This window comes from Lepisosteus oculatus, chromosome 11 (assembly GCF_040954835.1).
Source record: "Lepisosteus oculatus isolate fLepOcu1 chromosome 11, fLepOcu1.hap2, whole genome shotgun sequence".
NCBI lineage: Eukaryota > Metazoa > Chordata > Actinopteri > Semionotiformes > Lepisosteidae > Lepisosteus > Lepisosteus oculatus.
The window spans coordinates 18285950-18358038 of record NC_090706.1 but is presented as its reverse complement, the minus strand read 5'-3'; the positions used below and the strand labels follow the sequence as shown (position 1 = coordinate 18358038).

At 39.2% G+C, this 72089-nt stretch overlaps 1 protein-coding gene across 4 annotated transcripts; it reads left to right on the top strand.

The window, feature by feature from the left end:
- The first annotated feature begins 23108 nt into the window (after nucleotides 1–23108).
- On the top strand, nucleotides 23109–52248 carry LOC102697741 (adhesion G protein-coupled receptor E5). Of its 4 annotated transcripts, XM_069195886.1 has the most exons (21): nucleotides 23109–23625; nucleotides 28573–28659; nucleotides 28904–29047; nucleotides 29999–30151; nucleotides 31613–31765; nucleotides 33351–33503; nucleotides 35646–35774; nucleotides 37272–37409; nucleotides 37915–37961; nucleotides 38798–38893; nucleotides 40035–40185; nucleotides 40590–40706; nucleotides 42087–42286; nucleotides 43219–43368; nucleotides 43697–43891; nucleotides 45263–45480; nucleotides 45589–45655; nucleotides 46717–46808; nucleotides 48273–48441; nucleotides 49436–49540; nucleotides 50652–52248. In XM_069195886.1, the coding sequence occupies exons 1-21, from the start codon at nucleotides 23595–23597 to the stop codon at nucleotides 50691–50693; spliced, it is 2637 nt and encodes an 878-aa protein (XP_069051987.1). In that variant the 5' UTR covers nucleotides 23109–23594; the 3' UTR covers nucleotides 50694–52248. The 4 variants fall into 4 exon arrangements, with proteins under 4 accessions (XP_069051987.1, XP_069051988.1, XP_015204666.2 ...); XM_069195887.1 differs by lacking the exon at nucleotides 35646–35774 and having other exon boundaries at nucleotides 23111–23625; XM_015349180.2 differs by lacking the exons at nucleotides 31613–31765; nucleotides 33351–33503 and having other exon boundaries at nucleotides 23112–23625.
- The last annotated feature ends 19841 nt before the right edge of the window (nucleotides 52249–72089 follow it).

The window sequence follows — 72089 nt, the reverse complement described above, 5'->3', positions numbered from 1 at the left end:
AATAGCAGTTTTCTTTTTAGAAAGAGTTTCTTTCTAGTTATCTTTCCATGAAAACCATTCCCATTCTTTTCCTGATGGTCGAGGCCTGAACTCTGGCATTAGCCACAGTGAGAGAGGCCTGCACATCCTTAGATGTTACTTTGGGTTGTGTAACATCCTAGATCATATTTGCTCTTGGGAAGATCTTGGCATAACGAACAGGACCGGGTGGTTTGCTGTGGTCTAGCATATTTCTTATTTGTGGACTGTGTCTGACAGGGGATGGATGGAGTCGTGAATGTTTTTGAAATGGTTTTGAAACCCTCTCTACACTGATGGGCTCCAATCACTCTTTTTCTGAAGTCCTCTGAAATCTCTTTGGGGTGTAGAATGTTGTTTTCATTAATCTGTATGGTGAAGACAAAACTCAAATTGTCTACCCAAATTATGTAACTGTGTGATTTGAATTGCTCCATTTATTGAGCTAAGTAAATTAGAGGTTCACTTATTATTTCACATACACTGATTACCAACTTGTTTTCTGTTTACACTATTACACTATCTTATAAAGTATTGAATAGGTAAATATAAACCTATACTTAAGAAAACGCCAGTTTTGATTAAATAAGGGTATCATGGTAAGAAAATGTAATTCCCATAATTATGTTGGAAGTTCTCTGCACATTAGCTGTTAGAGATGTGTCTGCTTATTTATCGAAACATCATACATGCACAATGATACCTGTGTCTATTATGCTTACTTGATATACAGTAATACAAAGAATTGACTTGAAATTTGGGTGCCACACACTCTGTTTTGCCACTAAATACTTATTGCTTCCCTTCTGAAACTTTTCCTTTGTATACGGGTCTGTGCTTTTACTGTGTTTTTACACAGGAGTTTCAACATACTGTATTTTGCATGATGGCACAAAATATACATGTGTATGCTGTGTAGTCACCCCCATATCTCTCCAAAGGGGTGAGACAGTTTTCCCTCCTTCCTTCTTTCACACACTGGTCTATTATAGCGTCAGGTTGCCTTAGTAAATATTTTATTGAATTGTTTGGCTGCTTGAGAACATAGCTGGCATAAGACATTTAGCACATTTAGACGTTTGTCACTTGTGATTTTTTTTCAGACATGCACAGCAAAAGAGTTTCTGTGGTAATCTGTTTTTATCTGTCAGTGTCAGCTTTATCTTAAACAAAAATGTTGCATGCATTTGTAATATTTGAAACATTAGCCTCCACATTCTAGAACTGAAAAGCACAGAGATCATTTCTTAATTTTTTCAGACAGATACTGTCATTGTGCTGAATGTGCCTCTAAACAAATTAGAATCAGTTACAAAACCACATGTACTGTAAAATATCATTTAAAGATATTAAAACCTCCTGATGCGCATTTCAGATTTTTTTTCAAAGATAGCTTCCCCTATGCAGCACAGATACTTTATTTACTACATAATATTTTTATGTATGTTTAAATAGCTGGGATTAAGGATATGTACAAAAGCTAATATAGCAATGCAGGACGTGTTCGTTGATCTTATTAAGGCATGCATGGAATTATCAGTCATAAATATTTAATACAATTCCTTGTTTAGATTATAATTATTCAGGAGTTTGTAAAGGAAATAAATGTTTCTACTTTGTGTTTTTCCGGTTACTGTAGTCACGATCTGATTCTGCAGCTAGAGAAATTCAGAAGAACTGATGGGTCTTTCAATCTGTAACCCATCTTACTTTTTGCAAAAGATTGCAGTGCTAGTCCAGTTCACATTACAATTCCATGGTTCTTAAAGGGCAAGAGGTGTTTAACCACTTCACACTGAATGGCTGAGTAACATCAAAGCTTCATTTAAAAGGGTTGATAGAATTACTTTTATCAAATATGTCTGTCATTGACTTGTGAATGTGTAAATAGGTTATGATGAGGGTGTGATGTGCTTTTCAAATGGCAGAGAACAGAAATTAGTGCAGGATGCCTGTGGTAAATCAGAGAACTGATGAAATGACCTCCTTCTATAATAATAATAAACTTTATTTTATATAGTGCCTTTAAAGGTGACTTCTCAAAGGTGCCAAGCCATGCAGAGCCTTATAGGTGAGCATGAGGATTTTAAAGTCCACATGGAATTTGACAGGAAGCCATTGCAAGGACTCCAGGATAGGAGTAATGTGAACACTTGCACTAGACCTGGTCAGGATTCTGGCTGCCAAATTTTGGATATACTGTAGATTTGATATTCCAGCGAATAGAGCATTACAGTAGTCAATTCGGGAAAGCACAAAGCGGGTGGGGTGGTGGCTCTGTGACTAAGGATCTGTGCCTGTGGCTGGAAGGTTGCCGCTTCAAATCCTGCAGCTGGCAGTGGAATCCTACTCCATTGGGCCCCTGAGCAAGGCCCTTCACCCCAGCTGCTCCAGGGCTGACCCTGCGCTCTGACCCCAAGCTTCTCTCTCCCTGCCTTTGTGTCTCATTGAGAGCAAGCTAGGGTACATGAAAAGACAAATTTCTGATGCAAGAAATTGTATATGGCTAATAAAGTGATCTTATCTTAAATGTGTTGATCAGCTCACAGTTAGTGATAACATACTCTAGGGCGGAGTCTAGCAATATTTCTGAGGTGAAAAAATTATGTTTTGACAATATGCTGCACATGTGGGTCGAATGTTAAGCTAGAATCTAATATCACCCTAAGGTTTTTCAATTTAAACTGAAGCTCAAGTACAGAACCATCTACAAATAGGGTTACAGTTTCTAACAGTTGGTGTTTGCAATACATTTCAATTCAGTTTTTAAAACAGACATACTGAGCGTGTTTTTTATTAGTAATGAATCATGAGATTCGTCAGCGAAGTATCACATCGAGTATTTCTGCATCTCCTTTATACACTATTTTGTCCCTACAAGTATAGTTACCCTTCACGTCCTCTTTAACGATTCATTTACCTAGAAAATTCTGGAAAAGGCAACTGTATATTTTTTTACCAAAAGCAATTTTTCACCAATAGTACTGTTCTTTTTAAACTGCCTAATACATATTTGAATTCCCTTTTGTAAAGCAATCTGGTAGGACAGAGATCAGCTGTATCATAATTATATGACATGAGTTAACCATCTCTTACTGATAGGCCTTTTAAATGCAATGGCAGAGAAAAAAGCTGACACAAATACAGTACCTTTAGGAAATCTACAAAATAATCCTGATCTCATTGATAGCCTCCCAGATTAACAGGGAATTTCAGATGCTAGTGCTATCAGCCTAATACAACCACAAACTAAAATATTTGATTGTTTTTTAGAAATGACTTTGTCAGAACTTGGTCTACTAACAATCCCCTTGTGTGCCAATGATGGTATCTTGATGTTTTTGGCACCTACTTGGTACACAGTCACACGGCTGTCCCCTTTGTTAGCAGGGGAAGTCGTTGAGACAGCTGGGTCACATAGGAAGCTCTTGGCTCCATTGTTACAAGTGCTGAGACAATTGTTCTTTAAATATATGATTTAGTGCAGAACCAGAGACAAAAAACAGCATTTTTCTGGCATTTGGCCATGTTAATATTGTCTCATCTATATTCAAAGAGTCTTGAAAACAATGAGTTTGATTTTTGATAAGCAATGATTTCATCATATTTATTTTATAGAGCTGGAGGGATTTGAGGACAGAATGGAGTGCTTCCGTACATGGTTAAATTATTTGATTTGCTTTCTTGATACATGTTTGTAGTAATAGTCCTGAGCTAGCAGTGACCATTTAGATAATCAACTGCAAAATAAAAGTAGATTAAATCTACTTGACAGCAGCCTTTCCACATTTTGGCCCATAGCCAGAAGCTATGGAAAACTGGACTTCTAGACCTGTAGGCAGACTCTCACTCTTACTTCCAGGGAAAAAAATCCAAACCAGGGCCCAAGACACTGTGCCTGTAGGAGATGCCATCATAGGTTCTAAATACCTGATTTGTTCTAAATCCCATAGCACTGTATTGCCTATTGTTAGATCCTCCTTAATTCGGTTAGTTGGGAGATTTTTCACTTCTCTAACTAATCGGCTGTGTAATGGGGCTGTTAGTTCATAACGTCTGACGTGTCACCCAAATGAGAGCTGCTTTCCAGTGGTGAGTGAAGTGGGGCTGTTCCATTATGTAACGCACTTTTGCAATAAAAAGCTTAAGGAAACATGTTAAGATAGCATTGTTTGATGCTATTAAGGCAAGGCAGAAAAATAAGCAGTGGGCAGATTATGGAAAAGGAAGATTCCTATTTTTTCCATTTTGATTAGTTCCATTCATTTGTGAAAATGCGGTATTGCCACAGGACTTGACTTTTTTATGCAAGAACTAAGAAACCTAATTACTCTTGCCAGTATCCTATTGCAAAACTGTTGCTGCATTGCCAGCTATCTTAAATTCCAGATGACAGCTTAAAATAAACATTCCCTGCAACTCACACAAGAGTGCATACATAGAAAAGGTACAAAGTGTAGAAAAAAACTTTAAAAAGCTCTGCTTGCACATGCAACTGAAAATAATGGAAAAAACATTTTCATTTATTCAAAGAGAGATCTTTAGACATGAAACATCACTCAAGATGGGGAAAAAACAGAATTGCAAAGCAGAAAAAATTGTTCTGTTCAGTGTCACGGAGTCAGCAGATTTAGTTTTCTATTTTGCACTCAGTATCATTGTGATCAAACTCATATCTTTCACAGAAATAAAAAAGAAAGCTGTTCAGCACATAGGTACATGTCCTTCACGCACAATCTCAAAGATCAACACTTGAACAGACTGTGCAAATTCTACCACAGCACATCATATGCTATATTAACTTGTCCAGAGGATATTAAAGAAATGGCACTGGCATCAGGGAAGTCAAATGTTTGACCATTGTGCTGGATCTGGCCAGTGCGATTGCATACACAGTGTGACACTTGTGATCAGAGCCATCAACCTAGGCTCAATCTGTGTCTTGTCTGAGCTTGAACAGCCCACAAAGTGGGCACCCTTGGAGATATGACTGTGCCAGTCTCACATACCCACCATACCCTATGTATATTCAGAGCTCTGTCCAATCTTATTGCCCCTGTTTGATGATGTCACAGATCGCATTTGACAAGGGGTTGTTTGGGGAGTTAGATACTGTTCTCGGTGAAACTGTGCTGTGCGATTTTTTTTATCACAAAAAGAGATTTGATAACATAGCAAAAATTGCCTTGTAATTACAATATGGTACTGTATTGGTGAAAAGACAAAGTTTTGAAACATTACAGATAAATAATACAACCTAGTATTTTGATAATTGGAATTGAAGGATGTTTATTTAATCATGCATACCATAGAAAATGAGTTTGACACCACTGGCCTAGATCGGTTGAGAAATAGGACACCAGCAGAAAATGAAGCATGTTGCCTTGTCCTCCTTTTCTAAAATCACACAATTTCCATCTGGTTGTAAAACTGTTCATCTGGATAACTGAATGTGAATGCCATTGTTAGGACAATAAAAGAGGCCGTTTATGCACTCTGTTCTCCCTGCGAAGTTTATGGACATGGGATTTTCCACAGAATTGCTTATCTATCTTGGAATCAATTATTCATCTGGGAGAAAATGATTTTGAAACTGAAACAGCAACATACAGTATTAGTCAGATAAAATGTTAGTAGTGTGCTGTACCTGATCATGTGGGTGACAAGCGATTCTGTGGTAGATTTTGTGAGAGCAGAATTTCCCAATGAAGGATGGTCACACTCTGACCTATTTATACTTCCAGGGAGGGTGCTGTCTGGGTAAGTGTAAGAGATTATACTAGAGTGCAAGGGTGTCACAAATAGTCCATGGTCCAGATCCGGCCCGCCAAGCCCATTTGTCCAGCTCACAGCCCACATACACACCAGTGCCCCGGGTGATGTTCTTGTACCAGTCTTGGACACACAGGGTCCTGTGCTGTTCCCAACTGCAGTCCCAGCCAGGGGAAGTGCCCTCCTTGTATACAGTATGGTTTCTATGGTTTATACTTAAATAATGGTTAGTAATGCTTAAATTTATTAACCACAATAAACCCATAATTATTAACCAAAGTATGCCATACTTATAGGGTAATAACTATGTTTTGCTAAAATTGAATCTAACGAAGATGTACATTTTAAAGGGCACGTTTAAAACAAACACCAAAAATACAAACACTATAAATAAGTGCACTTGCGTGCCTAGTACTTCAGCAGTGCATGGTATGTATAGTGCACTTCAAGTAAATTTTACTGAAACCTGGCCTGTCATAGCAAATGATTTTGACACACCTAATGTACAGACCAGGGCTTTTGGAGATACTACAACTTTGATCCCATCTGTAGCTCTTTTCCTGTACTAATGAGCTGTTTTGAGTGCTTTATAGAGCACAAGGACAATACACAGAAGGAGGTAAAAAGGCTGTTATGCTTTCTTGATGGGAGGGGAACAGTGAAGCTGGCAGGCTTCCAGAGTCCATCAGCCCAGCAAGAGGAAACAGGAGAGTGACTAAACCTGGAATTCCCCTAACACAAGAGAGTCAGGCACAAGCCTGACATGTCAAGGAGCAAAAACAGCTTAGGACCTGCCCTCTGCATTATCCCCAAGCCTTTCTCTATTTTACTCTCGCTCCCCTGAGATGAAGCTCAGCACAAATTCATTACAGTTCCTTTATGTGAGCAATCACTGCTAAGCATCACATTGCCCTTATTACCTGGTGCACCATTTGTTTTAAAGGCTTAGACATTGTGTCCTTGCTTCTTGTGGTTCCACATCCCTCAGAAGGTACTTATGTTCTACAAATGGCACTGAAACGTCAGCCCCTGTGTACTGGCTGCTGTCGGGTCATGAGTAAACAAGCTCACATTTCAAGGCGAAAATCCAGATGGGTTTCCTACCCTACGTGGAGAAGGCGGAAGTCTGCTAAAGCCATTCAGTGAAGCAGAATGCTTGCCTTTTACTGGACAAGCATGAGTAAGCCCTAGTGTGAATACCAAGCAGTTTTCCCTTTCTAAACAAAGGAGGGCTGAGTGTGGCGTAGTGACGTAACTGATAAAAAAATGACTCCTTTCATGACTGATCAAACTCAAACTGCTGTTGTGGGTGCAGAGGGCCAGCCTAATTTTACTGGTTTTTAGGACTTGAACTGTTTGGTTTTTTTAGCAGCTTACAAACTGCAATTTTCCCTGTCTTAGTCAATAAATGATAAGGCTTTAACAAAACACTTATTGTCCATACTTTCCTTTTAATGTTCTACAACAGCATACTGAATGTAGTTCGAGTAGGGAGCTGCATCAGCATGCGTAGGCCGCAAAGGAACGAGTAAAGGTTTATTCCATGCTGAAAAGAGAAGAAAAGAAACACTTCGGCTGTGGAGCCTTCTTCTGCTGTTGACCTGTGACCTTAATACAGGACTTTCTCAAAGTTCTTTGCTCAAGCACGCTTGTCGAACCAACTGTATACTTGGAACACATGGGCCAGGTTGTCAACCCTTGAATCAAGCAAGTTGGAGCCTGATTAAATCCCAAGACTGTCAAACCTCAGAGTCAGACACAATACTTGCTGGGATCTGTTCGTATTTCCTAATCGTTGATAGTATCTCAAAGTAGAATGAAAGGCTGGCTTCGTAAGTTGTATTCTAGTGCTTTTTGAAAAATGATACCTATAAGGTAAACAAATATTGTTTTAATTATCAATGATTGTCACCTTTAATGTCATTTATGTTACCCATGATCTACTGAAAAAGGAAATACTGGCATCATGCTTTTACAGTTGGCTGTAAAGTGAAGCTTAATGTGAAATCAAACATTGGAGAAAGACGTTAAGTTAGTTTATTGGTTGCTTGTTGATAATAGAAGAAAACATTCAAAAAATGTCTTTGAACTTTTCTTTGTTTTAATTGGATTTGTTTGTTTTAATTGGATTAAGCATTGGATTATCTTTCAATGGAAAATGAAAATAAATACTTTTCCCAAACCTTGTTTTTTAATTTAGCCTTTTGTTAGCCAAATATTTTTGCTGTCAATTTTTTTCCAGCTTGCAGAAATTTTCATCATTGGACTCAACCATCAGACTGTTTGGCAAGTTATTATGATAAAAAGTTTAAAAAATGTGGAGATGTGAAGTGAGGAGCTTTGTCTGTCCTGATGGGCTTCTGTAATTCAGAAAGTGGTCAATATCTTGACAATCAATCCTGACCTAATTTATATGAACTCAGCTATGAAAAATAAATCACAGAAACAAAAACACAAAAGCAAACAGAGCAAAAATATTAAATTCTGTGTTCTGTTCTTTTTATTTTGTGCAGAAAGACAATTTCAAATTTGGTCTGCTACTGACATTCTTAGCCAGTTTGTTTTAAACTAACACTAAATGGTACAGTAATTCTGATATTTCTGTATTCTGTAGTGCAAGTAGATAATAGTAAATAATATTATGATGAAAAAAACAGTGAGTCAGTTAGATATGGTTGGAAAATGTAACACATTCGCTACTGCTATTTACTATTTTTCTACTGGTACTCTGATCAATGTGAATGAAAGATTCTAAAGGATGAAGTTGGTTTCATCACACTTAAAGTTATATTGGTAAGAAGATAGGAAGATGTTATATTATCATACAGGGTTAATAGTTAATGTCAGGAAAAGAATATCAAACCTTCCTTTTCTAAGAAATGAATAAGATTTCACTTTACAGTGTAGAATTGATGATATCAGAGGCACACAGCATTCATAACTATATTGCAATTTGAAATACACAATAGGGCAGTTTAGCAACCTAGTTTATGAAGCATTCTTTAGCATTCAGATCTTGCAAACTAAGCTTACTATTAACCCATTGAAACTGCATATCCAATTTAATATTTCTTTTTTAGCTTTTCACATTTTGTATCAGGGGCTCTCACACTTGCATATTTTCAGAACCCTGGGAGTATGGATCTCCAATTTAAACTTGTTAAGTAAGTTACTGATTCACAACCACATGGTCAAAAACATTTCCATTTCTAAGCACCAAAACTGACCCATGTGTAACTCTACAGATATTAAAGTTATGGAGAACTTCCTTGGCTATTTCAGGAACACCACAGACCCAAATCTAAAATCTTAATGCAATACTGCGGTGAGTCAATGACAAACACTGATAATCTCCAGTTTAGTAATGTGAACTGGTTTGCCATGAAAAAATAGCCAGTCCAAGAAGGATACTTGAAGACATTGCAATTTCTATGATTTACATGAAAGAGTTCTTTATACCGGGGAATGTTGAATACAGTATATTTATTCATCCTGTAAGAAGAGGAATAAGAAAAGGAAACCCTTCTTTTAGCAAAAAGAACTACTATACACAATTCAACCACAAGGTCTACAATATCAAGTGCATAATGTAGTTTATTTAAATTAATATATGTTCTGAAGAGATTAAAACCATAAGATTGTTAAAAATGAAAATATTTTTTTCTCCTGTTCATGATTAATTATGATTAATTTTATGATTTTCTCCTGCCAATGATTATACTGAATCATAAAATGAAGCCAGGTATTTTATCAGTTAATGATCTTATTAATGGGAAGAAAAATCCTACATATCCCAAAATAATATTAGCATATGTCTCAATACAATATCTAGCGGCCTTCTTCCAAGTACTACAAGAAGCTTTAAAGTCAGTGGTTTCTTCTCAGCACCAGACAGTTCATCATACCATCCTTGAAAATTGCACGGTTTGCCAAAGAAATGTTGATTCAGACTTTCAAGGCTCTTTTACCTATACTGTACTTCTTGAGCTATGAACCATTATTTTGCACATAACAAATATTACACACTGAAGTTGAAGCATGAGATGAGTGTAACGTGATGCAAAAACAGCTTTAAAAATAATCACAGTTGTGTGTCAAGTATTTTTTAGTTACACTTGCACTACTACAGGTACATGCAGTACCATCTTAGATTTTGTCATATAAAAAATTGATCATGACTTCAGGATCGTCATCATGAGAATTTTATATAGGGGTTCAATATCAGTACTTAATATTTTTAAGATGTTATGGCTAGACGTAAAGGTCTGTGAACTTCTATAACCAAGTGAACATTGGCTGTGGATCCTCCAAGAGAATATCCTCTAAGAATCACTAAATGTATGAAAACGCTCATCATATGGGTTCACATTGCTCTGCAATTGAGATGACATTTCAATTTGTTTTCACAAACAACTTATGTGTACCTGCTGCATTCTCTGGCCCCATTCCTGCTAAGCCTCCTCAGTCGCTTCTGTCTGTCAGATCTCGAGAAGATTTGATTATCTGTTGTTGATTAACTTTTACCTCACCGGATGCCAGGGCCCCCTAAAGCAGATGGAAGAAACATTACTCATTCATAGAGTTAAATGTTTCTACCCTCAGACATCAGTGTTACATCATGCCCCCAGAGGACTCTTCATTCCACCTCGGATTCCAGGTGGATGCTGCACGTTAGTGGTGGTGGAGGGGAGTCCCCATTACCTGCAAAGCGCTTTGAGTGGAGTGTCCAGAAAAGTGCTATATGAGTGTAAGCAATTATTATTATTATTATTATTATTATTATTATTATTAATTATAATATTATAATAGCAATAATAATAATAATAATAATAATAATAATAATAATAATTTACCCCAGCCTATTTAATGCTGCTTCACACTCTCCCCTGTGCTCAGTATTTGGGTTTTTCTGGCTAGAGCTACTTCTTGGTTTGTACTGCTCAGCTGTCCGTTTTTTTTTTTTCGGAGCGTCATGCTGTTGAAAGCTCTTTGCTATTCAAATTGAGACTCCTGTTGATTTGGCTTCCTCTTAGTTTACGGTTCTGCTTCTGGTTTTGTACTTTTGCACCGGCTTGTTAACCTATAGCTTTCAGACCTCGAATTGTTATAACAACTACGCCTCTGGAGATCATTCTGGTTTTCTGCATAGGGTCCTCACTACTGTTTCCTAACAATCAGGAGACTTGGATGATGCCATGGAATTCCCTGGAATTCCACACAAGTGAACACTACAGGGAAATGCAGTTAAAACTGAAAACAGGAGATTTTGCCCAATGGGTTACGGAAGTACAGAACAAGCGATCCAGCTATGTTGTTGAAGCTGAAACCCTGGGTTTCCTTCAAGAAATAGCTGGAGAAGATGCATGAATCAATCACCTACTAATTAACAAATAGACACAGATGGGTCAACTGGTCTCCTCTCGTCTGTACTGTATCTTTCCTTATATTCCTATGCCAAAATCACAGGACAAATTCCCTTTCCTGCACTCGCATTTTAAGTTGCAGCTGTAAAGCTGAAATGTAGAGCACGGGATGACGTTACCACGGACATTTAATGATCAGACAATATAAAAGCTTCAGCTTGGCTAGGCCAAGGTTTTGTCTCTGGAAAGCTGCCAGGAAAATCAACAGGAGTCTCAATTTGAATAGCAAAGAGCTTTCAACAGCATGACGCTCCGAAAAAAAAAACAGACAGCTGAGCAGTACAAACATGGACAAACATCCCGCATGAGAACACATGCTCCATTATGCTACAGGGATGGCAGTAAAAATACATATCCTCCCTCAACACACAATATATACTGTACATGTTCCATTCGGCTCCAGTCTATTTACGTAGGACACAACCACAACACATTGTCAATTTTTTCCATAACAAAAGCTGGAAAAGTTTACTTATATGCTATTGAAATGCTATTTTTGACTAATTCTAGAATCTTTCTTCTAAAATCTAACAAGCTATTTCAGTCATGTCCTTTCTTTTGCTCCCAATTTTGGTTTGGCAGTTGACCGTTTACTGTTTCACCTTAAACTACAAAAAAAAATACAGAAAGATTTTAACCGATCACAGAACAGAACTGACCCAAAATAAAATGAAACAAATCCCAATCTGTGCTCATTCTGTTATTTAAGCATTTTAGAAGAACAGCAATTGTAAATCAGAATAGTATTTTGTAGGGATGAAGTTAAGCTGTGTTTATTTACTGTATGTTCTCTATTTGCATAACTTTTTGTGTCTCTTTCCAAAAATGCACACGTATCTGAGAAACACAAAACGCATGTAGGATATTGTTGTTTTCCGCCAGAACATCCCTGGAAAGTGTATAGTAAGCAAAAACATTATATGATGAAAAGCCATTCAATTCTTCCCCTTTTTGTCAATTTTGAACATATATACAGTGTTGTGTAAGTTCCAGTGGTGTGGGACACAAAAGCAACATGACATCTTTCAGTATGATAAGTAAATGATTGCTTTCATGGACAATATATAAAATAAAGGTTATTATTAACAGAACCAATTTGTAAATGTGACACTAAACTGTGAAGAAGCGCAGGGTTTTACTTAGATGGAAATTCAAAATGCTTTATTAAATCAGATAGACTAAATTAAAATGAACTGTGGAATGCAACAGGGACCATGCTCTATAATATTCAGGCCAAACATGTAAGTAACAGTTTTGAAGACAATTGTTTTTGTAATAAACATTTAGAAAGAAAAAAGTACAAGATCTACAAAGATAATTTTACCTGCTTTTTTGCAAACAAGAACTGAAATATATTTTCACAAAAGAGGGATTGGTGTTCATAGTTAATGAACAAACCCAAAATAATTCAATCTCCACCATCAGTCATAAAGCTATGTTTTCTATCCTGATGTCCTGAAGTACAAAGTACAACTTCTCTGTTCCTAACACATTAATATCTTTTGGACATGCTTCATAGTCTTCATATTAATCAAAGCAGCCACTGAAATTGGCCCAAATCACTTATTATTTGAATCATCACTCTTTCCCTTTTTAATGAGAATCAGTCAACCTCTCTGTCTCGCATATTCTGTCCAGAAACAAATGTTTATATAAGTCCAAACCTTATTAAATTTTCCTGTTAATACTGTACAATCAGACATAAATTCAAACAAAAGACAGAATATCTGTCTTTCAGACCAAATTAAAAATAAAATCCCCCCTAACAAGACATTTTACACTGAAAGTCATATTTACAATTGCAGTGAGTTTTAAAGTCAGGTACATTACACCAAATTCTTATATGAGAGAGGGAGCACATTTTTAAGACACACATTCAAAAACCCCCAAAAATGGTTGAGGCTATGTTTGTTTCCAATTAGGTTTGCATGTTTTTTATTTTCTTTTTTGTCAGGCAGTCTGGGTGTCATCACAGGTTTGGTGTGCGTAAACTGTGCTCAACGGAAGGAAGTTTAGCCTTTAATGAGTGAAGAAGGAGGAAGTGGATCTTGACCTAAGAGAGGGTTTTTGCTTGTTCTGCCTTTTGCGGGTCAAATGTGGAACCACACAGCTTTTTCCACAAGCAATACTGATGCCATCCCCGAGCCAAAGAGCTGTCTTCATCCCACTCGTTTCCTTGTAGAGCTTTTTTAAAGTTTCCTGTGCAATTCTGTTCTGGTAGCAAAGCAGAGGTGTTGCCATCAATCCGTACTCCTTTGCACATCTTCAGAAATGCACAGGCCACCCACCCCACTGTAAATCCTCAGATCTGGGCCTTTAGCTGCTACAGATTGGGACCATGTTATTCCAATGAGCAGGTGCCTAAACAGATTGTGACCATGTTATTCCAATGAGCAGGTGCCTCTACAGATTGGGACCATGTTATTCCAATGAGCAGATGCCTCACATAGGAAGTAGGTCGGAAGCAGATTAATGTACTTCCTGTCATCTTGAATGAGTCCAACAGAAGGGCTGAAGTGAAGATTCAGAGTCCATTTTCCGAAGAGAGAGATCCAAGACTTGAGCAAAATAGCTCGAATGATCCAGTTCACCCACCTCAGCAAATGGGTCCACAAAGGAGGCTCATCTGTGAAGGGCTGGCTTGTATATTTCTGAGGTCAACTTTTATTCCTCTCGCAGCTACACGAAGAGTCAGTGCACCACAGCCCACAGAGTCGGTGACGTAGCCTGACTTCCAGGCTTCTTGCAATGATGCGACAGTGATGACCTTTAAATTACACAAATGTAAGAATTAAGGATTACGTTCCCTCCAGGGGGAAATACACGTTTCATTTTCCTATTTTTGTGGGGACTTTCCACTGCCTTGCATTTTATTTTTTTTTTCATTCTGCTTGCTGTAAGAATCACAGAGGATCCACTTGATCCTTTTAGACCAAAATGTAGAAATAGAAGTCACAGGCCTGAACTGTCAAGGCTATTGACCTCTGAGGCTGTCAGGCTGAGCTTTGTTCAGTACATTTTGTTTCTTCACAGCCACACCAGAAACCATCGTAGGCAGCACTGACTTAGCACACCACATCCTCTGTCAGCAAATGTATCAGGAACAGCACGTTGTCACTGGAGTGCTGTATTTCTTACATCTGATAACCTCGGCATGACGTTGGAAACATTTGGCATGTAGACATAACAATGCACCCGTCTGAACGTACAATTCTCGCAGATTCTCCAATTTCCAAACAGCACAGAGGTTGAGGATGATTCTATCTTTTTTCCATTCTAATCTGCTATCACTGCTTTCTCCTGACCAAAATAAAAGGATATTGATGAGGAAGTTTTATCACAAATGCAGAGGTAGCTGCATTTGTAAGCTAAATAAGATAAGATAAAATAAGATTTGCATTAGGAATGTGTCTTTTTTCCATACCCCAGCTTGCGCTCCATGAGACACACAGACACACAAACAGAGAGAAGCTTGGGGTCAGACCTCAGGGTCAGCCATTGTACAGCACCCCTGGAGCAGGCTGCGGGATTTGAATTGGCCACCTTCCAACCCAGATCCTTAGCCACAGAACCACAACTGGGCACGTTAACAGAACGCTATCTTTTCCATGGTATCAAGCTTTTCCAATGAAGATAATTTCCTGGATTGCTTCCAGAGAACACCATTTGTCTCCATATAGAAACACCATAAAACAGTACTGGGGAGAAAATGAAAACAGCTGATAAGAAAGGTACAGTGAAAAGGATTCACTTGTTTTATCATATATATTGCCTTATGGCTTGTCTAAGAAGTGAGTAGAATGGGTATTGTCAGTGCTGAGGAGAGCTAAGGAACAGGAGTTGGATTTCCACAATACATACTGTAGCTTTTTACTACCCCAATTGTCCCATATGCTGTCACAAATTTTAACTTGTTTGTATTTTTAAGGGTGGATGATCCCAAATTTTAACTTGTTTTTAACCAATCTGATACCCCGTGTGAACAGTTTTTTATTTAGACTAGCCATTTGTTTGTTTGTTTTTTTATGCAAAGCCTGTATTATTTGTATCTCTGATCAAGGCTGTAAACCCCACAACCACACCCAAGGGGGGAAGAGGAAGTGCAGACAGACTCCACCCAACCACCTTTGAGCCAATCATCAGAGAGGTGTGTCCCTCACTGACAGCACTGCAAACCTGCAAGCACCTGGGAGATCACTCAGGTCATTGTTCATGCCAAGAGCAGCAGCTGGCAGACTAATCACACCCTACCCTCCATGGTGCTCTGATGATTCTGGCCTGGTACCTGGGGAATCCTAGTGACAGTCATTTAGTGACTTATTGACATAATCCCAGCTCCAACCCGAGCCTAGATAACCTGTGCTCTGGTGAGTGTCTTTACCAGTTGGGCTCCACTTGTAAAACATATGTAAATCATCTAATCAGCAACTGGCCCTCATCAGCAGTCAATCTTCATTCCCAGTGAACCTGCCACTGCTTTATTCTCAGCCATGGATTTCAATAATGGTTAGAAATAATCTGAAAACTAGTTTTATTGTTTAAATCTTAGCTACCTTGTACTGTTATAATGATGTTTGAGCAATATCTTTAAATTTCATGTTCACAGAAAGCTGCAGGAGTGCTGTGGAGCTCTTGTATCATATCAAGTAGCCATGTATTATATCATGGCTCCCAACCTTTCACCAGTTTTACTGTCGCCACCCAAATTATAAGGCGCACTGCATGATGGACCTTTTATTCAAACACAAGGCTTCAGGTGGCCCTAGCAGTTTGCATAGCACTGTGACAATGTCAGACCACACTGGGCTTGAGTGACCACTGACACAGTGACCAGATTGCACTTCGAAACTCAATGGGATGGTCCAGGTCTTTACCTCTTTCCCAGCTCCCTTGTAAAATATCCTCCAAGGTCAAATACATACCCACGTCCACAAAGATGAACAGGAAACCCAAAAATAAATGCAGTCAAATATGCAATACCTGGTGCATAGGTGCACCTGTGTTATTAAGCAATAGCTTTCACCTTCTGAAAGAAACTCTTACCTACTGTATATTAACTTCTGTTTTTGCATGTAATGAAATGTGATTTGTATTTTCTGTTATACACAATTAATGTTTAAAGATACCAGTGAAAATAATCCCTGTTTTTGCATGTGCTTGTAATGTGATTTGAATTTTCTGTTCAACACCATTAATGTTCAAAGATCAGTGAAACTTTGTTTCTCTAGGCAAAAAGAATATTCTTCTTTTCATTCATGTTTGCCTGTTTCTGCCACAATGATGGTGAGTGGTTTATTTCCACTGAGTGTCCTTCAATCTGTTTCACTGATTCACTTCCTATTCAATGTCTCCAAGTAACAAATCTAAACTAAATAAAGTGTCACTTGCTAATTATATTGTTCTGACTAACACTGTTAACTCATCATATACTTTTGAGTATGTGCTAATATTTCATACATCAATCCAATGGCTTCCTTCAGACTTTTTTGGAAAGTCAGCAGTACATTTAATGTCCAGCAACAGAAATTGCTCTTTGCTGGAAACTCAATAAAACAAGTGGAACGTTTGTTCAGAAACCACAATCATGGATAATGTTCCTTATTGGCAGCACAGGCCCTGCAGAACATTTTCAAATCTACTTGTAAATGCAACCACAGTGCTTACAGTCATACTGAGCAGTGTATTCCAACAGTGATGCTTTATGTGTTGCTGCGTCCATTGAGAATGCTACATAGGGACATGTAGAGATAATAATAATTATTATAATAATTAATAATTGATTACACTTAAATATGTAGCACTTTTCTGGACACTCCACTCAAATCGCTTTACCAACATGCAGCCCCACCTGGATGCAACTGGAGCCAAAGTGCACCAGTACTCTCACCACACACCAGCTATCAGTGGAGAGGAGAACAGAGTAATGAAGCCAATTCATAGATGGGAATTATTAGGAGTCCATGACTGGCAAAACCCAGTGACGAATTTGACCAGGATGCCGGGGTAACACCCCTACTCCTTTCGAGAAATGCCCTGGGAACTCGGTTTTACATCCCATCTGAAGGACAGCACCTTTTTACAGTATAGTGTCCCCATCACTATACTGGGGCATTAGGGCTCATACAGCCCGCAGGGTGAGCGTCCCCTGCTGGCCCCACTAACACCTCTTCCAGCAGCAACCTTAGTTTTTCCCAAACCTGCTGAGCTTCAGTGGGCTGTCTCAATCTCAACACAGTGAGAATGCAAGAGCATGTGTCTTTTCATGTTAGAAAATTAAGAACTAGAAGACACCTTAACAGCAGGTTCCAGCTGACTCCTCCTACAATTTTCTGCAGTGGAGATGGGTGGTATAAGAGAGAGATCACTTTATTAGCCATATACATTTCTTGTATTAGGAATTTGTCTTTTCGCATACCCCAACTTGCTCTCCATGAGACACACAGACAAGGAGAGAAGCTTGGGGTCTGAGTGCAGGGTCAGCCATTTATGCAGCGCCCCTGGAGCAGTTGGGGTTAATGGCCTTGCTCAGGGGCCCAACGGAGTAGGATTCCTTTGCCAGCTGAGGGATACAAACCAGCAACCTTCCAGCCACAGGCGCAGATCCTTAGCCACAGAGCCACCACCCCATATTCTTCTAGATTTGCTTCTGTCGTCATGGTATTCTGGAGTCTATCCAGATGATCTTCAGATCAGATTCAGATTTTATTAAGAAATATTGCCTGTCCAGCATTGTATCCTTGCATTCATGATAGAGTATTCTTCTGGACTTGTGCACGTGCATATCAAATAAGCTAGATGTGCGGAATGTTCAAAACCCTGCTTATGTTCTTATGCTTTTTACAATTACATACTGTGTCTTAACCAGCTTGCTACATAAGTCTTAAAAAAATTCTCAATAGCAAGGCAAGTATAGTACTGATTCCATATATTTAAGTAATCTTAAGAACGCTTAATTAAAGCTGTATAATAGACATATCAATAAGGGTTAGGGTGCAATTTATTTCAAAGTAGGGGGTAATATAAGTAAATAAAAACAAGTTTAGAGCACTCTTAACAGTACTCAGTAACAGAACACTCTTAACAGTAGGGTAACAGAACATAAGCCTTAACTTTATTTTTAATAGCATTAATAATGGATTCTTGATGCTACAATGAGGAAAAACATTGTAATATTTTAAGCCTGACAATATGAAACACATCATCAAAATCACAAAATGACAAACAGAAAATGTCTAGTTATTAAAAGGAAGATCTTAGTTTGAATAGCATCACCAAAACACAGTGTCAATAAAAAGGATAGATATGAGAGAAATAACATTTTAGGTGTACATAATAACAGCTGTCAAAATGAACTACAGGAAACAGAGTAATTGCAGACTTTCAGAAACATGTTAAATAACAACAGGACACTTTGTTTCATTTTGAAATTCCAAATGTTATTCAGTCAAAGGAAGTATTATGGTTATCTTAGTTGTCTAGTAGTGAGGCACAGTAAATCACTGACATTCAATCTAGCCTGGCCTTAATGTATTTTCATTCACTAAACTACAGTGCTGTTAAAAATGATTCAGTTTTGTTTTGTTTTTTTCTTGGAGACAGCTCTGGAGAAAAGCAGGCTGAGCACCTATCTTCCAACAGCAAAGCTGGCACTCCGTTTGCAAAGTGGTATCGGAATGTTTTTAGATGAATGCCTGGATACAATAGTTTTTGGAGACACTTTCTTCTTCTGCACCCCCTATCCTGCCTAAAAATATATTCCCTGCCCTCTTCCGGCGAACTGGCTGTATGATGACTCAAGTCTTGGTCTTTCGCAGCAGCAGCAGAAACAGATTTGGGTGGCTGCCCTCACTGGCACTGTCCCTTCCCTGTCATCACGGGATCTTGGCCTTTCCTGATGTTATTTATATGAGGCTTCCTACTGCTTGAATCCATGGCTCCAGGGAAGGGCTGGAGTAGGCTTGAAGTGCTACTGCTGATGTGATGGGTTGGAGTTCTGTTCTCACTGATTTCTGTTTTTGTCTTCATTTTGGTTTATTTTGACAGGAGGCTTGGCGGGGTGGGATGACTTTGTGACATAGGGGAATAATTTATCTTGTGGTGGATGCTGTATTCTATTTTCATGTGCTGTTCCGGCAAAGTATGATTAATAAAAATATGTTCGCCTAAACAAAAGAGCAATTTAAATAGATTTTAAAAATGGATCTAAAATGTTTAGGTTGAAATTCTAGCAGTGAATGACATGATCTAACAGTTGTATGTGAATTTTAGGCTTAAATGTTCTGCACTAAAGTACTACACCAGAAGAACTGCACCCTTTTAGGCTTGAAATGATAGACTATGAAACCTGATTTAAATAAACTTCCAAAATGCATTATCCCATGCTGAAAAGAAAAGAAACAACCTTTCAGCTTCTTCTTTAGGTGGGAAGAAGGCTCCACAGCCTGAAGAAGGCTCCACAACCAAAAATGTTGTGTTTCTTTTCTTTTCAGCAACAAACCTTTACTTGTTCCTTTGTAGTCTACGCATGCTGACACAGCTCCCTACTTGAACGTTTTCAAAAAGCATGGGCAAAGTCTACACTGAGGACTTCTCAATCAACAGTGAAACACAAACTAGAAGACTCAAGTAAAATCTAGCAGAAAATGGATTTAAAACTCAGAACATGAAGCATTTTATAATATATATTGTAAAGCTCAAACCGTTTCAGAAACAGTTCTTAAGTCACTGTTCTATACAAGGTGCTAATAAAAGTGGCACAATCTATTTGGTAAGCTCCGAAGTACTGTAGGTAAGTATAAATAACTTAAAAACCATTTAGCTACTGCCAGATTCAGACTGATCTATTTTGAAACTTTAGATGTTAGTTTCTGTCTCATTTTCTAACAGCGCTAACACATTCGGCTCAGTAAAATGATGAACGGATAGATAAAACTACTACAGAGCTGGCCGTAATAGACTCTTTGAGAATATGATGTTTTCTCATGGGTTGAATGTCTGAATGAAGAGGGTATAACAATTTGGAAACCATCTGTAAATAATTTTTATGATTCAGATTGAAAGAGGGAAAACCTGGTTAAATATGTAATGTCTAGTATTGTCAGATGCCAAGGAACTATGTGTGATATTGAGGCCAGCCTTCAGCAATAATAACAACCTATATTTTATACATACCTTTTCATGTGAAGTTCCCTTAGCTTCTGTACTGCAGGGAGATGTAAAATGGAGGAGGAATAACTAAACCCCATTTCACAAAATATGAAATTTAATTTTAAAACACCTTTAAAATAAAGCTTCATTAGCTGTTGGCTGATTATAGACAACTGCCCATCTCTTGACTGTTGCAGGGACTGTACATTGAATAAGAAGAAAGGCAAAAGGCAAACTAAAATACGCTGTCATTATTGGTAGCTTCATTACTCTGTTATCTTTAGATCTTTGGATAAAGAAATTTGATAGAGACCTTGGGGATTCAAGTTACTTACGCATTCATTATCATTTCTCATAGCACTGCTGCAGTGGGAAGGAAAATTGAGGAAGATTACTAATTTATACACATAATGGACATAATCTGTACCTTCCTTACTGATTATGAAACTCTGTGTTGCAGTAGTGTTGTATATTTTAACTGCACTTTTTGTATCATCAAAAAAAATCAAAATGAGTAGGCATCATGCTGGAGTGCCCAAAAAAGCACAAATTGTTATTTTATTATTAAATCCTGCTTGCTTTGTCTCTGCTTTTGCTATTTTCAGTTGCCAAGACAGAGTAAGGGAAATATTTTGGAGATGACCTAAAAATGCTTCCAGTCTTGTACAGCTACGTAAGACTTAATAAATCACACTAGTTTGATTGAATCCTGGTGGCCCAAAAGCTCTTAGGTATGAAGGAGAGAGGACCAAAAACAAAAACACATAAATTATTAAATGGGACCAGAGCCATTCTGGGAGAGTTACTAATCACCATCCTATCAGGTCTGAAACATACCTTTAAAAATGAGCGTTCACCTTTCATTCCCCTTGAAAAGCTCAAGGGCTATAGGAGACAAAGTCTTAGGAGCTATAAATGAGTGTACTGGTCTAGAAAAAAAAATTAGTCCCAGGCCTGGGATTAACAAGCACTGCAGTAGTGTACAGTATGTACATGAAATCTGGAGTCTTGATTACAAAACAGCTCTGCTGCATCTATCAGACATTAAAGATGGGAAAATGTGGATAGAAACAATAATAATCCTTACACTTATGTGTCACTTTTCTGGAAACCACTCAAAGCACTTTACAGGTAATGGGGACTCCCCTCCACCACCACCGATGCATAGCCACATCTGCACTTCCTGGCCTCATTCTGGGAAGCAAACTGAGGCTTTTCCAAACTTCCAGGGAATTTTTTTTTGTACACTGTTATTGAAAGGAGCAATTTCATAATAATAAATCTGAGTCTTTTTTGGATCCATGAAGACTTTTTTGGTGAAGGGTCATCTTTCTGGTGTGATACCATACAGCCAAATTGAAGTGTTCAATTTTTAGATTTTTAGTGTATTGTACACTTTTAATATAGGTGGGTAGCTGCGTCAGCATGCGTAGGCTGCAAAGGAACAAGTAATAGGTTTATTCCATGCTGAAAAAAAGAAGAAAGAGAACACAACGTTTTGGCCGTGGAGCCTTCTTCAGGTGTGAGAGATTGGCCTCTCTTTCTGTCCCCTGCTCCCGCCTCTCACTCCTCTTCCCTCCCAACCTTTGTTCTCCCGCTACTTTGCCTTTGCCTACTGCCCTGTCTCTCTCACAGCTGAAAAAGGCTCCATGCCCGAAACGTTGTGTTCTTTCTTCTTTTTTTCAGCATGGAATAAACCTATGACTTGTCACTTTTAATATAGCTAACTTTGACTTAACATCCTTGGTTTTTAGTAGCTGATTGCTCCAGGGATCTTATTCAGCTCTTTCTTGAAAGAAGACAAAGCACCTTGTTCCACACATCCCCAACTCTTTGCGTAAAAATGTATACCATGTTCTCAATTTTGACTGCACTTCCCCTTCTCCCCTTGAGTCTAATTCATGTCTCACTGTTGATTCTGAGAAAGTAATTTGGACTTTGTTTAATTTTCCACCTTTGACTGCATAATAATAATAATAATAATAATAATAATAATTGCTTACACTTATATAGCGCTTTTCTGGACACTCCACTCAAAGCGCTTTACAGGTAATGGGGACTCCCCTCCACCACCACCAGTGTGTAGCATCCACCTGGATGGATGCATAAGCATACGTTCTTTTTATTTATAATGATATATTTGTTATTTTAATTATAAATTATTTTATTTTTTTACTTTTACATTTCATTTAATGTCCCCTGCCAGCTGTTTCCTTAGTCCTAAATATGTGTTCGAAGCAGATGTGTTTCTGTAGTTATGAAGGTTAATAGAGCTACAAAACAAATGTAGTAAGAAAATCTGAAAGATGTGCATTACCTTGATTAATTTAAGGGGGAAAAGAGAACTTTGAAAGGGGAAAAAAGTCACACACAAAACTTTTCACACAAGCAAGAAAACTAAGAAGATTTAGACCGTGATTCCTCGCTGCTTACAGTATACTGTAGTAAATACCAAGCAAGTCACGATTGCAAAATCGAGAGGTTCAGGGAAGTTAAACTAACACATGATGTTACCCTTCTTTTAACAAAATGCAAGGTACGTGCTTTGTGAGCTTTCCCTAGCTATCAAGTGTTGATAATCGTTGACGTCCGTGTCTGTGTTCAGAACAGATATGTTAGCATCCGAACACATTTTTAGCGACCAAGGTCAGTAGACATTCTCCTTGGTCGTGAAATTGTCCAATTGGAGTTTCGCTGTGTTCAACGCAGGACAGAAGAGTGAGTTAAACAGTAAAAACAGGGCAGTAGCGGCATGCTCTTGGCCGGTCGGAGTTCAGTAGTTTCCCCAAGGGTGTGTCTTAGCAGCTGAGACTGCTGAATAACTGCTGTATCGCTGCCCAGAGTGACACAGTACACGAGAAAGTCACAGGCTCACAGGAACAAACTTGCTTGTAGTTTAAGAACTCACGTCGACTGTCACCGTTGACTCTGCTGTGGTGGATTATTAGCAGAGAAATTTCACAGTACGATAAGAAGGCTTGTGTTGAAACTTTTTGAGAGACTGAGTCATACTGTATTAAGCTCTATCTGTAAAGATCTACTGAAGGGACAGTGGAGTTGTATTTGAAGTGGAGTTCTATTTTTTAAATGTGTTGATAGGAAAACTGGGAAATTACGAGTCCTGAATTTTCTTTTAAAGCTGGAAATCTGGAATCCTGAATTGGGAATAAATCAGAAGGCTTTTACCAAATCCGGGTTTTCAACATATTTCAAGTTGTTGTTAAATCTTCAATCATGGGATCAGTTAATAAACTGTTTATACTGGGTGAGTCTTGCTTAATAATACTTTCAGATTTCTCTTTGCGTTTATTTTAATTTAATTAAGATGCTTTTTAAACAATTTTCTGACTTTTAAAAGTACCCTTTAAAGCGAGGTTTCAATATTAGTGTTTGGAAAAGCCCCATTCTTAGTATAAATCCTGCCGGTAAACTAATTCAGTATCGTTAAGCACTTTTAATTGAATGTGTGGTTGCAGAATTTTGACAGGAGAGTGGTGCCATTTGAAAGCGGTTGAATCGCATAGTTTTTTACATGCTTTCTCCTCTTAAATTCAATCATAATCCATTCTATTTTAACATCCATTAAACATTTTCGGATACAGATCTTAAATTGTGCAAAATCACATAATTCCCTGACACAATACTTATTTTAAGCTAGCAACAGTTTTCAGTATTCCGACTGAATATAAGGTCTGTTTAATATATTCAATGATAGATCGGTGTTATGGGTGTCTGTGTAGTTTCAAGACTCAACTGATCGTGGGTGCCGTGGTGTATTAAATTATTGAAGGTGTTTGTGTTGCTGTCAGTTTGCAAGAGATGGCGATGTTGTGAAGCAAGCTGCTTGAAAAACAAAATACAAATCGTTTTATTTGTAGAGTATCCAAATTCTTTTTAGTTACCAGTTACTCCTTGTGCTAAACCTTGGCGGAAGTGTAGGTCTACAGTATGTTTACTAGCGCTGCTGTCCGATAGGGGAGGGAGTGGGTGCGATGTACCGGTTTCTGGTATCCCAGCTGAGGTTTTGAGGGAAGTCAGCACGTCGCGTGGAGGATTACTTTCAAAATCTCTGGTTTCTGGCCGCGTATCTTGGAAAAGCGCCGGCAAATAACTAAAATAAGAGCTACCGATTTGCTTGCCAGTTAGCCTGTGTTTCTACAGTACGTTGGGTGACTGTAATCTGGGAAATGGATATCTCTAAACGAAACGAGATCAACGCTTATTGATAGGTGGTCTTGGAGAGAGGTTTCTGGGTTTTGAAGAATTACTGAAACTGAGTGTTTAGCAAAAACGGAACACTAGGGCAGCAGCTATAACTAAATATGAAAAGATCATTATGAAAATTCACAAACGTTATCTGTCGCTTGCTACAGTACATTATTTTCACTACACAACCTGACTGAATATACCTTTCATGTTAGACAGTTTGGATACTGAAAGAAGGAGTACTTGTTAGTTTTAAACATAAGGACTTCCAGAACCTTTTAAAAAGAAAACCGTTTTTATATAAAATACTTTTTTGAAGGCTTTCGTATCTGTTTTAAAGCTTTTTTGTAAAACTGTTAGTCCCTCCTAATCCCAGGGCAAGAAGAATTGGATCACGTTTTAAACTCTTTGTCCTGGACTGAGAGAATTGCTTTGAAACAGCGTAAAATTTAGTATTTTCGGAAGCTGGGTGGTTACTTCTTTGTAATTGATCCACTCTTGAGAAAGCCAACACACACCGTAAGAATGCCTTGCCTTAACTCTATTACAGATGTCTGCTAGAGCACAGTTTTCTTATGCAGTTTACAGTAACATAAAGATGCACCCGCTTTTCAAAATATTAATAATCTCCAAGAGGATTCAGTGCTGTAACTTTGGGCCCAGCAAGGGCAGATTAAATTGCAAAGGTTTTGAAATATTTGCTGCCACAGTCCTGTCTTATCCTTCAAATGGGATCGCCTTTAACTGAGGCTGAGATAAGGGTTGTGGTGTTGGAGGCTGAATAGCACAATTGCACTTCTGAATGCAACCCGTGTACTTACCTTACCATTATTAGTGGCAGAAAGCAAATTGCCCAGCTACCGAGGGTTCTCTGCTATTTAATTGGTGCGTCTCTTGGCAAGCTGAAGACTGTTGAGAGTAGTGTATGGTGATACAAAAGGAAAGATCACTTTATTAGCCATATACAATTTCTTGCATTAGGAATTTGTCTTTTCACATACCTTTGTTTGCTCTCAATGAGACACACAGTTGGGGAAAGTAACTTGGTGTCAGAGTGCAGGGTCAGCCATCTATATAGCAGCCCTGGAGCAGTTTGGGTTAAGGGCCTTGCTCAGGGGCCCAAAGGAGTAGGATTTCTCTGCGGGCTGCAGGATTTGAACCAGTCACCTTCCGCTCACAGACATAGATCCTTAGCCACCGCTCCGCCACAAGCTCATCCAAATGTTTAAAATAGAATTTGAATGTCTGAACTCCACAGGGAGCCATTGCAAGACAATTACACTTGTGAGATACTGTATATCTGTAAGGGTTTGGTCTGATTAAAATTCAAGTTTATGAAGTTGCATTCGGCAACTTAATAAGAACGTTTTGAGTATTTTTTTCCCAAAAAAGTTCTACATACGTATTGGCATTTCTATATCCTTCTGGAACAGGTACTGTTCATCCAAGAGCAGATGGGAGTGTTGTTATGCAAGTGGGAAAAAATGACCCAGTGGTACAGTACATTATCTTTGCTCATGTGCTCTTCAAAGGACAGATTGTGATAAAAAATAACTCTAAATCCAATGCGATGCCTTGATGTTTTAGACACAACTGGTTTCGGAATTTACTTTGGTTGCAGAGATCAGATAACAACTGGTGAATTGAGGCGTGGGATGTTAGAATTCCGTGTATGAGAAACGTGCCTGGAATACCTGTAACTGTGTCCACCAACGCAGTGTTTTCACATTTGTTATTGGTGGCTGAAAATCTCCTGTACTTCACTTTATTTTGGATTTTGTAAGATTTTACAACCCACGGCTGACAATAATATACAGTACAGTGAAACAGTGCTACCAAACACGGCTATAAATAAGGAGTGATGTTGTAATAGAAACATAAACCTAGAAATAAATATTTGAGACCATACATGCAGACGCACCATGCAAACTCCGTACAGAAGGTGCATAGTCCACAGACTTAGCTAGTGAATCAACTCTCAGCTCAGCTGTAATATAAGCATATACCACCAAGTCTTTGCAATGTTTTTGTTATAGTACCATTTTTCAAAGACCCGTATTAAATGGGTTTAATAGAATTACAAGACGTAGCAGTTGTAAGTAGACATATGAAAGAAAGCTTACAAAAGGAATGATCTTTGCAGAACAATATACTGTATCTCTCAGGAAGTGGATCACCATTTCATAGCAGTTTCATTTCTTTGCAGTTTCACATCTGGGGGCTTTTGTACAGTTTGTAGTGATTCCACAAGAATTGCAATTTATATTACTTAGACTGATACATGCACAGTGTAGAATAAAGAAAACTTAACGCTGAAATATACAATACTGCAAGGATTGACATGTGAAATGAAAAATGATCAAACAATGTTTTAACGGGAAACCTTTCAAAAATGTTTTAGCACTCTATAAATTAAAGTAACTTTTCATGTCAATTAATAAAAACTCACAAAGTGGCGTACAGTAGATGCATTCCATTTTATTTTATGAATGCGTCTGTCCGAGTTGACAAACCTACCACTGGACTACAGTACCTGCTTGGTTGTGAGATTGAATAACTGTTCTAACAAACCACAGTGAAGGGAGTGAAATGTGAAAGGCTGCTATAGCCAGATTTCAGTTTAGCCTGTGCTAATTGGGAGTTCCTGTTATATACTGTACAGTTTGTGTGTTGAAACATGCATGGTGTAATCAAACTGAGGACAGGAAGATTCATTTTGGGACTGTTAAAACTTAAGCTCATGCAACAGATCAGTAGCGGCAAATCAGTAAGTAATCCATTAGTTTGGCTGGAAATACTGTTCGGTCATAACTGAGGCTGCACATGTATAAGTTGACTTAAATCTTGTGCATATTTGATAAAAAAACTTTATATATGCAAGGCTCTAAACGTTTTTCATGCACTGTAACCTTCTTGGGAGGCACAGTGGCACAGTAACTAGCATTGCTGCTTTGCAGTGCTGTGGCCCTGAGTTAATTCTGGACCAGGGGTGCTCTCTGTGTGGAGTTTGTATGTTCTCCTTGTGTTTGTGTAGGTTTCCTCCAGGTGCTCTGGTTTCCTCCCACAGTAAAAATATATTGCCCTAGGTGTGTTTGTGTCTGGGTGTTTGGTCTGTGACAGGCACTGTGCCTGTTGCTTGTTGGGATAGGGTCCACTGCGACCCTGATTTTGCAAAAGCAGTTAAAAATGGCGGATGGAAGTAACCTTCTTACTTCTTACCTTCTTCAGTACTGATTTATAGACTTTATTCCACAATTTACATGAGTCCTGTGTATTGCTTTCTTTATTGTGTATAAAGGTTCTATAGAAAATGCTGGGTAGTCTTTAAGTCAGGCTTGGCCAGCCATGAAAGTGTAGATACAAACTGACAGGTCTTACACATCACCGTTAAATCATTAGCCTGTAAAGACATGGAACACAAGAGGTTTGATCAATTTAGTTTCAAGTTAGATTAGGAATGGTAATCAGGGGTCCTTGAGAATTGCCATATTTTCCTTTCAGATCATCTTCAAACCACTTAATTGAGCAAATCCCCTTGACTAAGAGGTCAAAATGAAATTGTTCCAGGTTTTTAGAAATTAACAAATTTAGGGGACTGTACTGTATATCAGGTTGATATCCCTGCATTAAGAGTTACTTCCCACGTTTTCCCATTATATCCTGTCAGTTCCCTTAACCTTTTACATCCCATGAATTCCCTCTGTGGGTGTTTCCTGTCAGGCTACACAATCAGAGTTTGGGAAATGGGCAAAGTTCTGCCCCAGTTTAACTGTTTCAAAGTGTGGTGGACACAACTGCCCTGCAAAGGCAGCAGGTGAAATAAATTCCCTCACAATCCTGTTTCTTTAACAGTTAAAATACAAGCTTATTATTTTAACTGGAGGCTATGATAAAAAAAAACAACTATTTTAGTAATATGGGGGGCATCCAGCAAGTTTAACATTCTTGTATGGTGAAAATATATTGAAGTATCTTATAGTGACTGTATGGTTTTTCTTCTTCTTAGGTCTGTATCTCTGCCTCACTCTGATTTTGGGGGTTATGTCTTCATGTCCCAGTGGATTTACAAATCTATCTAATGGAACATGTACAGGTATGTTTTACAGAAGTACAGTAAAAATATATTCAATGTCACATTAGAATTACTTGGAACAGACTCTCTATAAAATAGGTCCCCACCCTATCATTTCCATGGATTGTACTTTGACACTGATACCCTGCCTACACAGCTGGACATCTGACTGCCCTGAACTTGTTTTGGACTGTTGAACTTTAAAGGCTAATTGGTCTTCCAATTAGTCACTGATCTGCAAATCTATTTTTTTTTTCATTCTCAGATGTGGATGTGTGCAGAGAAGATAAATACTGTCCTAATAATGCATTTTGCTTCAACACAATTGGAAGTGTCTTCTGTCAGTGTGAACCTGGGTTCAGATCATCTTCTGGGAAAATCAATTTAACATTCACTGAAACATGTGAAGGTAAGAACACTGCCATTTTGTGTCTTCTTGTTTCATCTTGACACAACCTACTGTATTTACAGCTCCCTTTACCATAGAGGCTAAAGAAATACAGTATGTTGTGTTCTGCGAGTTATTTGAGTTGAAATCAATCTGACAAAATAAAATATGAGAGCAGGGAAAGTGATGCATTGTGATTCTACCTACTTAAAGGGACTTTGTTACAAGAGATAAATTATATTCAACTAAGAGTCAACATAGCCAATAATATTTTAAAAAATATCTGCTTTTCTTTTTATTGTGCCACCTAATTCTGTGTAGCTCATTACAACCCAGTGTTTCTGTCCACTTTTTATTGTTGAAAGCTTGATACTCTTTGTTATCCGAGCTACAATCCATTAACACTATTGAAAATCAGTATTGTGCTCTCATTCTCTCCCTAATGCAACCTGCTTGAAGAACTTCTGTTGACTTGTTAATTCCTGGCAGACTTGGAATCCAGCCTTGTTAAAGCTTATTTTGGAAAGGAGGTTGCATTATATTGTCTCCCTACGGGTTTGCTTTACAGTATTGCACCATAGTTTTGCAGTATGCCATTGGAATAACATGGTAATGCTATACTATATTTACCAAGGTAAATGTTTACAAGGCTAAACAAGAAATAACCCTTAACTGCAGCTAAACTGTAAACAATAGCTTTTTAGATAAACTATGCATTGAAATAATAATTTTCTTTCATTGGATACCAGAACTGTTGGCTATATATGAGTATATTACCCACTTCAGGAATAAAATGGTTGAATACTTGACAGTCAGGTCATTAGTGACTCAAAGCAGTAACTCAGCAGAAACATCACACTCTGTGAACAATAGTCACCTTTCTTTTCTGTCACACTGAGTTGTTTAATAAGGATGCATACAGTTCATTTCCTGGTCTGACTCTTAACTCGTACCTTCACGTCATTTCCACAGAAATTAATGAGTGTCGAGAGAACAAAACGATTTGTGGTCCAAATGCTACATGTAGTAACACAATTGGAAGTTATAACTGCACTTGCAATAAAGGATACAAATCAAGTACCGGCGAAGACAAGTTCAACACCAACCTGGATGTCACATGTGAAGGTAAGTGAATCAGATTTAAAAAACTATTGTGCTGTGTTTCCTTCTGTAAGCCCTGAAATTCATTTGGCTTTTTGTGTTGTGTGTCACCACTTTTTAAATACTTTCTAATTTACTAATTTGTCTTTTGAAATCGGGTTTTTCTTCTCCTTATACCACTTAGCCGTTGTTTTTTAATATAACACAGCTGGCAGCTACAGCTGTGCCTGAAACCCAGGGCTCAGCACCTCCGGAAACAGGACGCAGCTCAGAGGGTGAAGTGAAATTGTGGATGGTGCAGTGTCACCTTGTGCTACATTCTATATCAACAGAAATAATTTCTTTATGTGGAGAGTTCGAGTAACAAGGAGGTATTATGGTTACCTAAAACTACGTGTTGGTATTGTCACCTGTCACTCCATGTCTTGTTTTTTCCCAGACCCCCTAGTTGTGCATCTCGTCACTTTCTTTAGCTCATTTGGGTGTGATTTATGAATAGGCAAATCAGTCCTGTCTCAATAGAAATTCACTTAGAAGGTCATCAGTGTAACAAAAAGTCTTAGACACTCCTCCCAGGTTAGAAAGGGGGGGAGGGCTGTATGAGTGTCCTCCTTTACAAAGCAGCTCCATGTTCCCAGACATCCACAGTGGCAGGGTGGTAATACACAGTGCTGGAGACGAGGAGGCCTTTTCTACAGTATGTTGTAAGGATTTGTTCAAAAACAGTTTGTTTAGCACCAGCAGGAGGGGAAGAAGGGATTTTTCAGAATGTTAGTAAACATTCTACTTCAAAATCCTTTATGAGATACTCTTTGCTCTTGCTTTTGTATGTGCAGAACGTGTGTGTGAGATCTGTCTTCTCAGTAACTTTAAACCTAGTGCTTTCAAATGATTGTATGTAGTTGAACGTTCAACAAAATATTGTGCAGTTTTTGATTAGCATTATAAATTCTTTTTACAGTTTAAGACTGAAATATATTTAGTACAGAAAAGAAATATAGCAGTAGTTTCACAGACTCACAGACTTGTTAATTTTGGAGGGACAATAATATTTATTTATAGAAGAGAGTCCAAGATTAGTGGTGTACATGGTGTTGCATAACCTGACAGAACAGTGTGAGCAAGAAATGTGGCTATACATGAATATGTTTCCCAATTCAGGATTAAAATGCCTTGTTGTTCAGGACCAAGACTGTATGAACTATAAGTCCTTTACTAAAGTCAAGATATGGTACACAAGTGTCAACATGAGCAACTGGAAGACTGACTTTGTTCAATAGATTATTCTGCAGTGTAATAGCACTGGTAGGCTGGAATTCTTGACAGTCAGGTCATTCGTGACTCAAAACTGTAACTCAGCAGGGACATCACACTGCTTGAAATATAGACACCTATCACTCCTGTCACACTGGGTTGTTACTGTAAATAAGAACGCATACAGTTCATTTCCTGGTCTTAACCCATACCTCCATGTCATTTCCACAGATATCAATGAGTGTCGAGAGAACACAATGATTTGTGGTCCAAATGCTACATGTAGTAACACAATTGGAAGTTATAACTGCACTTGCATTAAAGGATACAAAACAAGTTCGGGTGAAGACAAGTTCAACACCAACCAAAAATTCACATGTGATGGTAACTGAATCTCATTTAAAAGACGATTTTGCTGCATTTCCTTCTGTAAGCCCTGAAATTCTTCTGGCTGTTTGTGTTGTGTGCTACTGCTTTTTATACCTTCTAATTTACTCATTTGACTTTTGAAATCAGGTTTTTCTTCTCCTTATACCACTTAGCCGTTGTTTTTTGTTTCTTGGCATTCTTTGATCTATCTGTATTTTAATATCTCATTGTCAGATGCAAGTTTGCGCTTATGAGGATCTGTCTCTACTGCACATGTAGATCATGTGACAGCAATGCCACACACAATATACTGTAATACAGCTGGCAGCTACAGCTGTGCCTGAAATCCAGGGCTCAGCACCTCCGGAAACAGGACGCAGCTCAGAGGGTGAAGTGAAATTGTGGATGGTGCAGTATCACCTTGTGCTACATTCTGTATCAACAGAAATCATTTCTTTTATGTGGAGAGTTCGAGTAACAAGGAGGCATTATGGTTACCTAAAACTACGTGTTGGTATTGTCACCTGTCACTCCATGTCTTGTTTTTTTCCCAGACCCCCTAGTTGTGCATCTCGTCACTTTCTTTAGCTCATTTGGGTGTGATTTATGAATAGGCAAATCAGTCCTGTCTCAATAGAAATTCACTTAGAAGGTCATCAGTGTAACAAAAAGTCTTAGACACTCCTCCCAGGTTAGAAAGGGGGGGAGGGCTGTATGAGTGTCCTCCTTTACAAAGCAGCTCCATGTTCCCAGACATCCACAGTGGCAGGGTGGTAATACACAGTGCTGGAGACGAGGAGGCCTTTTCTACAGTATGTTGTAAGGATTTGTTCAAAAACAGTTTGTTTAGCACCAGCAGGAGGGGAAGAAGGGATTTTTCAGAATGTTAGTAAACATTCTACTTCAAAATCCTTTATGAGATACTCTTTGCACTTGCTTTTGTATGTGCAGAACGTGTGTGTGAGATCTGTCTTCTCAGTAACTTTAAACCTAGTGCTTTCAAATGATTGTATGTAGTTGAACATTCAACAAAATATTGTGCAGTTTTTGATTAGCATTATAAATTCTTTTTACAGTTTAAGACTGAAATATATTTAGTACAGAAAAGAAATATAGCAGTAGTTTCACAGACTCACAGACTTGTTAATTTTGGAGGGACAATAATATTTATTTATAGAAGAGAGTCCAAGATTAGTGGTGTACATGGTGTTGCATAACCTGACAGAACAGTGTGAGCAAGAAATGTGGCTATACATGAATATGTTTCCCAATTCAGGATTAAAATGCCTTGTTGTTCAGGACCAAGACTGTATGAACTATAAGTCCTTTACTAAAGTCAAGATATGGTACACAAGTGTCAGCATGAGCAACTGGAAGACTGACTTTGTTCAATAGATTATTCTGCAGTGTAATAGCACTGGTAGGCTGGAATTCTTGACAGTCAGGTCATTCGTGACTCAAAACTGTAACTCAGCAGGGACATCACACTGCTTGAAATATAGACACCTATCACTCCTGTCACACTGGGTTGTTACTGTAAATAAGAACGCATACAGTTCATTTCCTGGTCTTAACCCATACCTCCATGTCATTTCCACAGATATCAATGAGTGTCGAGAGAACACAATGATTTGTGGTCCAAATGCTACATGTAGTAACACAATTGGAAGTTATAACTGCACTTGCATTAAAGGATACAAAACAAGTTCGGGTGAAGACAAGTTCAACACCAACCAAAAATTCACATGTGATGGTAACTGAATCTCATTTAAAAGACGATTTTGCTGCATTTCCTTCTGTAAGCCCTGAAATTCTTCTGGCTGTTTGTGTTGTGTGCTACTGCTTTTTTATACCTTCTAATTTACTCATTTGACTTTTGAAATCAGGTTTTTCTTCTCCTTATACCACTTAGCCGTTGTTTTTTGTTTCTTGGCATTCTTTGATCTATCTGTATTTTAATATCTCATTGTCAGATGCAAGTTTGCGCTTATGAGGATCTGTCTCTACTGCACATGTAGATCATGTGACAGCAATGCCACACACAATATACTGTAATACAGCTGGCAGCTACAGCTGTGCCTGAAATCCAGGGCTCAGCACCTCCGGAAACAGGACGCAGCTCAGAGGGTGAAGTGAAATTGTGGATGGTGCAGTATCACCTTGTGCTACATTCTGTATCAACAGAAATCATTTCTTTTATGTGGAGAGTTCGAGTAACAAGGAGGCATTATGGTTACCTAAAACTACGTGTTGGTATTGTCACCTGTCACTCCATGTCTTGTTTTTTCCCAGACCCCCTAGTTGTGCATCTCGTCACTTTCTTTAGCTCATTTGGGTGTGATTTATGAATAGGCAAATCAGTCCTGTCTCAATAGAAATTCACTTAGAAGGTCATCAGTGTAACAAAAAGTCTTAGACACTCCTCCCAGGTTAGAAAGGGGGGGAGGGCTGTATGAGTGTCGTCCTTTACAAAGCAGCTCAAATGATTGTATGTAGTTGAGCATTCAGCAAAATATTTTTGCAGTTTTTGATTAGCATTATAAATTCCTTTTACAGTTTAAGACTGAAATATATTTAGTACAGAAAAGAAATACAGTATAGCAGTAGTTTCATGACTCACAGACCAGTTAATATTGAAGGGACTATAGTATTTATTTACATAAGAGAATCCAAGATTAGTGCTGTGCATGGTGTTGCATGGTGACTCCAAGCTGTAATCAGGGATATCACACTCACCTTCATGTCATTTCCACAGATATCAATGAGTGTCAAAAGAACAAAATGATTTGTGGTCCAAATGCTAAATGTAGTAACACAATTGGAAGTTATAATTGCACTTGCAATAAAGGATACAAATCAAGTACTGGTGAAGACAAGTACAACACCAGCCAGAATGTGATGGTAACTGAATCTAATTTAAAAGAATACTGTGCCACATTTCCTTTGTATGTGCAGAACATGTGTGTGAGATCTGTCTTCTCAGTAACTTTAGACCTATAGCCTTCAAATGACTTACATATAATTGAGCATTCAGCAAAATATCATACAGTTATTGCTTATCATTATAAATACCCTTTACAGTACAAGTTTAAAATATTTAGTACAGATAAAGAAGTATTGCAGTAGTTTTACGTACTCTCAGACCTGCTACCTCTTAGAGGGACTATGGTATTAATATACGTAAGTCTGAGTCAAATTTACGTAAGACTAAGATTTGTGCTGTACATAGTGTTGCATAGCAACACAGAACTGTGAGCAAGAAGAGAGAAGTGAAACAGTCTAAATAAACTGCAATTTACTGTAAATCTGAGACTGAACAGAGTCAAGGAAGCAACTTTTTTTAAAACAGGCTGTGATTCCATTACAGATATAGATGAATGTACGGAGAATCTGTAGTTTCAACGCAAACTGCATAAACAATGGTCAGGTGAAATTTGTATTTATATAGAATTATATTTGGAGTTTATAATAAAAGTTCGGGAGGGATGACAAACACCAAGATCAATGGGACTCAGCTGTCAGTAATTAGCAATCGCTCCTGACAATCCATTCCTCTCCCAAACGCTAAATACCTACGAGATTCCTATCTCTCTCTCTCTTGCACGTCTCTTGCATCTCACCTCCACCCCATCTCCACCTCTGCAGCTGCCCCTTGGTCACCCTGCATGGGGGTCCTGGTCTCCTAGCCTATAGCCGGGAGGCCAGCCCTCAGCCAAGCGGGTTAAGCTACAGTTTCGCTACATGATGCTTTATTCTTGGGTGTTTGTCATTCCTCGTGAAATGAACAACCGGATGACACGTCATTGTAAGGAAAATGTCTCCAGCACTTGGCACAGAGTGACACTGTGTGGCACAGAGAAGAGACATACTTGAAGAGAATCTGTTTCCTTTGCAGATGTAGATGAGTGCACACAGGGGCTGATCTGTGGCAGCAATGCCAACTGTTCTAACTCAGCTGGCAGCTACTGGTGTGTCTGTCATCCAGGGTTCAGCCAGTCTGAGAACTCCACAGGAAACTGCTCAGGTGAGGCTTCATAGCTGGGGAGGAGGGGTCAGTAGACAGAATAGATACAGTATGTGTGTGTGAATCTGGGGGTTTCCTGAATCAAATCCCAGTTCTTCCAGGGCTTGGCTCAGCCCAAAGAATATTTATATGTTGTGCAACTGAATATACACTAGAGAAATACTAGTGTGGAATAATGACAGATAAAGTATTTTAATACGAGACAGATTTAGGGGGGCGGAAGATACTCAGATGGCTGTTAGTTTGGTATTTTGTGGAAAGAAAGGGATACCAAGGCTGTGACTGTAGAGAGAAACCATAGCTCATTAGACAGCTTGACACACTAGAGCACGTGGATGGATTCAGATGCTTGGACTACAAATCCAAAATGAATAGCAGAAAATGTGTTCCATAAATTACCAGTACAACGTGTGAAGATTTGGCACACTTGTTGCTCACATTTAAGAATGACATTTTAGCTTAATCTCTGCATCATGACCATGATACACATAATACATAAAAAATATATATTGGGATCAAAATAAAACATACATGATAAAAATGAAGAAGACAAAAACACAGTACTTGTAACTGATAATATAAAGTGGATTCCTCTACATTTTTCAGCATATATAGGAATAGAAACAGTCCACTATGTATATGAAAATATATTTTTGGATTATGTAGGAATAGTTCAATATGTATAGACATAGTTTCAGTTTGTATAGGAATATAACCTACAGTATATAGTACTGTACATGTATGTATAGCAACAGTAGAAGAAACATGCAAGGGAATTTTAGTCATGGAACTAGGAAGGTATAAAATGAAACACAATACCCAAACCAGGGATATTTTGTTACTGTGATGCAACAAAATGTCAGTGTTGTGAAATGCATAGAGCTACATTTACTGTATGTGATGTGTCCTTTTTTTCACATTTCTTCTGGAGCATACTGTATAAGGGAGTTCATCTTTTGTCGTTGTTGCCTACTGCAACATCCAGTACAGTACCTTCATGTCTTTTTCAGGAGCCAGGATCACTCCAGTCGTGGGAATATGTTAACAACAGTTTACTATGTACTTTACAAAGTATGCTGGGGGTGTGGGAGAGGGGGAGGGTAACCCACTCTTTGTTTTCATCTTCATTCAGGCAGAACAAATGTAACACACAAAACTGCTTCTTTCAGTGATTTGTCAGAAAGCAAACAACAACTGCACAAAACTCACAAAACTTTCTTTCCACATGTGTCGTCCATCATAGACATTATTAACTCCTGTCCTTGGCAAGCTCTTCTTCATCCTTGCCCCTGTTTTTTTAGGTATGAATTAAAGAATGTATCCACTAATTCTTTAGCTTGTCCTGGGTCAACATTGCAGCTTATGACTGTATGACTGTATCTTGATCCAGTGATTTCTCAGGCACACGAGAAAACCTCTTTTTGCCTGGCAGAAAATAGCTGGTGTGGAATATACCTGAACATTTGGTGGAAATCTCTCACTGTGGTTCCTTTTCAGATATCGACGAGTGTAAAATGATTCCACCTGTGTGCGGACCTCAGACAAATTGCAATAACACCCCTGGCAGTTACAGCTGTATCCCTTTCTGTGGGCCAGGATTAATCAATTATGGAAATGGCTCATCTCAATGCAAAAGTGAGACTGATTTTTAATACCTTAATATTAGAACTTAATACAGTTTGAAGTAAAAAAAAAGAAGTATGGGTCTGGGTATTCATATTGTTTAGGAATGAATTTACTGAATTAAAGTTTAGTTTGTACCAGTGAACACTGGTTATATTTACATAGAATAGTGAAGAGAATCCATCCTGTTTTTTTGCATGCCATTATGTCATTTCTGTCGGCAGTTTGAGGTACATGCTCTTCAATCCCAGAGAAACACAATCCCTCTAGACATGCAAATGATCATGATGCATAACAAACTGTGTGAGGAGGGAAGTGAAGACCCCAGGTCTGGTGCTGTCGTGACGTTATCAGGGAAAACGGAGAAGCACTAATGACACAGCACAGTAGTGTGCTTCTGAAAAGAAGCCTTTAAGACTGTGCTCTTGACCACTTGCAGAGTTGGAAATGTCAAACATTTTCCACAAAAGCATCATGCAGGACACTAAAATCTTCACTTTTACTATTCCTCATGCAGAACTGAATTGCAACAGCCTGTTCAAAAACGAAGCTGGACAAGAGAAGGTAGGTTACAATCAGACATCCTACATTACAAAAAACCTAGGAACTCCGAAACAGTGCCGGCACCTCACAAGAGTACCATCTCTGTAGCCAAACCTCCTCTGGGAAGAAATAACTCGTCTATTCTCTACTCAGCCAGACTGGGAACACAATGACATACTTTGCCACAGAATGCTTGAAATGAACCGTGTGTCACATTTTCCTTCATCGTTGTTAATGTCCTGGGAAGCACAATGCTTTCAGGCACTGTGCCCTTCTAAAAATTTGCCAACCAGCTGAGCGTCAGTGCTCAGAATGTCAGTAAACCGTACACAAACACAGTGTTCTTTTTTTCTTGTCTTTAAGGAATAATAGTTGTTTTTGATTGAATGTTGTAATTTTCTTGTGCAGTTTAAACTGTTTGAGAGGCTCTTACAGTATGATGAATGAGCAGCATTGTGGAAGAAAACAGTTAAACAGCCTTTTTATTAATTTCTGAGAAAGTATGTATGTGAATGTTTGTTTTTTTTTTCATTCTCTGGGGTGCAGTACATCTGAGAAGGTTTCTAGAAAGAGCAAGCAGTGCTTTGTGTGGAATCCCAATAAAAAAATTCTGAAAACCAATCACTTCAGTTAATTGCGAAATACAATTTCTTGTTTTGTTTTAGTTTTCACAAAAAAAGCTTATTATGTTCAAACACAATGAGACTAGAAACCAGACCTTGAATTTAATCTGCATTTTACTATTGGAAATAATGTCTATAAGTGCTTTCATTTTCTTGATATTTCTTATTTTGTTTTAATGAAGCATTTTTACCAGTGAAAGAAAATCAAGATATCTTCTTGTAATTGTCTTTCAGCTACCTTCTGGATTAAAAAAAGTGGTGAATGACCTCAACGACTCATGTTTGATGATAAGTGATCAGTCTTATCCAGACGGCAACACATATCTAATGGTAAGATAAGTTTATAGGCAGGATTCCTTCAGCTGTTACTCAATGTATGCACAGCTGGCAGACTAAGAGACAGAGGGGAGTTAATGTTCAGTACTTCACATTGGCAGTGTTGTTAGGATCAAACCTCAGTTCTTGGGCAATCAAGTCCAAAGCCATAATCAAGTAGAAAGGACAATGAAAAACAGTTTTTTGCCAAAACTTGCCCTCACCCAAGGCTATGACCATTACAAGGACCTAGAAAAGACTGCAGATGAGAGGAGCACATTCTATTCACTTGCTGAAACTTTGTTAATCTGTTTCTTAAAAGTGCCCATAGTTTAGGCCTCAACCACCTGACTGAGCTGTGTGTTCCAGACACCCACAACTCTTTGGGTAAAGAAGTATCTCTTATGCATTCCCTTTTTGTATGGAGTGTGAAATTGTTGACCTGGGTTGACTCTGTCTCTACCCCTTAGGATTAGATATACTTGGATCTGAGCACTTCTAAGTCTCAAAATTAACAAATTTAGGGAAATAGTTTCTCAGCCATCTATGAAAATTCCATGAGATCAGGAAACATTCTTACTGCTCTTCCTTGAACTTGATTCAAGTCTCTCAATTTGTGACAGAGTGATCAAAACTGAATGCAGTGTTCTAAATGCAGTCTTAATATTGCACTGTAGACCTTGAGCTTAACTTACCTGGATATAAGTTACTTTTTGCCACACACTCAGTCTTTGCTTTTTTATTTCGTCATCACTTTTACCTTCATGAGGACATAGGAGAAGACAACTGATAATGTCATGAAGATTTGGTCTGTGTCTGTGGGTTTGCATCAGAAATACATGGGGTGAACATAGAGACAGTGTCATGTAAATCCAAGTAAAAAGAAACAAATAATATAAAAGAGCTTATTCACAATGGTGTTGGACCTCATTCGTCTAAGAATTGCCAGGTTTTGTTGGAGCACAGCAAAGAAAAAAAAAGAATAATCTTAACTACAAAAGCCCTTTGCTATGAGCATTGAAAGAATTGTTCATGCTTCAGGCCCTGTGTTGGGGGGCTCTCATCTGATGCTCATGGTTGGGTACTAAAGCCGTTTCACTTCCCAGCTGTCTTCCATATCCTCTCTTTTCATTCTTTGTGCCTCTCTCCCTGACAGAGGTTTCTGGGTATTGTTGATGATCTCCTACTTGGTGGAGTACTGGACAGGAAGAGTGTATCATCATTCCTTCATACCACAGAGCAAGCCATGATGCTGATTGCACCTCTAATGAAAGAGAGCCAGACCTGGATCAATGTCTCGACTTTGGGTAGGCCTTAACAACACTATGACTACCTCTATACTGTATATTGACTACTTAGTCTGTAAACTGTATCTACAGTATATAGACTATCACAGTGGTAGTTATAGTGGTAGTCACTATGAGAACCATGACTACCACTATATATAGACTATTTAGCCTATATGTCTACAAGGGATAGATTAAAACTGAGATGGGCACAGCTGTAGTCACTATGACTGTCATGACCACAACTACCACTAAATCTACAGTATGTAGACTATACAATCTATATATACAGTATATAGACTACTCCTGTAGCAGTCACTCTTAGTGCCTCTAGAAAATCTAGAAATGGACTTTGGAATAGTTGTAATTTCAGTTGTCCTCATTTGTTCATGAGCATGAATGTGTCCGTATTCATCTGTCTGCAGGCGTGGATTTCCTCGTGTCCCGGGGCAGTGATCCACCTACGGGAAGCATCAGCTTGTCTTCAGAGTACGCTGTCTTGGACACTCACTGGGAAACGGTAGCCAGCCAAGACAACCAAGGTAATCTGGGATTTCACTGATAAGGAAAAGAGATAAATAGAAAAAATAGATAAAATTATCCTCTGTGCTTTGAACTCAGTCCAATCATTTCTGTTATTATTGGACCACTTGTAAAGGATACTGGCAGTAGACGTGTGGAAATCAAGTTTAAAAACAGGTAGGCAGAACAGTGGCCCAGGTTACAAAAATATTTAATTAGGATACTAATGGTCTAATTAGCAATTATATAACTAAGCAAATAAATACAGTGAAACCAATAAATGTTGACCTGTAAAAGTGGTTATGTAGCTCACAAGGTTTCTTGCTCACTGACTCATTGTGCTCTGTCCTTTAGAGGAGATTCAATTATCAGAGCATGTTGTAAATTACTGCAGTTCTTGTAGTGTAATCACCTCCTCCACATACACTATTTGCCTGTGAGTCATTCATTGCGATACTATTAACAGATTCATGGAAACGGGAGTTGTTTCTTTACAATGAGCAGTACCTGTGGAGAACTATGAACAAACTCAACAGGTCTGTAATTTAACTAACTTGTCTGAGAGAATCCTGGGTTCTTCTGGAATTTTATTCCATTTAAGTTTTTGATGACTCCAGTGAATCTCTTGGGGATATAAAAGAACTAGAGACAATATCATTTGGGGCTGTTAAGTGCTGTGTATCAGGGGTTCCCCAGATCTGGGTTTGGGGATCCCCACTCCTACTGGCTTTTGTTCTATCTGAGCACTCAATTCAATAATTGGGCCCTTAATAAACCTAATAACTGGTTTAACTTGAACTCTTCAGTTTGTATTCAGTTGCTAAACATGGGTGATTGCCTTTTTAGTATTGCTGAAAAATATTACTATTGCTTTAATGAAAACCAGCAGGTCTGGAGGTCCCCAAGACCGGGACTAGGAACCCCTGTCCATTATAATACATTTCATTCAAATAGCTCAATCTTGAGGATAGACGAATCCACTTAATGTTAGGCAGTATTTTCATAATGAATATTTTCACATGCAAAAAACTAACAGCAGGACTCCATGCAAGTGACCACTCTTTGCTGTGGAGCACTGAAATGTGCGGGTGAAATATCCTCTGACACAATTCCTCATGTTCTCTTTGCGTACAGAAATTGAAAAGGAGAAAGAGGAAGGGCACACTCAGAAATAATTTATTTCATTTTAGACTGGACAAAAAGAAAAAGATGTGTTGTTGTTTACTGCTGTTACATGGTATATATCAAGTCGGAGTGCTGTACCTCATAATCTATCTTTGAAATATCCCGAGACGAGCTTGTTCTCTTTTTACTGAACTGCAAATGAGTAAACCTTTTTTCTCAGATCCCCAGGCATGGCTATCAGAAAGGAATTCATGACCGACTTCTTTGTGTTTAAGGTTTTGCTGCTGCTGCCTTGGTTACCTATTATGATCTGGAATCCTCCGTCAATAGCTCTTTTGATGCTGTTTTCCGTGAGACGGGTGAAAAAGACCGGACCTCTTTTCAGATCAACTCGAAAGTGGTGACGGTGTCCGTCAGTAATGAGCATACAGAAAAGCTCGAGAAGTCCGTCCACATCACCTTCTCTAACTTGAAAGTAAGCCTCCTTATCCCTCTCAGATACAAAACCTTGTGCAAAGGAGACTGAAGGCAGGCCTAGGAAACCAGAGAGGAGCTACAGTACAGTGCTGCAAGGTTATATAAGCAGATTTAAATAGCAGAGGAGCAGAAAACAGCAAGACGTTTCAACTGCTGGCAGTGAAAGAAATATGTTCTCCAGCGTTTTCACTCTGAGCTTATTTGAAATTCATGACTGCATGTACTGTGAAGGAAGGTTTATTCCATGCTGAAAAGAAAAACACTTTTTTTTTGGCTGTGGGGCCTTCTTCAGATGTGAAGACACCTGGAATAAACCTTTAACTTGTTTCTTTGCAGCCTACGCATGTTGACACAACTTCCTGCCTGCATGTACTGTGGCCTTCCAGCACAAGGCCTGCAGTTCCTTAAGCCAGAATCTTTTTTTACTCCTCATGCAGATTGACCTCCAGTGTCCTAGCTAGCTAAATTAATCTGGCTATGTGTGGCTAGTTCACCTCTTCATTCCCTCCCTCTGCTCCTTCCCAGTTTTTAATCCTGGTTCTCTGTATCTCTGTTACATACAAAGATTTTTTTTCCATTCTTCTCCAGTTCTTTCCAGACCATTCCAACAATTCTGAGTCTGTGCTTTTCCTTTCCAGCCTTTCCAAGCTCATCAACCTGCGGACGTATTGAGACTCATCTGTCAAGTTGTCGAGTTGCTCGAAATGTGACATGATGACATTTCACTTTATGGCATAAATACCCACAGTATCAAACCCTGTCAAATAAAAACCTATCCTTCGTTATCATATCTGATCTGTATTAGCTCTAAGATCCTGAATTATAGCACATACACTATGAATATTTGTTTCTGTAATGGTGAAAGTTATACGGCAGACATGTAATGTACAAGATTGTATAATGACTAATTTACTTTTGATTCTCCAACAGAAAGCAGAGTATAAAACTTGTGTGTACTGGAACAAAGGTGAATGGTCTACTCAGGGCTGTGTGGCAAAGCATTTCAATGATACTCACACCGTGTGCGAATGCGATCATCTCAGCAGTTTCGCTGTCCTAATGTCCCTCTATGACCTAAAGGTGAGTCTGCACCCAGTTGGATAAACCAGCAGTTGACCTATATAAATCAAAGCATTAGTCCAGTAGCCTGTGTTGAAAGTGACTCAGTGTTCACCAGCCTTCTGGATTCTGGCTACTGTAATCCTGCAAACTCAGACCAAGCTGGATCAAAACTGAGATCATTTTGTGGGAGCTGGCACAACAGTTCAGTGCTAAACATGAGAACCCTGAAACGTTCCAGTTACTGGAGTTGGTAGTTAGGGGAAAACCACTTTTGTGAATTCAGCATGGTGAGAAGTGTTTCACAGACGCGACGGTCCCTGACATCTTGTCATACTGTCACTGCCAGGACTCCTTTGAGCTGCAAATGATCACCTGGGTGGGGCTCTCTCTGTCCCTGCTCTGCCTGCTCTTGTGCATCGTCACCTTCTACTGGTGCCGTTCCATCCAGGGAACACGAAACACCATCCACCTGCATCTCTGCATCAGCCTCTTCATCGCGGACCTGGTCTTCCTCGCCGGCATCTCCAGGACCCAGAACAAGGTGGGCTGCCGGGCCTCTGAGGGGATAACAGGCACTCCCTGGGCAGAGACAACAGTCTGTGCTGTACAGGTTTACAGTGATAAATTTACCAATGTTTTTGGCATTGTTTTCCCTTACATTCGAAAGATTTGGTTTCTTGAACATACAATACTCAGTGCCTTACTATGCAACACTTGAAGAGCAATAGCTATTAACGACTAATAGTGACTATAACGATGGTTACTATTATAGCATTCATTTGGAATGGGCCATATGTATTACCAACTCGCACAGTTTGGTATTTTAAGACCTAATTGTGTGACTTCTGTTTCTGTAGAGCACAGGGGTGACTCCTGGACTCTACTGTGACAACCAACTTTCAGAGCTGTTAGTTTGACACGCACAAAGTGCCTGGCAGGAGAGACAATGCTGAGAGAGCCCCTGGCAACTAATCCCAATCCTGGACCTCTCTTGAGCAGTTGTGTGCCACCACTTGGACAGTCCCAGTCAGCTAGTGACGTGACCCAGGCTTGACTGTCAACATAGCAAAGCCTTGGGAGAACGTGCTTAAAGTTGCGTCCACAGTGGTTGAAGTGCAGAATTACTCATTTTCATCAGCAGAACTGCAGTGTTTGGACTTGGACTCATACATAACAACCCTGCTTATGGCTTTGATCAGGCAGGCCCCGTGTGGAGATCACCACAGCAGCTAGATAATTATACTGTGGATACAGCACCTAGCTCAGTACTTTTTCTTGTGAACGCTTTCTCTTTGCTTAGAGCTACCGCAAAATGACAGGGTAATCCATCGGTATCTTGGGTGGCTTCCAGAGTATGAAATCTATAGAAAGCTTCAACAATAAAAGACCTGTCAAGGGCGCCCTCTAGTGCTGAACTAATGGTTTCACATCTCACTGTTCCATTCCTGGATTTTTTTTTATTCAAATTTTGCTGTGTGGTTAATCATTCATATTTTGAGATTACTAAATTCATGCTCAGTACTTATCATGAACATCTGTGCTTTACTGCATACATTCTCTTTCATCCATGGAAAGATAGACGCACCAACAGGCCTGCAGCTATCGATGTACCTTTAGCTGTGCTGTGTTTGATGTTTTGGTATAGATAGTGTCTGCCACCCCAACAGACAGTACATTTCCCATTGCAGGCACTTGATTGATAAGGACAGATAGGCTGGACGGATAGTCTCGGGTGTGTTTGAAAGCAGGTTCAGGTGTATTGCTAGATTGATTGATGCAGTTAATAAAGGGTTTCTGTTTGCCATGCGCCAATGCAGAGCAGATCTGATATGAAGCACAGTCAGGATCGCTATAGACCCCCCTACCCCAACTCGAGCATGACCCCCCTCCCCCATCTGTGTGTCCGCCCCAGGGAGGCTGCGCGTTGGTGGCGGGGCTCCTGCACTTCTTCTTCCTGGCGTCGTTCTGCTGGATGTGTCTGGAGGGGATCCAGCTGTACCGGATGGTGGTGCTGGTTTTCCACACCACTCTGCACCGGCTGCACATGCTGGCCTTTGGCTATGGCATCCCCCTTGTCATCGTGGTCATCTCTGCCATCTCCTACCCCGGGGGCTACGGCACGGACAGACAGTGAGTTCTGCACAATCAGGATGACAGCATTGGCATCATTACTGTTAACAATGTCTGTGATATGCGAACATCTCTCATTTCTCGTTTCTTTTTTTTTTTTGCATGTAGCTGCTGGCTGGCACTGGATCGGGGCTTAATCTGGAGTTTCTTTGGGCCCGTCTGTGTGATTATCATGGTAAGTGAAGTTTTACTTTATAGCACCATTCATTAAATATCCTTCAAAGCTGGTGCCAATCCAGCGCATTGGAAATAAATGTGACAAAGACTTAATGGCCTCTTTGCCATGTTAAAATTATTGTAAAGATGGTGGGCCTTTGCAGCCAGAAGTACTTAGTTGTCAGTCTGCAAAGGTTGTGGAAAGTTTTAAATATCTAGGGGCACATATTGATCAGAGGCTGAGAATATAAACAGTGTTTTTTTAAGAAAGCGAACCAGTCCTCAAAAATGAAATAACTTTAAAGATAGTCAAAATGTCCGTGAGAGGGCATATAAAAGAATTTCCTGGTATTTAATATAACGGTTTGGCAGAGAAACCCATGCTTCTAAAGTAAAACCAAACTGTCCAATATTGTGAAAATGGCAGGAAAAATAATTGGGAAACAGCAGCCCCAGCTCAGTGTATATATAAATATATATATATAAATTATCATAATACAGTTCTCAGAATGGCAAGGAACATCACAGCTGATTCCACGGATCTACTCTATTCTCAATTCTTAATACTCCCATCAGGAAGATGGTATAGGGTACCAAATTCAAATAAAAACATTTCTAAGACGTCCTTTGTTATACAGTATGTGCAATAAAGCTGTTTTATGAATGTACTGTATGTAAATATAGTCCCCTCCACTACATATTTATTTATGCATTATATACTGTTATTATGATTTCATGTATTTTATGTGTCTTTTATATTTTGCTTGTGTGTTTTGTACTTTTATGGGTAAAGCCAAAGACAAATTTCCACAGAAGTGGACAATAGTTTCCATCAATCAAAAAAATGATTGTCCCAGGCACATAAACAACATTTGCTGTCTTAGAAAATGAATGTCGCTAAAGCACAAGGTAATTTACAGAGAGGCTGGGATTGTTGACAGCTGTACTGATTTCACAGATGTAGTAGATATAGTACCTCTCTGCATTTTAGCATTTCATCTTAAGACCACAGGTGGCAAGCGAAAGCAACAGTGGTATGAAGGTCTCACACCATGCACTGCACTTTCTGCTGCTTCTTAGATCAACGCCTTTTTCTTCATGATCACGGTGTGGAAGCTGGCATTGAAGTTCAGCAGCCTCAATCCAGACCTGTCCAACCTGAAGAAGATCAAGTGAGTGCCTGGCGTTTCACCAAGAGCTCTGAAGAATGCATTTAACGTCTGATTTGCACCACTAGCAGGGTCCATGTGTTCCTTGGCTCTGATTCATGGCAATGTCAAGATCAGTGAGGCAAATACTCTCAGACTGTTTCTTTTGCAATGCAAAGAATAAGCAAGTGTCAATCAGACACATTAATACCTCACATGTTGTTAGTCTCCTCATTCTCAGTTTATCAATTACGTCAATGCACTCGTGTCACAGAAATAACATAAAGGTTCCACAGAAATGTATTATTAATAATCATATATTGCTTGGAGGAGATATGTTTCTATACTCATCCTGTCAGAGGGTGTCATATATCAGCACTTTTAATCCATTCCACTAGAGGCCATTGGTCCAAACAACAGCTTGATTATATATTGTAAGTGGAAAAAGAGTATTAATTAGTCAGTTGATTGTGCTATAAACCTGGAATGGAGTACATGTTAACTACTATGGTTATAGCACAGTAGGTGGACCCATAGTGTCAAGTTCCAAAAAAAAAAATAGTACACCAGCAGCTATATCACCCTGTAACTCACAACTGACAACCCACTGAAGCAGGTGTGAACCTGGCCAGTACCTGGATTGGAGTCCTCCTAGGAAAGTCAAGGTTGCTGCTGGAAGAGGTGTTAGTGGGGCCAGTAGGGGGCGCCCACCCTGCACTCTGTGTGGGTACTAATGCCCCAGGATAGTAATAGGGACATTATACTGTAAAAAGGTACCATTCTTTTTGAAAAAGATGTAAATTTTGACTCTCTGTCGTCATTAAAAACCCCAGGGTGTTTCTCGAAAAGAGTAGGGGTGTTACCGTGGCGTCCTGGCCAAATTTCCCCTTGGCCTTTACCAATCATGGCCAACTTATTCCCATCTGTGAATGGGCTTCTTCACTCTGCTCTCCTCCCCACTGATAGCTGGTGTGTGGTGAGCATACTGGTGCACTATGGCTGCCGTCACATCATCCAGGTGGTGGTGGCGGAGGGGAGTCCCCATTACCTGTAAAGCTCTTTGAATGGAGCATCCAGAAAAGTGCTATAATAATAATAATTAATAATTGCTTACTCTTATATAGCACTTTTCTGGACACTCCACTCAAAGCGCTTTACAGGTAATGGGGACTCCCCTCCACCACCACCAATGTGCAGCATCCACCTGGATGTATATAGTGTAAGCTATATAAGTGTAAGGAATTATTATTATTAATAATCAATACTATTTACCACTGAATGTGTTTTGGTCCATCTGTAACTGAGCAAAGATCACAAAAGCAAACAAGCTAAGTACGGTACGCCTTTTGTTAGGTATTTCAAATTTCTTTAAAGTAAGTGCCATGTTGAATACTGAAGGCTTGAATATTGGTTTACTTGGTTATTGGTTTCTGTGTTTTGAAGAAAAGTCTGTGGATCTTGGATACAAGCTGCTGTGCTACTTTGCAGGAAATTCACGATTACTGCCGTCGCCCAGCTGTGCATTTTGGGCTCCATGTGGATCTTTGGCTGTTTCCAGTTTGAAGAGAACACCATTGTCATGTCCTACCTCTTCACCATCCTGAACAGCATTCAGGGCGTGCTCATCTTCGTCATGCACTGCCTGTTGTCCAAGCCGGTGAGACGTGCAAACAGTCTTCGACACAGGCTTTCAGTTTCATCCCTTGACAAACCTTAGTAAAAGCTGACTGCAATGTACTATTGTCCAAACACAGTAAAGCATGGTGACATCACTCCAGGGCGCATTAAACTGTGAAGCAAAATGGTAGGAAGCTGTAACAAAACAAAGGGGATGCTTTGCCTGAGCATGGAAACACTATACAAATACCAGCCGTATTTGCAGTCAAGTCTCATACCACACACTGCTGAAGTACCAGTGTCATCCTGGTCTCATAAATTACCTAAATGATACATTTTAAGGAGAAGAAAAATCCAACAGGATCAGACTATGAGAAAGGTTAAAAATTAAAACTGACAGTGCCATCAAGTTCATCCTCTATACAAGCATCCTCTTGATCCAAGCTCTTTGAGCAAAGATTCTAGTAATCCAGGACTGCAAAGAACTCATGATCTCCTAGGACATCAGGAGTTCAGGCCATGTTGCACAGATATTTTGAAAATATCAGTCATGGTGCAGCAGATTACATAACGTACAAGGGCCACACATGCTATACATTACAGGTTGTGTTCAACAAGCAGAGCGTTCAATGACGATTGGCACTTGGGTGATACAGGTTAAATCTTCTGGGGTGGTGTTAGGACAGAGCTTTCATTCAGTGGTGACTGAAGGTTTATGAAGGACTTCATAATTAATTTGTGTAAATTGGAATGAGATAATAGGATCATTTAAGACAAACAAGTCCTGCTTTTTGTTTTTTTTCCAGATTCAAAAGGTAATGGAGCAGATGCTTTAATGATTCCTCTCAAAGACAGTGAAAGAAAGTCACCTGCTCTGACTGTTATGTAATATCACGTAGTGCTCTTAGCTGGCAGCGTTTTTGAATGAGAGAATGTAGTGCAGGGCCATGCCTATTGGACAGACTTCACATTTTCTGCTCTACATCAGATCCAGAAAGGTGGCAGGGCCTGTTGTAATGTGCTGTGTTTTGCAGGTGAGGGATGAGTACCGTAAATTCCTGCCTCCTGTGTGCAGAACCGAAAAGAAACCCAAGTACTCTGAATTCAGCAGCTCAACAAATAATTCCGCCAACTCACAGGTAAAGCAAATGAAGTACCCTAATCACTTGGAACTGTCTTGTACAGTAACCATACAGTCACCTTGAGAGAATCCCCCTTTTTAGGCTTCAGGCAAGGGGCGTGCACTCAGGACATCCTGAAACGTAGACATTTAATATAATACAGTTTATCACCTGATTGTATTATTTCTGTGTGGTACAGTGATGCAGTGGTTAACATTGCTGCCTCACTGTGCTGGTGCTCTGGGTTCAGTTCCTGGGGTGCTGTCTGCGTGGAGGTTGTATGTTCTCCCTGTGTTTGTGTGGGTTTCCTCCATTTGATCAGTTTCCGCCTACAACCCAAAGACATAATGGTAGGTTAATTGACTTCTGGGAAAACTGGCCCTGGTGTGAGTGCGTGTGTGCCTGTGTCTGTCTGCCCTGTGATGGACTGGTGTCATGTCCAGGGTGTACCCTGCCTTGTGCTTTTTGCTTTCCAGGATAGACTCTGGTTTCCCCATGAACCTGAATTGGATGAAACAGTTAATAAATGAATGAATGGATGGACCAAATTAGAGGATGGATGTGTTATTGCTGAAAACCAGTATGATGGTCAGGCAATAATTCTAGATTCTAGAGTTTAGTTCAAGAGAAATAAAATTTACAATTTTGATATAGGGTGATTTAGGGTGTCCACTGTGATACACTTCTCAGGTGTCAAGGTAATACTTGGAATATACAAGAACTCCTTACCTCTGGCTTCTATACTTTTGTTTCCTTTCTTGAAATTCAAAATCAATCTTACTCCTTTAATAAATTAAATATGAGCCTTCTCATAAAACCGTCATCTGATCGGACCAATGTCATTCCAACACATAGTCTGCTGTCTGTATTCTCTGAATTCAGTCTGTATTCCTATAGCAGAGCTGTTCTCTACAGGTGCTTAAATGTTACAGCATTCCAATGGTACAGAACTATCTGCCTCCTTTGAGGTTTTTGAATTAGGATTCAAACTTTATGTCCACAGCTAATAATTTTTTTTCAATATTTTTTGCACACTGTATTGGAATGTACTTATTTAACTTGAAATATATCGGACATGACCCGAACTGTTTGACAAGGCATTCTCACTCTTTTTTTTCTTGTTTTCTAGTCCTTGAAGAACAGCCGCAACACGGGAGAGTCACAGATGTGAAGGGGTGATGACGCCGACCTACTGTACTTTGATGCTTTGCAAATGCTGGCGGACTGGCTTCTTAAAGGCTAGGGGGCGCTAACACACTCACCAGCCACCACTCAAGACTGGTGGAAGGTACCCAGCACAGTACTGACCGGTCGCTTTCAATCCACCCAGCTAAAGGACGTGCTCATAGGCCGGAAACGTCAGATTTATAATATAGGATACTGCAATGATAGAGCCTCCATGGTAGAGCTGTCACAGCAGCGCCTATGCTAGCTCCAAATCTGCAATGTAAGCACCAGGATTGACTCTCTCTCACTCTCTCTCTTCCCTGAGGAATGAATGACTTTTCTGGAAAGACCTAAACTCTGGATTAGGCAAACCTGAGCATGACTAATTTCAAGGAGTTTTCCGAGAATCTATTGCAATATGCACTGCTTGCCCACTTTCTGAGAATCTTGTTTCCCCCAGTGGATCTTAACGGGCCCTGATGTGGCTGGATCTGTGTTCTCTTCATATACCGCGTACACACATCTAAACAATCCGAACAGTCAGTAATCTGTTGCATACACACACAGTATATCGTATACAGAGAATGGGCCAACTGACAAGGCTTTGACAATGACAGTATTTTTTACAAAGGTACGTGGGGGCTGGCTGATCTTAAAACGCTAACATTGTTGCTGATATCTTCCTAGAAGATATGTCTAGTTAACTTTGATCAGGTTTCAATAATGAATGAGCTGAGCATCCTTGTAGAGCAGGTATAAGCTTCAGGATGGTAATAAATTTGATCTGTGGTGAGGCGTACTGTATATCCACTTTTTCCACGCTGTGCGTGAAATTTGAATGTTTAAGAAGAATAATGAATTAGGTACCACATGTGGCCACTTTAGTTCAGGGATGGTCACTTTGGGATGATCTAGTCTTGAACAGCATGTTCCTCAGCACAGCCCTCTGCTTCTGTTTAATTGAACCAGTGGTGGAAGATCTTAACATGCATATTGCCTCCTGTTGAGTTATTGTACATGTTTTAAGTGCATTTTAACACATAGTTCAAAGTCTGAAGTGCAGGTCCAGCCCAATGTCAAATACAAGGAGTATTTAGACCTTTCAATGGAGGAACAGAAGTTAAGATGGAGTATGCATTCCAAATGATATCAGTGAAGAAATATTAGAAACGTTTGCAGAGTTTTTGAAACACTTCAAAGCTCTCTATTGCACAGTTGTTAAAAGCTGGGGTTGTGCAAATGAGTATTGCCATGCAATAGCTCTCTGTATGACTTGCAATGTTGGATGTAAAAATTGATGTTAATATTTTCTTGTACATCAGAAAAATTATTTGCTTTTTGTTTTGTGTCATGGGTGGTTTGATGTAACATATTTTGTTCAGTTTTATACTGTCTTATCGTCAAGCTAATGGATGTTATAATTTAAAGTTAAAACTGCTTTGTTTGCTTTCTGCTTCGATGTACAATATTTTCATTTATTTTGATACAGCACTTGTCTCATTATGTATGCTTGTACATGTGAATGTTATAATTTAAAAGTATTTTCTATTGATGCAATCTACCAGCTTGAATCTTTTTTTTTCATGTCACTCAACTATTTATAACAGGAACCACTGCCTTGGCATGAACTGCAGGGACACTGTAAAGGCTTACCACTAAAAAAGAGCTAATCAACATTCAAACTGCACTGAAACTGTAAGGCACGTCAAATGAGGTGGGATTACAGGCATTTGTGCTGAGTGCTTGTCTCATCAAGCAAAATCCTACTACGTTTGACTCATAAACTTTAGTAAGGCTGCCAACTCTGGATATGTGAGTCTGCTTTGGGAAATCATAAAACCTGGGACACCCATCTTGTTTGGCATGTTCTAAATTCAGGGGCCAGGTTGTATCTGAAAGCACATAAACAATTGCTTTCATAGTGCATCTAAACACTACCAAGGGCATAGTTTTAAGGTTTGATTGGTGAGAGTTGAGGATGGGGTTAGGGATGGAATACTTCAGTCTTTCAGTTATCTGGAACAGAACTGCCTGCAACCACGTCCCAAGCGAAAGGTATGCACTAGCTATGTATGAAATGTTCATTCAATTCTGAGGCATCTGAGCCACGCCTGCCAGGTGGAATGAGATAAAGCACCCAACTTATGGAGTCAAGGGATCACACTCTGGGAGCAACAATGGACAGTAGCTTATCAAGTCATTTTGTTGGGAAAGAAAGGAGAGGGAAGGGGGTAGAAACACCATAGGGACAGAAATGCCAGGAAGCAGCAATGTGAACAACCACATCACTAGGCCCATCCTGGGAAAGGTGATGGGTCCCAGATTTCTCAACTTGTTTATTGGAATTGTCACTTACATTGTAGAAAGGATAATGATGGGTGGAGAGGTTTTATTTGCAAGCCAAGCAAAAGGAAGGTTCATGCAAACTGCCAACCACAGCCAGGAATTGACAATCAACTCACCTTTACGGTTTCAGCACTCCTGCAACCATGAGATTAGAAGGACAAAGGGAGGAGGTGAAAACTGTGCACATTTTGTCCTAAATGTACACTGGATGCACCATCTGTTATTTATTCCAACTCGGGAGTCCAGAAGCACCTACAGCAAAGTAAGCTTTGCTTAGAATGACGGTGAAGCTCCAATTGATGAGACTGCAATACCTAGGGAGCCACAGGGGGTCACTGTTGGGTAAAAAAGATGAAGACAAACTACAGCTTCTCCCAGCCTTACCCCGAAAAATTTTCAAAGTTGTTGAATAAATACAAGAGACAATATCCCACATTACGTTCTCTCTTCCAGTATGTGGCACTATGTAGTATTGTTTATTTTCTTAAAATATGCCTCTCGCATGGACAACTTGCATACCTCACATTTACCTGCTTAATAGTTAAAAGATTCAGTTTGTACCATCTTTTTTTTTAATCACCAGAATGTGTTTTTAAACACAAATAAATCAACCAAAGCTGTGAGATGCAAACTCTTACAGTGTTCATAAAAAGCTGTTCCTTTTCTGAGAGTTTTTTTAAATTAAGAAGAGCAGATAAGGAATAATATAGCAATAAAAAATGCGTGCCTGTAATTCAAATAAGGGTTTTTATTAACAAAATATCCATATCTAAAATTAGAATTCTCCAGAAAGCCAGACTAATTCCACAAGTCTTTATCAAGAAAATGACACAAAGTAAAATAAATTGCTTTTCTCTCTCTCTTGCACACACAAATACCCTGGCCTGCACATATCCGCTAATGATGAAGAATATGGACATTTTGTTCCCGGAGTGACTGGTGATCCTGCTGTTCTCCAAGAGAATGCCAACGAGTGAGTTTAACTCTCGCAGAATGCCCTCAGCAAGAGAAGGTTAATTGTCTCACAGGGGGAATATTTAAACTGAATGGTACTGTGCATAACTTAATGTCACATTTTAGACTAGGATGTGACAGACATACACAAGGATAAGTCGCAAAGTAGAGGGACTACACTGAATAAAATTTACAGGTATCTTTGCAGTGTTATAGAGGTTCTCATATTGAAATTATGTCTGGCCTCTGAGATAATTCTGCTCCAACCTGTGAATCTTTTTATCAGCACTGAAGTTCCTGCCCACCATGTGGGATTTGGTGGATAATACAGTACATAAATTCACTCTCCTTTTATGGCTTACATGGACCAAGCTCTTCACCAGGTTTTATTTATGTTTTCACTTCTATACCCTCCCAATTTGGCATCATCGGTGGTTTTCTGACATCTTGGGGCACGCCAAGGACTCAAGGGGTTGAAGGAGGACGGGAGGAGCTATGTGGTGAGCTCCCCTGACATCACTGTACACCGCCGGTGCTCAGAGGGTTGACTGTCACACCCGCTCCAAAACCTGTCTGTAGGTGAATGTCTCTAAGACCACAGACATGGCGGTTGAGTTCTGGAAGAACCTCCAATCGAACCTGCATCGGGGGGAATGAGTGGAGATGGCAGAAAAATATCATCTGAGGGCTGTTCTGGACTGCAAGTTCAATTTTGAGGCAAATGTTGGCTCTGGTTGCCAACAAGGGCCACGGAGTCTATTTTTCTTAAGGAAACTTAAAAATTTTAGTATTATAAGGTAGGTAAATCATTGATCATGCCTTTTCACTTTTTTCAGTCTTTCGTTGATTCTGCTTTAACCTTTTATCCTGATTTGCCCGTTTGGGAATCTGAGGAGTAAGAAAACATTGGGGAGTACTGTCAAACTACAGTATGTCAGAAAGCCATTGGTGTTGATCTTTCTGCCCTTACCCCACGTCTATCAGTCTGGCGTAAAATATATTCCATCCTAGAGGACCCTTTACACCCTTTGTGTAATAAGTTCCAACTACTCCCCTGAGAGCACAAATACAGAATTCCTCATTTAATAACAAAGAGGTTTTAAGTTCCCATTGATAACTGTGGCTATAACTTTGCTTAATACATTTTTCTTTTGTGTACAGTATGTACATGTGTATTGTTTGGTTGAGGGTTTTCTTTATACTGTCTACAGCTGTAAAATAATTTTCCCTCTCTCCCACCAGATCAATGGGAGACTCTCCTGAGTAAGCTAACCAGTGTAGCCTCATCCATACCCATCAATCAATCCATTACCTTGACAGCTTGATCTGGTAGGAAATCAGTCCCACCTGCACTCCTTTAACAATCATTCACCTCATTAGTACAGATTTCATACAGATAAGCAAACACAGCACACCATTTACAATTAGTCCTTTGCATTATGTTATTATTTTGAGATTCTCAGTTTGCTAGTTTAAAATCTACAAAAAAATCAAATATAAACACAAGTTTATTACTTTCTTTCTAAAAGCCCAACAGTAAGATGGAGCTCTGGCCACAGTGTGGCAGGAAGCACCAGTTGTGAAGGTGTGTGATGTCATCCCTAATACACAGCACCGCCTAGTGGCAGACCAGAAGTTAGTCCTCCACCCTACAACAGCATAAAGAAACAGACTAGTTTGTCTTTGAGTGGGGTACAGCCATGTCTTGATAAATCATATTGCTATTTTACTGCTGTAAAATAAAAACATTTTTACTGGAAATGCAGTAAACAGCATTTTAAAAGTTTGTGGTCAAACTTAATGGCATGCACACCATTTTATCGTCAGGCCCACATTGTACTTATGTACAGTAATAAAGGTCAATTGCAAATCCCATGATGCCACAGTATTCAGGATCAATGTTAATAAAGCCTAGTCCGGTGACCTCTCTCCTGCTTCCTATCAATGTGTTATTGTATTATTTTGGAAGGGTGAAATTTCTTTAAAAAGGATCAGAAGGGCACAATTATTTTTGAGATTGCACATGGCGCCTTGGTAATCTAATTTCATTAAGAGACATTTCCACAGAGACTTACTTGTCTGCCTACAGTCTTCATTAAAAGTGCAAAGATCTGCCTTGATGGAATTTCACCTCTGGTCACAGCCAAAACATATTTGCTTGATAAAATGTATATTCGGTGCACCGAGACTAGAATCCACAAATGAGGAAATAAAAAGGGGTACAACAATATTTTTTTTTGTTCACTAGATTCTCTAAGTCTCCTTTATAAAAATATAAACTATAATACTGTTAATTATTATCCCCAAGCAATATGCATGTAGGGATATTGGTTATTGGTAATTCTGCAAATTGTTTTTATACAGCTGTTTATTCATTTTCTTTTATTTCCCTTTTGCACCTGCCTAATTAACACAATGTGTCATGCTGGTTTGGGCGGGGCCAGTCAGCAGAATAGGAATACTTTGAATATGAAGAATGCCCATGATGTCCAGTATATTTATGCACTCTGTATCAGCTTACACAGTGTAGGAACTACATTATATGAAGGTGCTACTGCACAAACTCCACATGGATCCAGCACTACAAGTCCTAACTGTTGACACATGACAGATGGCACACCCATTACATTTTGTGGCATTGTGTTGATACCAGTTTGCATGCACGCTGTGCCCTAGACAGCCCAGCAAGAAGTCCATAAAAATAACAAAAAAGTGATTTTTATGGACTTCGAAAAGAAGAGAGGCAATAGCCACAAAAATCACAAGCTGTTTCTGAAAAGCATCTGCTTTTTCTCAGGTCATGCTTGTGATCCTGCTGTATCTTTTCCACAAGCCGAGACTCCACCAAAGCAGGTGCGGTTTGATGCATTTTAACAAAGGCTAAGACCAAATCTTTATTTTCATTTTTGAAAGCCCGCCTACACATCTGCTGTCTGAAAATTAAGAATGCTGCCAAAATGGTGACACGCAACATTGCACTAATTACAGTAATTACAGTCATATTGTAGCCTTTATGAGAGCAGCATCATCACAGGACTCCACACACTGCCAAACACAGCTATTACAATTGCTCAGTAAAAAGCACTGCTGTGCTTGGGGTTAAAGAAAGCCAGTTGACATATCTGCACAGCAATTGGACAGGTACAGTAGGAAAGCAAATGTGTAATTACTACTGCCTTGCTGTGTAATACAGATATGTTGTAAATTGTTGTATTCTTTTATTTAAATGCACATAAGAAAGGTTACCAGTGGGATAAAGCCTAGCTAAGAAGACATCTAATTTGGTATCTAGTAATCAGTTGGTCCACAGATCTCATCAAGCCATGCACAGTTTTCTTAAGGAGTTTCTTATTATTGTATTTGGACACTTCTACAACATTCCTTGATTAAAGTGCTATACATTTAACTGTAAATATTAATATTCTGTCTTTTGTATTGCTTCTAACATTACACAGAGGAGAAAATGAAAGTCCTATGTCCTTGAAGCTCAGTGTTTCCCATCTTAAATTTGTATTTTGTATTTTTTGCCATCTACACTTTGTCTGTCTTCCCCTTTCTTTGCTAATCCCCCCAGTTTTGGTATTATCTAAATAACTAAATCACTGGCTGCCAGAATCCAGATCAACAGATATAAATTAGGAACAGTACTTTGGATACTCTGGGTACTTTAGAGGCCCAATTTCAGAACTAATATTATACATAGAAAACGGGAATATACAGTATCGTGTTTTTTGGGGGGCTTCATTACTGCTGTCGCTTGTTCATACAGGGAAGTTAAGAAATCCAATATCCATTATTAAGAAATGGACTGTCTCTTAAAATATGGTTACCATGCAGAGGATCATCTAGTTTAGCTCTAATTATTGCTTCCATTGCCTTAGAAGTAACAGAATTTTGGTTGGGATTTGTCATCCTTCTTGTGAATAGGTGCAACATTAGAAATTTTCCAGTCCTTGGCTACAGAGCAACTTTTCTGAGAGTTTTACTAATGGCCTATGAGTGACATCTCTTACTTACTTACATGTAGTACATCGTCAGACCCCTGGGAGGTCTTTATCTTAAGCGATACCGGGAGATCTAGCACTTTTGACTCTTTTATGCTATTAATATTTCATATGGAATTGTTATCTTCACTCAGCCAGAGAAATGTTGTTGATTTCTTCCTTTCTTTCACACAGTATTCATTTAATATATCCATGATCTCTCTTTATTTATGCCCATTATTATCATATGTATAATCAAATTTGGTAGCCGGTAGCATGCGCCTAGCACAATGCCTTCTGAGTGGTTTATTTAGACGTCTGACTCATATAGATTCTGAGACCTCTGAGTCATCTATCTGTAGGTTAGGTCCCTGTGCCTGAATTCTCTGTTTCGATGTCTCTTGCTACACCCCCCTCTCCAAGCTATCTCACTTCTATGCTGAATACCAATTAACGTCTTATTCATCACCCTCATTTCCCTGTGAGTTGCATGTGTTAGTCCAGTTACATCACAGTCTAGTAATAAAGTATCCTCTATTTCCTGTGTCATGTTTGGAACACTTCTGGCATTTAGGTATTAGCACTTACAGTAAATCATTGTTCTTTGAAGTTTTGTTTTTCCCTTGGGTCACCATTTGACTCTTTTCTTCATATGCATCTTTCATGCTGTTTTTTTATTCAGATTACCCCCTTTGCCTTTTAGTTTATCTGTGTTTGTATTTCTACCTTTATTGCTGTTCCTAGTGAACTCTAGTCTGCACAAGTGGCCCATTGTCAAAAGGTTCCTAGTGTCTGTGAAAGCTGAAGCTGTCATCTGCAGATCATGTCTTCAGCTATACATTGCATTCATGGATCAATGTGTGCAGTTTTGTGATCTTGCAGGGTCCCAGAGAGCACCATGCACCTTAAAATGCAAGAGACTCATTTTGTGTCCTCAAGTCTGCCGTATCACAGCTACAAAGCAAACAGGGTATGATTTTACCAGGGGAAAATTGTTGCATAAAATGTATTTACTATGGAGTAAGTATGGTAGGTTGCCTACAAGGACAAAAAAGAACTGTGATTCATTTATCTTTGATAGAGTTTCCCCAAAAAAACAGGGTGTTTTAGGTAACCCTTTCTGTCATGTTTAATGTCAATGCTTGAAACCTTTCACTCTTCCAAACCGAAATCAGCCTGTGCTAATACAATAGGGACTGCAGAGGGAATGAAAATCTTTATCAGAAACCTTCAGCAGTATGTGTTCGGTGCAACAGCAGTCCAGATTTGCCATCTATTTTCACCTCTACACTGAGTGCACAACAACAACAAAAACTTGTGCTTTGACTCATGCGTTGCTTTCAAAGGAACAGATTTGTGCTTTGGGTAACAGCACTTCACTGGCACCTAGATGCTTAATTTCCCCCCAGTAGCTGTTGTCGAAGGTGAGGGATCTTGCTCCCTATTAGTCCTATTAGTCTGCTCCAACCAGGACCTGGGAGCACAATGTTCCTGTTTGACACACAGAGACAGATTCCAGCAGGGGAGGCAAAATGTAACACTCTGCACATTAAACATGTCAAACGCTCAAGACGTTCATGTTTCTATAATCCTACAGCAAAGTGATGTGTTTTCTGTACAAGCAGTGTCGCTGCCAATAATTTCAGACCTAACTAGGAAAACTGCATAAATTCCTAATAAGACACCTTATTTTGCGTTTGTGTCTGCCTGTATGCATCTTTTTTATTACAATTCACATCAGTGATTTAAAAAACATATTTAATTTGGGCTCATGCAGATTCTTAATTTGAGTTCATCCTTTTTCCAATGTTAAAGTAAAAGAAACCACATAGATTTCCCTTCTTATAAAACAACAGACATATGTTTGTATGGTCCAGTTTAGCCATGACAGGGAGACAAAATTGACTCACGAGAAGAATTTAATTAGACCCTGCCCAAAAGTCATTGAAAGAATATCCCTGAAAGTGCTTAAACAGGGTGTTATTTTGAATACCTAATGTAACCGAAACAGGATAATAGGGGGTGATTAGGTGTTCATTTTCGAAGCATTCATACATTTCAATCATAGTAGGTAAAGGTTCAATCTACCCTTCTGAAATGCTACAGAAACAATAACATACAATAATTATAAATGATGCAAATTTAGAATCAGTTCTCTTATAACTGAGAACAGGAGGCGCTTTTTAACACAAGCAATCACAGTAGTTATAAGTGATTTCTCTTCCTTTTTTATCATTTCATAGGTGATTAATATTCTAAGGTAGGTTAATATTTTAAGGTAGAGTCGTGCACAGGCTTGATATTGAAGACCAGCCCCTGTCCTTGACCAAGACTTCGGGATATGAGTCCTAATCTGAACCTGCAACCTACTTTAGTAAGGTCTTATTATCCTCGATCAACCCCAACACACTAATGAGACCCTCATCACCAACCCCAACAAATTTCCTGCAATTTACTACAATATCCTTAGCACCATAAGGTGATCACAATAGCCTTTCTTATTCTGTCAACATATGTGGCTTCGGCTCTGACTATGAATCATATTTACCTACACAGCACACATTGGACTAATTATGAGAGCCATGTGCTATTTTCACTGCTTAATTAAATGATTGGAGTCTGTCCCATATATCTGTTTCTGCCAGGAAGGATGTCTTGTGTTGAGTCATGATAACAAAATCTTCTCTGTAATTAAACTTAAGTGGATAAATCTTGCAGAACGGTTCATAATTGATGAGTTTTTCCCAAACCAATGGATAATATTATACAGTGCATTCTTACAGTCATTCATTGCTAACAATTTCAAAACCATTTCAAGAAATGTATTGTCTGTTTATTCAACTAGACAGAAAACATTTCCAAGCCTGGCTTGCTTAATCTTCCCTCCTGTGTTTCACCTCAACTCCGTTGCTGTAGCAATGTTACACGGCTGAAGCAGGCCAGCAGTCATGAGGATGGTAGTTACAGCTGACCTGCCACTAGAGGGCGTTAGAAACTCTACTGTTTGTATTTCGTTTCACATGTGGTACATTGATTAATAAGTTAACTGCTGAAGGACTGATAACTATATTCTCACATGGGCTTAATTAAGGCTAGTTCGGTATCTTAAGGGGTTTGGCCAGGGATTAGACAGGATTTATGGCTGAATAAAGCTGTCTTGCTGCTAGCTATTGTGATTTCCATGTGCTGAGGCCTCTTGAGCCAATAGGTTAGAGCAAGGTCTGTCAGACTCCGCTCTGGTTATGGATACTGATCTAGCTGACAAGACTGGTTGATCAAGAATTCAACAGATGGGAGTAAGGTGCCTACTTACAGTATGTGACAGCTCACAGTCGGAACACGTTCGTGGCCTGTTAAGAATATTCATCTTACTGTATGTAAAATGCACTTTCAAGGTTTCTGTTTTATCCTGGAGTCACTGTCACTTCTTACTTGCCTCACTAATTCATAAATGAATGAATAGGAAAGTATTTGATGTATATATCTGTTTAAATGAGCAGGGGTTTCTTGTGATGCATTTGATTGATTTAGACACCTAAAAGGCATTTGGAGATGTAAGATTTGCAAAACTCCTGTGAAAACTTAAGTGATTTGCTGACTTAGTATTAAATTTAGTTGCCTAAGAATTGATGATGACTGAAACTATTTTGGGTTAATTTATAAATCATTTTAAGACCTTTGAACTGTAGTTTTGGTTTGTTTATACAGTCGATGTCAACTGATGTTGACCCAATGTTGTCATGAGCCTATCTGCCTTTTTCCCAACATTGTACCAACATCATAATTTGTTTGGCACAAATGGAACATTTTGTGTATTGGTAGTTCTTTCACAAACTGTCCTTTTCACATTGACTGTGGATCAGTGATTTGCTGGCTGCTGACTGTGAGACACGCCCCCTTGAAAATGAATACTGGCACAGGGCAATACGAGACTCCTCTTAGGAAAGGTCAAGTCTCACCTTGCATTTGATCTTGCACTTAATTTTCCCAAAGCAAATTCCATATCATCTCCCTATACTTGGCTTCAGAGATCTGCAAAGAGCTGACTTCATTGCAGTAAGTTAACTGCTTGTGTGATAAAGAACCAGTTTATTTAGCCATATTGTAATCTCTTTATTTAAACTAGAAACCAAAAGAGCACCACCTCTGGCTTGTATTGTTCTAAACCCTCTTTTTCAGAATGACACCTTTTCTTTAAGCCACCTTGGTGCTTTTATGTTATTTTTTTTCCATTGGCTGTACATCTTTAGGTTATTTGACTATTACAACAGATGCAAATTCTGGAACGGTTACTCCTCTGTCCCATAACCATTACTTTCATCAGTTCTCATTTCCCCACATACCCCACTTTGTGAGTTATCACATTTCTCAAGCAGCAAAACTGAGATTTGCAAACAAATGTCTTGTAACGCAGGGAGAGCTGGGGTTATTGCTGATCCCTTTGAAATCTTTCATATTGACTAAATAGTCTGGGGTGGGTCCCCCTAAACCCAAGGGTCTGCGCCCTTGTTCCTGGAGTGCAGTATGTCTTATAGGCAGCTACTATATAAACTGTCAGATAGCAGTCAACTGGAAAGCATGTTAACATGGATCAATTAGGCAAATAACCAAATAGTCTGGCTGTTATTAAGAAATCAGCTGGACAGCTCCCGGTAGTTCCCTGTGAGCAAGACTGAAGATCCCATCATGAATGGAAAAGCTGAATGTTTTAAAATTCTCATCCATGGGCTTTTTCTGCATGGACCTCGAGCTGAATCGGTACACTGGCTCTTGAGAGTGTTGTTGGGTTGCGCTGGAGTCTTTGAAGCTGCAGGGTGTGTGCTGTGGTAGATGGGCAGGTAAAGGAAAAACGCAGAGATCTAAGCCTGTGCTTGGAAAAGGCTGATCGATCATCACAGGTTCTGGCTGCAGGCTGTCATGACAGTAGAGAGCCTGACCTTTGTGAAAGGAGCGCTCAGAAAAGCTACTGAAGATCGCAGAGGGAAAAGATTACCTGCAGGCCTCATGGCTAACCCAATTGTGAAACTTAAGTAATACTTTTGTATTCTTATTTTGTGTTCTCTTTGCAATGTGCTGAACTCTGGCGTATTTCTTAATGTTCTACGAATGTTACAAGTCTCAGTCTTGAGAGGTAAAGCTGCCATATGGCTACCGAGAGTCATTCTGGACCTAGAAAATTCCTTCCTGAAAAGGCAAAAAAAAATGTCCCTTCCTTTGGAGCTGAAGTTAAAATAATTTACTATAATTCTTTAATGGAAAAAGGCTGTTAAGTATTATCATTATCATTGCTGTCATCTTTTTGTATCTATTAAGACCACAAATGTGGAGGTCATCAAGTGCATTGTAAGAAATTACATCAGCATGTACCAAGCTAAATAATGAAATAATGAAAGCATTTTGCACTGTAATAGGGGGAAATAAAAAGATCCCATCAAGTATATGGGTAAGGAGGGATTTAAGATATTAAATTCTGTAAAAGCTTTACTTTGATGGCAGGATTTTTTTCATAGCTTGCATGGCTATCTACTAGAAAGGACTGTTTGAAGCATGCACCACAAGGTGTGATCTTTGAGAAAAAGAACTTGCATTACATGTAATGTTGTAATTGTGCAGCCACACCACATGCAACCATGCAAGTGATCACATTTCAATATCTGGATTAAATTAGACATGTGAGCCGCCATGCAGTCTTACCTGTCAGTCCCTCTTGGTAGCTAGAGTTTGTGCTTCTACCACATGGAAAACCCATCAAGCTCTGTGTTTGGAGGCAAATTAGAAGATAGACAGGTGATCTGACATCCTGGCCTCGGTCTTGTAAGCTACTCTTCTAGTTCATTCCTTGCTGTACAAGTTATTTCATCAACAGGCCATGGGCATACAGAACTCCTTCAATTTAAATCTGTAGAATGGAAGTGATACAAATTGGTAGGACTTCATTTAGAAGGTGGGTACATATTTCACAGGAATTACCCAATGAGATGACTGCTTTGGCCTCTATTCAAAGAAAGGTTTTCTGGTGATAAATACCTTGTATGTACTGGTTAAAGGATCTTCAGCTCTTGGTAAAGCATAGTATCAGGAGGCTTGATTCAAAATGAATGGGGACCGAGAAACAAAAAACTAAAAAAAGTTGTGTATTTCACAGTATATCACCCTGTAACTCACAACTGTTCACCCAGTAAAGTTAAGCAAGTATGAGTCTGTTCAGTACCTGGATGGGAGACCTCTTTGGGGAAAAAAAAAAGGTTGCTGCTGGAAGAGGTGTTAGTGGGGTCAGTAGAGGGTACTCACGCTGCGGTCTGTGTGTGTCTTAATGTACCAGTATAGTGATGGGGACACTATACTGTCAAAAAGGCGCCGGATGAGACGTAAAACTGAGGTCCTGAATGTCTGTGGTCATTGAAGATCCCTGTCTGTTACCCTAGTGTCCTGGCCAAATTTCCGATTGGCCTTTACCAATCATGGCCTCCTGATGAATTGGCTTCATTACTCTGTTCTGCTCCCCACTAATAGCTGGTGTGTGGTGAGAGTACTGGAGCACTATGGCTGCAGTCTCATCATCCAGGTGGGACTGCACATTGCTTGTGGTGGAGGGAAGTCTGGATTACCTGTAAAGTGCTTTGAGTGGAGTGTCCAGAAAAGTACTATATAAGTGTAAGGAATTATTATTAATAATATTTAGGACTGAAAATGAAAGTTATACATGGAATTTTGGGAGCATCTGAATCAAACTGCTATTGGTGAAGCAGACAGCTTAAGATCCTTCAACTAACGCATTAATGTGATCCCTGGGTCAATAAGGTCCTAACAGACAAGCGATAGGTTGACCAGTCTCCACTTGTCTGTAATGTTTCTTACATTATGTTCTTATTTTTTCCAGGATGTTTTATGGTATCTTAAAACATGGTTAATTTCATGATTCATTATCCACAAACATTTATCAGAATATGTTTTATCTCTCAAATGGTTAGAAGTAGTAGATAAACACAGACAGAGTTTCTGTAGGACTCCAGGGGCCGAATTGATTTTCTGTGGCCATGTCTTTTAAGGAGGAGTTTAATAAACTGCAAACAGGACAAAAAATAACCTACAGACTGCAGGGGAATCTTAAACTCTGAGGAGAAAGGTGCACTCGGCACTTCATGATTGCCAGTACTGTTTGACAGAAGCCTCCTGCTTGGCAGTGAATATCAAAACCTGCTCCAGCTCAGCAAGTCTTAACAGGGGGGCTGGAAAGGCAATGGAGCTTGACAAGGCAAGAAAATAGACTCCAGGGAGGCATGTCATCTCCCTGTGCTGTTATTGCACGTGGTACCCTCCAACAACCTAGCTGGGCATGCATGAGTTGTACATAGACCACGAGAGGGGTTTTAGACCCCATTAGACCTTTACTAGTAAGAAGCTGCAAGTGTTTTCAAAACAGTGTCTTGTATATCTAAAGAACTAAAAAGCTGTATCATAATAAACTGTGCATTATTAAAGACTATATAATTACAGTAGTGCTCATATCCACTTCTTCAGTTTTCTATTTTTCCTGAGATATGAACTTTATGACATGTTTGGGAGGGATGCCAACAGTTGAGTTCCATCAGCCTCAGCTGTCAGTAATTCATAATTATTCCTGATGCCATCTCCTCTCCTATTGTCCAGATAATGAGATGTGGGAAACAATCTAAAGAATGATCTCTGATTCTATTATATTTTGATAACAGCACTTAAAGGCCATTGATATTACATGCCTATTTATTACTTTTTGTGGAACTGGAAACAATTGATAAAATTATTTGGGGGAATAAATGCTATCTGTAATCCCTTTCCCTTCCCTCACAATCATCTTTTGCATCCCTCCTCCCTTTGGATGAGGTTTCTAGCCTTCTTGTTCTGCGACCAGGAGGTTAGCCCTCGGTTGGTTCTCCAAATTTACTGTGCTTAAAACACTTTATAAACCTTTCAATTTGCTTAATTCTTGGGTGGTGTTACTCCTAAAGAAATTTAATTTAGCTTGCGAATGATTTGTTGGATGAGCTGAATACGGTCTTCTGAAAACACGCAAATGGAACCACATCCGTCACCTATTTCATATTCTACTACACCAGTGATTTGACTTATTGTAAATGCTGTATGGCAGCAACAGGTGCATCATAGGTATTGTTTAGAAATTTCAGATTTGCTTCTCAAAAATGATCCTCAGAAGATGGGATAGAAAGCAAGTGAATTACTCATACAGAATCGGAGCTTAGTTGATTTGAATTAAAATAATGTAATTTGTGAAGTGTTGGGTTAATCTGAACTATCCTAGATATACAGTATACCTCTATATCATCTATGATTTTATAATCATAATTCCTTACACTTACAGTATAGTGCTTTTCTACTCAAAGTGTTTTACAAGTAATGGGGACTCCCCTCCATCACCACAAATGTGTGGCCCCACCTGGATGATGCGACGACAGCCATTGTGTGCCAGTACACTCCCCACACAACAGCTATCAGTGGGAGAACAAGCTAATGAAACCAGATCATACAAGGGGATTATTAGGAAGCCAGGACTGATAAAGGCCAAGGGGGTATATTTGGCCAGGACACCGGGAAAACACCCCTACTCTTTTTGAGAAACACCTGGGATTTGACCACAGAGAGTCAGGAACTAGGTTTTACAAAGGACAACACCTTTTTACAGTATAGTGCCCCTGTCACTGCACTGGGGCATTAGGGTGCACACAGACCATGGGCAGGATCTGTCCCATCCAGGTACTGACCAGGCCCACACCTGCTGAGCTTCTGTGGGCTGCCAGCTGTGAGTTGCAGGGTAAGATAGCTGCTGGCAGTGATTATAATGCTGCAATGAGGGTTTCATAGAGAAATTGTTCAGAATGTTTAGAAGTAAGAAATATCACTAATGTAAAAGTCTGGAGAGACATATAAACTACAGCATAATCATTTTTTAGAACATACAGTAGTTCATTGTTGATTGAATAAAAACACTTTATTCTTCTGTCCATTGTAATGTAACATTTATATTACTTTATTTAGTGGCTCCTCCCAGCCCAAACACTTGTCCATTTATGCTCAAGTTTTCATCTTTTTCCTCTGACCATATTATTTATTCTGCTTGGAAATATACAGTATTGACTTGATGGGGTCACTTCTGCGAATATTCATAGAGATGAAAATCTGTGATTTGTCTTTTGAAGAGCTTATTTCTCAGAAGGTTTTTTTTTTTCATTTGAAGAAATAAGCTTCTGCAGTAAAAGTACTTGAGTGTCATTCATTGGGATTATGCCATTATCCGAGATGGCTCTTAATTAGCAGGCACTGCATTACGTCAGATGGAATGCTTCAAAACTCCCAGGTCACCATTAATGAGTTATGCAGTCCTGTACTAAGTAGAGTGCTATAGTGAACTACATTATCATCAACTGACTTTATCTGAAAGAGTTGCCATTAGCTGATGCTGGCTGACCTGCGGCCAAATAAGGAACTCATTATAGGCTTAGATCCTGGAGTAAATTAAGGAGTCTCAAGCAGAAGAGATGCTCATTCAGAGTACAGGCTCAGCCCTATACTCTAGCTGTAACTGGGTCTGTGTTAGTAAAGAAACGTGCCGGAGTTTTCCCAAGAGTAGCAAGCTGTACACGGACATGGTTGGATGCTATCCAGTTGTCCTCCATATCCTCCCAGTGTAAACTCATGGTGTCTGCTGGGCTTGAGCTTCAGCTGTGCGCTGACATCAGCGTGAGACACATCGCTAATCCAATCGGTGCTGACTCTGTAAAGCACTGTGGAGCCTGTAGCCTATTGGATGAGAAGGGCCTCTGGGCAGATGAGGGTTGTTGAGGTATTGTGGGCATGTGTGTGGTTTTCCCCATGTGCTACAGGTTCCATAGCAGTGTGCTGGCTCAATAAGTGGCAGAAGATTCCAAACTGGAAGAGTGCTGAAAAACACAACCACTGTCAAATTGCATACATGTATAGGTTATGGAGTACATTAAGTTATGTGTGAATTATTGTACTACAGTATATATCACTTGCTTTTTCATAAAGGAGATATGGTAATTTGAATTAATTTCACTTCTTGTGTCTGGTTTCCTTTCTGTTAAACAGGTCAATTCAATCCGGGTAATCCAGGCCAGATAATGACCGGCTCAAATACTGGTACCCCTAAACTCTAGTGATCTTATTCACAAATATTGTATTGTGTATAATAAATCATCTGAGCAGTTACAGAAAAAAGTATTCCCACTTTTCATTGGCAACCTAAACTACCATTTTTTGTTACAATATATTGAGTGTTCAATATATCCTTGTACATGTACAATTTAAGTTTTCAAAATTCATTAAGCTTAATAAATCAATGAAGAATATTGCTGGAAACCAAATGAATGTAATATTTAATATAAATTACTGCTAATGGTGTAAATTACTTATACATAGAGCCCTATTAATTGTTTTGAAAAAAATAAATTGACTAGGAAGTTTTATATCTTCCATTTAACATTTGGGATAATAACCGTTCTGATATTGGATGCCCTGTTTCCTCCAAAGGGTGTACACCTCCCCTGTTCGAGAAAACCTTGATTTCCTGCTGTTTAAGGTGTTGCATCATATTCGCTTGTGTAAATTTTAAATAGCAATATAAATTGAGTTTGAAGTGGTGTGCAATAGAGAGACTGGCTTCTTCTAATCTTATCCATATGTAATGGTCATGTGCTGATTTGTGGATTTAAGGTCAACCTATTAAACCTACAGTATCTTACCTATCTTACTTACAGCCTCTGATGTTGTCGCAGAGAGACAATATATATCGCAAAGCAGCAGAAAGAGCTTGGGCTTTATCTTTTCGTCCTACACTTACTGAAAAGAAAAGAAAGATGTCAGGGAATCTCTAATACTAGAGTCGATGAAATACACCTTATCTAAGTTACAGTACATACAAATGGCAGCGCTTTATAGTATAATTTGACTAGCTCCCTGTAGTAGTTGAGATTACTCATTAATCATAATTCTTCCTCTTTTCTGTTTTCTTTTGTATGTGCAATCATATTACTATAGATTACAATCGTATTACTAGATAAGGAAAAATACAAAAATATAGTAAAGGCTCATTAGAAAGTAAGATCAGAAGACTGTATTACCTCGGAAAACCACCACAAAGGCCATAGTGTGCGTTAAATATGGATAGTCTTTCCCTTAAGAATGAAACTGATTTCAGTGGAGTACTGCAAGTTATTTTGTGTAGAATTTATAGAACTCCAGCACTTCAGGGGAAAAACTGACTGGAATATAACTGAAGATGTTTCTTTTTTTGTGGCTTCTGAAATCTAAGGAGTGAAATGGTTTAAAGCATTGGGTCTTTATGCTATCTTTAGCATCTGATCCTGTGCTTCAGCCTGGGCTGTTTATAACTGAAAGTAAAAGACTTATCGATTACTACCAGCTTGCTTTTCTGGAGGGGATATGTTCTGGTGTACTTTATCATGAGCTTGCATTTATTGATTGATTTATTTTTCAAGTCTGGCTGTGCGTGGAAAGCCAAACTCCTCTAATTGATAAGAGGAGGATCTCAAGAAGCTTTGAGCATGCGTTTGGCATGTTATGTAAATACTACCACTTTCATTTTCAGTCCATAATCTCCCCTTGGCTGATGTTTAAGCATATATTATTTTTTTAAATAAATTATCATCTGACGTAGAAAAGTTCATTTTTGTCCTATAGTGCCACAGCTGTGAGTTGTAAGCAAGAATATAAGACTGAAAAACAAAAGCACGCAGTTTCTGTTCTTATTTCAATCAATTACAATGAATCATACTAGAGAAAAATGTAAGAGTGCAATTCTCTATTCTGTAGTTTTGTGACATATATAGTTTTTGTGTTTTGTACAACCGGAATGGAAAAATTGCATAATTAAACTATTTGCATTCTCCAGGGCTGGCAGCTAAACTTCAGGGTTTGTTTTTCTTCAGGAATATCGAAGACCTGCCTTGATACCAGCAGACCTTGAGTTATGATTGCAATTATCCAGGTACTAACGGGGAGCGACAAAGCCGAAATGGAAACACGCCCCCACCACCTTGCAATCTGTGATGAGCACTCGGAGGCCAGATGTCTAAATGTATGCGTCAGGTCTCAAGGAAATGGAAATCTGTTCAGATGGAACCATGTCTATTAGACAGAACCCTCTCGGAGAATGAGGAAGTGGAGCAAAGTTAAAGTCATTAACATGCAACAGCTTCTGCAGCATTCTGAAGGGGAAACTAGTTGTCTTGACTTTTTAAATCTTAGTTTTAACGCCAGTTGTGGAGGTACCTAGGATTGGGCATGGCCCATTGTAACCATTTTATATCCTACAGTGTTTGTTTCCAATTAGATGTGCTTCGCAAGATTTTTTTGTCTGGATTTTGTCTTTGAAAAACAGGAAGTCCTGATTGTTCTTTTTTTAACCCTTTGGCATAAGTTCACTCGGGTTAACATACTTGTGGCAATAGTCCAGGAGTGAGGAAAGAATGAGAATAGCCTGCATGCATTTTTGAGCCAAGGGTCAGTATTCTTTAAACAGAACCAGGTCCTGCCACAGGAATTGCTGTTGCACAAGCCAGTGGAACTTGGGCTTTAGAATCGCACAACTCTGGTGGTGCCCAGCCTACTGTGTGCTGTCCAGAGATTATCTGGTAACTGTCAACTTATGACACAGCGCAGCAGCCAAACTGCTCCTAACCCAGAGCTTATTCCCTCCTCACTGGCTCTCTGATGACATTGAAATCTGTCTTGCGGAGACATCATGGAACACAGCCCACAGCCCATGTTAAGATATCAACCCCTGCAAAAATATTAAAGGGACATTCTGGAAGTTTCCACAAGGCCACAGACTGCTCTGAGACCTTCAGACAAATTTTATTGACCTCTGTTGTGTTTGTTTTTCCATCTGCTCCCTTTGCCCATGGAGCCAAAAAGCTCACAGGGCAGGAAGGATGGGGTTATCAAAGAGTATATAGGCTCATTTGACATTATGTTTCTGTGTCCTCACAAAATGCTCATAAAATGTAGAAATGACACAAAGTCCCCTGAGAAAAGAAAATCATGCTGGTCTACAAGACATTTCCGCATCTTGACAGGAAATGTGCTCTAGCACCAATATGTTTGCGGAGGACAACTCACGTGTGCATGCATTCTCTTGTGATGCACAACAAAGCTGTTTTAACCAGTAGGTCACCTCCTATCTCTCAGAACAGAAGCAACAAAAAATCATTTCCAGCAAAGCCCCTCAGAATCACAGCTACCACTGTAATAAAAGTGGCAGCTCAGACAACAGATGACTGCCTGGCAATTTTGTTTCCTGGCCCTGTCTGAACGATTGCTCCAGTCACTGGTACCATCTGTGTGCACTCTCAGTTCCAGGGCTGGGATACAACCATGGTCTCCCGAGGCAAGAAGTAACATCAACAAACAAAGCAGACACATAAAGTGATGGCGAGAAACAATAAGATTAGAATCCTTATCAAACGTGCTGAGTGGGGTGCCAGGATAAAGTTTCCTTCTGAAGAAATCTGCACTTGGTTACTCTGCACATTTATTACATTCGTACCTGAGAAACACAATATAAGAGCCTAATAGCAATTCAGAGTCCTTCAGACCTGGAATATAGACACAACACAACAGACAGGATTTTATTTTCAGAAGCAGTCCATAAAGGTTTCATAATATCATCATAACATCTATAATCTATAACATCTATAAAGACTTTAAACTCTAAATCTGGAAAGCACAATTTCCTTGTGAACAGCTGTTTTAGGGTCAGGTAGGTTGTCACATATAAAAAAAAGCCAAGACCAACACTTATTTAACCGGAATGAGGTCAGCTAAGGTGAGAAGTGAGTACCAGTATGTAAGAAAACAGTATTGCTCATCACAAAAACACAGATAGTTTTGCACCATGTGGTGAGACTTCATGTATGGACATTGTGTATATTTCTTTTTTACAGGATCCTCTACCCCTGGGTTAAACTAGTAACTGTAGTAGTAATTAATTCCTTTAGTTGTAAGCAATAGGTGATGTTATAATATTGATCTTTTGGTGCCTGAGAATATTGGATTAACCAATGAATGTCTTGGTTCTATAA

Excerpts from the sequence above, each read along its gene's own strand:
- LOC102697741 (XM_069195886.1), top strand. The coding sequence starts at position 23,595 with ATGGGATCAGTTAATAAACTGTTTATACTGG. Across the intron at positions 28,660-28,903 it reads ATCTAATGGAACATGTACAG|ATGTGGATGTGTGCAGAGAA; the intron begins GTATGTTTTACA and ends TTTCATTCTCAG. Across the intron at positions 43,369-43,696 it reads TGTCCCTCTATGACCTAAAG|GACTCCTTTGAGCTGCAAAT; the intron begins GTGAGTCTGCAC and ends TGTCACTGCCAG.